This window comes from Corapipo altera, unplaced genomic scaffold (assembly GCF_003945725.1).
Source record: "Corapipo altera isolate COAL_440 unplaced genomic scaffold, ASM394572v1 178, whole genome shotgun sequence".
NCBI classification, from domain to species: domain Eukaryota; kingdom Metazoa; phylum Chordata; class Aves; order Passeriformes; family Pipridae; genus Corapipo; species Corapipo altera.
The window spans coordinates 1,135,457-1,206,337 of NW_020884983.1; the positions used below are offsets into that span (position 1 = coordinate 1,135,457).

Sequence of the window (70,881 nt, forward strand, 5' to 3'; positions counted from 1 at the left end):
GGTCTCACATCCTCAAGGTGTTTTCTTTCTCAACTGCTTGGAAGGCTCTGAGATGCCTTTTCTTTTGCAAACACCGCACAAAATTGTCATGCTGGGGGTGTTTTTGATGTGGGCACCTGCACAGAACTGCAGGACTGGTGAGGAGCTGGCTGCATGGAGATTTCCCCTGCTATTCTCACCTCCTTTTCTCCTTTCCTCATGACAAACCTTGCAGATGCACTTGTCAAAGTATGTGGCTACACTGCTCTGTGTTGTTTTTGTCACTAGCAAAAGGACAGGGACACAGGGGGGTGCAGAGGTAGGTTGGGCTGCATTACAATGAAGGAGCGAAGGGAAGGAGAAAAGGCAAAAAAAGTGCCTGATAACTGTTAGTCTGCCTGTCCTGAGTGGGCCTTGGAATCCCCTGGGAGCAGTGCTGGGTACCTGCATGTTTAGTGTGTCATGTGTCTGGAAGACACTGAACATGATGGAGCTGCCTCCAGGAGATGGTTAAGGGATGTCTTGGTGCAGTTGATCTTTGAAGGACTTTGCATGTCATGCAGGGTCTGGCTGCAGCAGAAAGAGTCCCAACCTCACCAGTACCAAGGTACAATTAATCCCTATTTTCTCCATTCTCATAAGCAAGGTAAATTCAGCAAACCTCTGGCTATTAACTGTGGTGGATTCTTTTGCAACCAGAGATCTAGAGAGGCCTCAGCTGTGTTCTCCCGAAGAGTTCAGTACTTTCACCATATGTTGTGACACAAGCAGGAATTCTCCTGTCTCCTCTGCACTTCTCCAGCAGGAAAATTCAGGACTTATATCTCCATCCTTATCAATCTTCTGATGACATATCATCCACCTAAGCCAGACTTAATTTATTCTCCTGTCCCAGCCAGGAGTCACCAGCTACAGTTGAGATCCATGCCAAGGAGTGAGGCAGTATGTCTTGCTGATGCAGTTTAGCTTAGTTGTCCATTAGCCAGGCCAAATCAAACTGAAACATGCTGTGATTTGTCCTCAGCTTTCTGGGGCTGCAGGGATTTCAGGGAGGACTTTGTGCAACCGATGTCCTCCTGTAATTCCCATTACTGCTGATGAGAGTGACGCATTTCCACTAACTGGATGAATATCCTTTAAATTAGGCTTCACTAAAACATGGGAGTAGGGAAATAAAAGAGAGGTGGTGTTTCAATTAGCTTCCAGTTTGTTTTCAGTCTTGTCTCTGAATAGGAGAGCTCCTTATAAAGTATTTAAAAACCCCACACTATTATGCAGGAAAAAGAGCAAATGAGTTTATATGTACAAATCTTCAGTTCTTGGAAATAATATCATTTATTCTTTCCACTGCATGTTCTTTCTGTAAATCTCAAAACGTTTCATAGATCCAGTCCATGAATTAATCTTGTCTTATTAATCTTGTTGAGATACAGGATGCAACTTAGAGCTTGCATTGGGAAACTGAGGCGCTGGAAGAGAAAAACACATGTTAAAAACTAAACCAGCATCACTATTAGGGCTGAGATTTATGAGTGGGGTTCCCCTCATTTGGCTGCAAAAAGTAACTCATCTGTCCCAGCTTGGGTTCCCACTGAAATTAATTCCCTTTTCCAAAAGCATATTCCTCATCTTAATCTACCACAAGCAAAGACCAGCATAAGGATTGGAGGTTCTGGGATGACACAGTATTTACACCAGCTCTGCCATGCTGATATCCCAGAGAGGAGTTTTTGGGGTAGAAGGAAGCCAACTGGTGGAAGGAAGACAATTGTGGTGATCTGTGCCTCAGCAACCCATAGCTGCTGCCCCAGACACAGGGGAAATTGTTCACAAGACAACTGGGAGAACCAACCCCACAGTGGACATTGGAGTGGGGAAGAGGATATGAGGTTTTTGATAGTACTGAAGGAAGTGGAGGAGTCAACCACTACTCTGGGACATGAGGGACATTTGACCCCCTCTTTACCCTTTATTTTTCTGCCATGTCTAAAAAAGCACACAAAAAACCAGGAGGGCACCAACTGAAGCACTTGAAGTCCAGGACAGGGCCGGAGAGACAAATAAACAGGGATTTTCCCAAGGCAACCTGACTCAACCCAGCCATTAACCCTCTGCTCCTCACTCCCAGCTCACTCCAATGCTCAGCAACCCAGGCACCCTCACAAAGCCTCAACCACATCCTAAATGCTTCATAGAGGGGATCCACAGAGCCAAACCACTTACAACAAGCTCTGCCCCTTCCCCTTCCCCAGTCCAGGCTTTGAACAATTCACCTCATCTCTAATAATTCAGTGAGCTTTGTTATGACAGGGCAATGCAGTTAATGGAGAGTGAAATTGGAGAAGAATGTGTGGAAGTTGCAGCTTTTATCTCTAAAACAAATAGTGAATTCCTCAGGGCTGCCACAGCCCCAAAACAATGATCCAGGCCGCCGGAACTTCGCAGGTTGCCCTGGTAACTTCCAGGATGGTTTGGGGCAAATCCTTGTCAAAGTGGGAAGAGGAGGCAGCAAAGCCAATGGGAAGATATGTGGAGTTGGTGTTTGGAGAGCAGTGTGTGCCCACGTGGCCAGCACAGAAGATATTTAGATTGGAGAGACGTGCTGCACCCAAGGATCATCTTGTGAAATTCCCACTGAATCCAGATCAGGACTTCAAGGAGTTTCCCTGCTCCATCCAGAGGGAAATAATGTTGGTACATTGTCCAGCAAAATGCAGCAATCCATCCCAAATTTATTGTAGAGGTCTCCTATTGGTCCTTCCCAGCCCACAGACCTTTTCAAGCGTTTGTGGGGAGGATGAGCAGAGTGGATTTTGGAGCAGGAGTGATCCTCTCACTCTGGGCTTGAACAAAGAGATGCCTGTTTTGCTCTTTACAGATTCCCAAGGTGGGAAAGCAGAGAGGGAGGTGCTCAGCTCTTCCCCCTGTGATCCAGTGACATATGGGAATGATTCAAAGCTGAGTCAGGAAAAGTTTAGACTGGGCATGAGGAAACATTTAATTACCAAGAGGGTGTTCAAAGAGAGGAACAGGCTTCCTAGAGAGGTGTTTGATACCCCAAGCCTGTTTAAGAGGCATTTGGAAAATACCCTTAACAACAGAGTTTAACTTGGTCAGCCCTGAGCTGCTCAGGCAGTTGGATTAGATAACTGTAGGTCCCTTCAAACTGAAATATTCTATTCTATTCTGCTTAGCTGGAGGCACACAGAGTGACAGGTATCAACCAGTGCCTATTTCCAGCAGTGGAAAAATGCATCTAACTGCTGGCCTGTCCCTCCTAAAGGGCTGTTTGCTTTTTTTTTCCCTGCACCTCTTCCTCCTCCCTTTTAATACAAAACCATCAGGTGAGCCCTGTATGAAGGACAATGCACGACAGATGTGGTATGAAACCTCTAGATGTTTCTGTGAGCCACTCTTAGCCCCAGTGGGGAGAGGTTTGCCCCTCCACATTCCCCCTTCTGATGCACCTGCTCTTCAACAGCCATCAATGTCCTTGTGCATCCCGATGAAGGCATTTCTAGCACCTGAGATGCCTCCAGGCACCTCTGTTCAAACACCTGCACTTTTCCAGTGATGATAATGAGCTCAAACGGAGATCCCTACAACTGTCCTGGAGACACAGACACACAGATGTGAGTGTCTTGGTTTGGACCCGAATCCACCCACAGGTGGGTTTGTTTGCCCATCTGCATGTGGTTGAGGTGGTGACCAACCTCCTGAAGCAGGTGCGTTGCAGGAGGGTTGGCAACTCACTGAAAAGGAGGTTCCTTCCTTCTTCTTCTTCTTCTCCTCTTAAAAAATTAAACTCAAGAGAATCAGAAATTACATTTTTCTGAACAGCCAAGTCCAAAGCAAAGTGCAAGAACAGAGATCCTTCCAAAAAGGATCACAGTTGAGATCAGGAGGTTATTTCAGAGCTGAACCCAGATTTTAGAAATCTTTGACTAATACCTATAGTATTTTTGCCTCTTCACTCCTAGGAGTTCAGGAAAAGACAGTTGGCATTGTGAGGGGTATCCTGGACTGTTCTTAGCTTTCTCAAGACAATTCCTACTCCTGAGGCAAAGCTGCATTTTAGTTCCTCCTGGGTCAGCTCCAGGCTAAGGAACAGACTCCCACATGACACTGCTGACTCCTCATCTTCTGAAACACAAATACAAACATCAGACCACAGGTATTTTTGTCTCTTAATAAAGGGAGGGTACTTTGATGGGGGTTTTTGGGGTTTTTTTTTTTTGCTTTCCTTCCTGAAATAACCACTTAGTGATCCTCACCCCAGGAGCCCACGTACTGTTGTTCACACTGTTGCCCACGTCAGAGGTATCAGCTCTGTGTGTGTCGCCCTTCATCTTCCCATCTTAACCCCGAATTTGAATTCCAAACGTTATTACTTTGTGCCCGACCGCACAAGGAAATAGGTGACGACATCCAATAAAACCGGATTACTGGCAAGTTGAGTGATCCTAAGCTGGATCTCAGCCCGAGGATTTTCCTGCTGCGTCGCTTTGCTCGGTCATTTTCTGTGAAAAGAGGTAAATATCGCAAGGCTGCCTGGAGACGTCAGTCAGCTGTTATGACGAATCTGAGCACAGCTGAGAAGGAATTACAAGATAAAACTGTCATTGGGAATTTATCCACCAAGAGCAACTCCTGCTTCATGTTTTCTCCTCCTTTGCCCAGTTTACTTTTAAGTCACAGAAGAAATGGGGGTTTCATACCCCTTTGGGGGAGACAAAAGAGTATCTTGGGATTTCCCCGACAAGGAAATCTCGTGTCAGGTGAAATCTCCCTCCTCCTGAGGCCATTTCAGCCCAGCTGACTCACATACCTTGAAACCACTGACTCCCTGTCCTGTTCTCTCACAGTCTTAGGCAAATATTTAGCTGGCACACACAGAACCAGGTACATGTCAATCTGTGTGCAATGACAGGATTAAAAATGATACCTGACTGATTTAAGTCCGTGAGATTTTTAAATAATAATAATGTTAATAATAAATTTGAAAGTGAATTCCTATTTTTTGCCCCCATTTCTCAGGCAGGTGTGCAGGCCATTCTCCAAAGGGTTTCTCTACACCTCAAAGACATGATTTTCATGTTTGGAGTTGAAAGCAAAAGCTTTCACATAATTTCCTGACCTTGTGATGTTGGTATTCAGGAAAACCTCCAGAGCTGGGACACTCGTGACAGAGCTCCCAGCGAGCAGTGCTGCATTGGGCATCAAAGACTGTTTACATCTTTCTGTGAAACACCTTTTTGACACCCCTGGAAGTGCCCAGTTTCCCAAATTAGGGCTTTTCCTGAGCTTTTCCCAGGCTGACGGTAAAACGTTGGTGTGGGATATGCTATAACAGACCCCCAGATTTGAAGCAGCCATGCTAAATATCCCGTTCTCTTTTCCTTCAGCTGCTCATGATTCATAGCCCTGATCTGACACCCTCTCAGTAATTATCCCCTTTGAGGCAGAGGCGAGAGGCAGATCCTGATCCAACACCTGTACCCTGCAAAGCAGTGGGAATAATGCAAGACCTTTGTGCTGCCCCCTTGAAAAAGGGAAGCTTAGCACCATGTTTCTGGATGAATCAGTCTTTCCAAGAAGTGGAGACTCTTGGAATGCCGTTATTTTACCCACCATGGCAACTGCCAGCAGCCAACACTTGCAGCAAGGGAGGAGCAGCATGCCCCACAAGTAGGTTGAGAACTGACAAAACTCCTTGCATAAGTGCCAGGGTTATGATAATTAAGAGACAACCCACATCCCAAATTAGCAATTTAAAAGGACTTAGGCATCAGGTGCTCAGGGGTTGAGGGTCCCTTCTCCCTGCACAAGGCCAAAGGACCAGCACAGCCCAGATCTGCTGATGGGACCAGTCAGACGGAATTTCTTCTCCTACCTCTCATTACAAACATTGCACAATAAAACCAATGGCCACCAAAACTAGGTTGATTTTTAAGTGGATTTCAGGTCATTTTGTTTTCCTTGGGTTTTCTCTGCCAAGGAAGCTCTGCTTCTGTCTGTCCTTCCCACAGTGGTCATCCAATGTGGAGACCTAACACACCCTGGAGGAGCCCATCTCCCAGGCACTGCTATCCCAGAGTAATGTGCCCTGGGATATTTTTGTAGTGTTTTGTGGGCATTGGTGCCATAGAGAGTTTGAGGATCTCAGCATCCCCTCCCTCCTCTCCATCCCAGCGACACTGCTACGCTGGAGCACCTCAGATTTTCCCCTGGGCTGCTTTGACTCGACAGTTAAAACCAAAATGTGCTGATTGGGAGAGTGTGTGTGTGTGTAAATGTGACCTGTTATTAAAAATACTCTGCAGTGGGAGAAGAAACTGCCTCTCTGATATTGGTAAGATTGATAATGTGCATCAACATGCTCATTCACTTATTGTAGCTTGAGTTTCCCAGGTTTTAGGGGCTGTGTAATGCAGAGTTGTAGTAAGAGGAGGTGAGGCTGGGCTGAGGCACAGGGAAAGTCTCTCTGCACTGACCCAGAAGCCAAAATCAGGACAAGAAGCCTTTTCTGGGGACAAATGCAAAGCAGGTAGGGAGGGTGAGCCAGCCAACCCAAGCATCTCCTCATCTTCTCAAGGTGACCTTGCAATAAGAAGAAAGTCCACCTTCAACTGAAGGCATCAAGAAAACTGTATTTGAAAAGTTCTTTTTGGAGGGAAGGTTATTTTTGCCACCTCTGGGTCCTGGCTGGGAAGGTTCCTGGTTTAGCTGGATCTGTCAGAGCCAGGAGAGGGATTCAGTGCAAAGCTCTGAACTTATTTTTAGTCTCCTCCTAGCTGCAGCCTGAACATCAGAGAAAAAACTTTCAACACCCTTCCCTCTTGCCACAAAAAATGCCAAGATCTGATAATAATTTTGTCCTTCATACTCTGGGCATGTTGTTCCTTTAAGACATTCCAAATGGGTGCAAATCTTTCCTAGAAATCATCTTGTGGAAAGGTACGTTCACTGTTGGGGAGAGGAGGGATCAGGGGGTTTTTGTACCATTGGGGCACTGTGTGTGTGTGTGTTCATATGGGTGAAAATGCAGACAGTGATCCCAAATTAAGCCAAAACTCCAAAGAATCCCCCACTCATGGTGAGAATCCCAAAATGAACCCAATCTAGATGAAAATCCCCAAGAAATCAAACCCCAAACCCCTGTCCAGATGAAAATCCCAAATCCACCCCCAAATGCCCATCCTTATAAAACCCACAAATTTTCCCCATACAGGGAGGAATCCCAAACTGATCCCCAAATCCTCATCCAGATGAAAATCCCAAATCCTTATTCATGTGGGTGGGAATTAAAAATCAATCTACAAACCCCCATCCAGACAAAAACTTACAATCCCTCACAAGTCTTCCCCCCAGTGAAAACCCCAAATTTACCCTGAACTCCAGTGAAACCTCCCAAATCACCACTATGCAGATGGGAATACCAAATCATCCTCACTCCTGCCATTCCAATGAAAGCCTCAAATCCTCCCTAACCCCCCAGTTCCAATGAAAATCCCATCCTCTCCATACAGATGAGAATGACAAATCCCCTTTCAAACCACCCATCCTGACAAAACCCCCAAATCCTTCCAAAGTCCAAATGAATATTCCAAATCCCCTCCATGCAGGCAGGAATCCCACCACCCTGGAAACCCCCATCCTGATAAAAACCCCAAATCCACCTCTAAACCCAATGTACTCCCCAAAACCCTCCATGTAGGTGAGAGCCCCGAATTCACTTCAAACCCCCCTCACAACAAAACCCCAAATTCTCCCCAACCACTCGATTCCAAGGAAATCCCCAAATCCCCCCATGTAAATGCAAAATCCCACTGAAACCTCTCACCCTGACTAAACCCCCAAGTCTCCCCATGCAGATGAGAACTCCAAATCCCTATCCCAAAGAAACCCTCCATCTCCCCCCATCAAGCCAGGAGTCCCAAATGTCACCCTGAAGTCCCCAATCCAATGGAAACCCTAAACCCACTGAAACCCCCAAATCTCCCCATGCAGGTGAGAACCCTAAATCCCCCCAAACCTCCATTCCAACAAAACCCCTAAACCTTCCCCAAGCTCCCAACTCCAATAAAACCACAAAATTGTCCCATGCAGTTGAGAACCTTAAATGCTCCCAAGCCCCCATCCCAATGAAAACCCCAAACCCAGTCCAAACCCAATGAAGGCCCTAAATGCCCCTATCCAGTTGAGAACACCAAGCCCCCTCCCAAATTCAACACAACCTCACAGTTTCTATGAAATCCCCATGCTCTCCCCAAATCTCCCACCTTGACTAAAATCCCAAATCCCCTCATGCAGGTGGAACCCCAAATACAATCCCAAACCCCAATCCCAATGAAAGCCCCAAGTCTCCCCATGCAGTTGAGAACCCCAAATCCCCCCCAAACCCCTGTCCCAATGAAACCCCCCAAATCCTCCCCATGCACTGAGAACCCCAAATCCCCTCCACACCCCCATCCCAACAAAACCCCTAAATTCTCCCCAACCTCCTCACTCCAAATCCCCTCATGCAGCTGACAGCCCCAAATCCCCCCAAAACCCCTATTCCAACAAAATCCTCAAACCCCTCCACGCAGTTAAGAATCCCAAATACCCCCCACACCCCAAAATCCCAACGAAACCCCCAAACGCCCCCATGCAGTTGAGAACCCCAAATACCCCGCACACCCCCATCCTAACGCAACTCCACATCCCCTCGGCAGGTGGATCCCCCTCTCCTCATCCCCCCCTCCATCCCCATCCCCATCCCACCGCTCTCTCCCCCCGCTCCGGGGGGCGGAGGCGGGGGCGGGTCGGGGCCGCTCCGCACCTCCCCCGGCCTGGAAAGGGGGGGCCCGGGCAGGGGAAAGGGAAGGGAGGGGAGGGAGGGCAGTGGCCGGGGAAGGGAGGGAGGGAGGGAGGGAGGGAGGGCATCTCCCGCCCGCCCCGCCGGGATTGAGCGCCGGGAGAGCGGCGGGACAGCCGGGAAGCACCATGCGGGCTCCGGGGCTGCTGCCGCTGCTCCCGCTGCTGCTGCTGCTGCTCGGTGAGTGCCGCCTCCTTCCCCGCTTTTTGCCCTCGCCGTGCCTTTCCCCCACCTTCCAGCATCCCTCGCCTTCTCGTCCCCCTGTGTTTTGCCTTTACTACCGGCGAGTTTGGAGGAAAACGATCCGGGGGGGGGGGATGCTGAGCTCCCACCCGCCTCCTGAGTCCGGTTTATCACCCCGCTTAGCTAAAACCCGAGCGCATCCAGCCCTCCGCGGCAGCGCAACTTCGGGTGCAGGAGCCGCAGTGCTGGTTCGCTCTGCAGCGGGATGAGCCAAACGCGCTGCTTCCCGCCCGCATCCCTGCCCGGGCGTTGGGGAAACATCTCTCTCGGGAGAGCGATTTTTTAGGGTCCCATCGAGCAAGGGGGGACTTTGGGTTCGGCTTGGTGTGGCTGTTCTTGCAGCGGTCCAGCGCTCCGGGTGCTGCACGTACCGAAAACGAACCATCACCTCTGACCGTGGAGATGGCGTGGGAAAAGAGTGCGGGGGGGGAGAAAGCAATTCCCTGCTGGAAGTTGATGGAGGAGTTGGAAAAAGGTTAAACTGGAGACCCCTCGCTGTGGGGCAGCGGTGGAGCCGGGCGGGATGTGTCGTGTCGGGGAGGTTTGGGAGTGGAAACAGTGCCTGGGGTCCTGCGATGGTGTTGGGGTTCAGGGTGTGGTGGGTGATGGAGTGGGAGATCTGGCTCTTTGATGGGGTGTTTTGTTGGAGAGGTGGCCAAAAAACCACTTGGAAAAGTAGCAGGGAAGGGAAATGCATTGATTCTTTGGAAAGTGAATAAAGGTAGGGAGGAGTGGGGTGTTTCTTCACTGTAATCAGGGAAGACAAGGGAGGTGGGAATCAAATAAAATGAAATAGTATAAAATAAAATGCGAAATAAAATAGAAGGTGAAATCTTGCTCCGACTCCTGTCTCCCAAAAGAGCTTCTGCTGAGCTGAATGTGCTTTTATTCAAGGTAACAAAAGCTGGAGGAGGCTCCGGAGGTAAAAGCACAAGTGGAGGCAGGGCCCTGGGGATTTAACTGTGGGGTGAATTCCCAGAGGTCCGGCTGAAATCTCTGCCTGCCTGTTTTTTTCCTGTTCCTCTCATGGAACTCACGGTGCAGGGGTTTGATGGGTGAGCAGGTGTGAGCCCCCATCTCTCCTGGATGCCAAGGTGGGCTTGAAAAGAGATTTCACTTCCCCTTACAGCTCAGGAAGCCTGAGTGTCATTAATATATGGCATAAAGTAGGAGCAGTTAATACAATTTTCTCATGCTGGACAGAATTTAGCTGAGTTTAGCTGACTTCGCCTTCTCAGAAGGTTTGGTTTTGTTTTTCAGAATGGGGCAATAAATACTCTGGGCTCGGGACAAAACAGGCTTTCAGTGGGAGGATGTGGGGGGACCTGTTTCTGTAACACTCTCAAGTGATCCTATTACACCTTTCTCAGAAATTAATTAACTAAATCCTTGAAAACAGCATTTTGTGTCATTCGTTGCTGCTCTTAAGTTCTGAAATAAGCTCCTTAGAGATGCTTTTATGTTGCTCCCTGGGTATTGGCACCAGGATTTTCTTCCTTAGGGGCCAAAATTGTCATCCCTGTTTGCTGGGTGTTTGGGCTTGGAGTCTCAAGGCTGGTATCTCTGCAATCATCTGAGCTACTCAAAGCTTAAAATTGATCTTTTTTTCCCCTCCTTAAATGGGAAGAAGTTGAGTCTGTAAGTGAAACTGCAAGATTTCGAGTACCTTAAGAAATTGGGATGGAGCCTGCATGATTTGCTCTCCTTGAACTGGATGTGAAATGGGTGGGTGAGCGGGAAGTGGGGATTTTGGAGCGTGTTTTTGGAAGGTGACAACCTCTGTGCGTGGGGCAGAGCAGAGTCAACACAAGGTTACTGAAGTTTTTTAAAGGCAGCTCTTTTGGGTACAACTATTTCTCTAGAAATACTGACTTCCAGGCTTGTGTCATCCCAAACCCCTGATTCCGCAGAGATTCCCTCTTATTTCCCTCCTTAAATCAGGATAAAATCAGTTTCAGACAAGAGTGTACAAGAGATGCAGCAAACATGGCACTGGGCAAATAACATCTGTAAATTCAACCAGCCAGTGAGTGGCTCAGTTACCCATTACAGTGTCTTCATGGGATATTTAATTTTATTTACTCCTTCCCCACATTGCGTCTTGTATTCCCACAGGGGGGTCTGATAACAAAATTGCATCAGGAAGAGAAAACCAATTATTTTTATTCACAGAGAATTCAAAAGAGCCACAGCAGAAACCTGTCCTGGGGGCAAAAAAGAACAGGAAGGGGCTTCACTGGAGATAAACCCTTTGCCTGGATCAAAACAAACCTCAGATTGATGGGTTTTAAATCCTTGTTGCCAAAACACTGCTTTTCATTCCCAAAGGTGGGCTGGCTCCCCGGTACTGGTAGTTCCCTGGTACTGGGAATTCGTGTTTGTAGAAGACAAGCTGTCAAAGATGCGCATTTTTAAAAAACCATTTTATCCTTTGAATACTAACTAATCCTGACAGAGGCGGGAGGAGGCAAATTTGGGGCCATGTCTCCAGGAGAAGAAAAAAATGGTTAACCTGAGGGTTTCAAAATCAGCAGTGAAGCAGAGTGTCTTCTTAATACATTTGCTGTTGGAGGAACTTTGATAAGATTTTTGCAACCTTTTTGCAGGCTGTTTTAGCAGTGCCGTGTCTTCGATTACCCCGTGGCAAAGCAGATACAGTAATAGTAGCCTGGGGCCTGTTTGGAAGGCTTAATTAAAGAATTGTTTGTAAATCATTTGAAGATCTTTGGATGAAAGGAACTGGAACCATGCAATATGCTGATTTAATTCCGGAGAGTTGCTCTAAAGGCTTGTGACAAGGAGGTTGGTGATCATTCATGTTGACGGTGATGGGAGACCGGCTGGAAATGTCTGTTCTCAGCATTTTTAGGGAGGCTGGGGTTGCACTTTGGTTATTATTTACTTTATAAATCATGTATTTTCTCTCCTCATCTGTGGGGGAGAAAGTTCTGGGATGTTTTGGGGCTCAGGCCATGGGGAGTGATGGAGGTTATTTATGGCCAGCGAGGATCTCTCTGCTGTGCTGCGCCCCTGTGAGCACAGAGAGGAGCTGTTGGGGTTTAGGTACCCCAAATTTTGTCCCCTTCTCCATGATGCTGGTCTGGGTGGCCTCTTTGCCCTGTCTTCAAGGACCCACTGCAGCACCCAGAGCCCCCCCTGGGGGCTTTGCAGGGCTGGGGAGGATGGGGTGAGTGGGGTTTCATCCTTATTACAGTGATGCTCTGTGGAGGTGAGATCCTGCTGTAACATCTGCCTGTGCTATGGCAGCTCAGGCTCCAAGCCCAGGTGCCTTCAGCTTTGTTTCCAAGTGGTCCAGGCAGTATTAGGACCAAGCAGGTAGCAAATCCACCTGTGGATGCACAGAAATTCCTCCCTCCCCACTTCTGATCTGAGGGGGAGTGACACAGACAGAAACACGCAGGTTGTGAGCCTGAGGATCCGCCTCACCCTCAGTTCTCCCAGCCTGACAGCGCTCTTGTATGACCAACAATCACCCTCAGCTCTGAGGGCTGAACACCACAGAGGGTTTGAACTCTGCAGGAATCCAGGTGGCCCGGTTTGGTCCATTCCCCATGTGCAGGAGTGTGAAATCTCCCGAAGCCTCCGAGGAGATTTCACTCGCTCCTGCCAACTTCCTTGTCCAAAGCCTGTTTACGTGCTCAGCTTCTTCCATAACTGGCCCATCTCCACCTAAGGATGTTGTTTCTGAATTCTTGCAATGCCTGCCCTTTCCTTCACACAGAGCTTCTGAGCAAACCTTGCCTTTTTTTTCCCACTCTAAGCCATGCACAGTCATCTGGCATTTGTTGTTCTCCAGCTACCTGTGCTCTGTCTGCTGCAACCCCCAGGGCTTTGCTGGATACTCCACATGTCAGAGAGCAGTTCCTTTGGGCTTGGAATTCTCAAACAAATCCGCCAAGTCTTTCTCTTCCAGTTTGTGAGACAGCCAGGCTCAAACCTGATTCTGCATGGGAGTCTTGCAGGTCCCACTGCATGGTGGGGTTTGGGGAAGTGCCACCCATCTCCCCCCAAACCCTCTCCATCTGCCATTGGGGTTTAACCAAAAGAAAATCCCTATTTTCCTTCTAGAATTACCTGGTGTGATGGTGTCCCACAACACAGAGTGAAGGTTCTTTCTCCTGTTATTTTGGAGGCTTGGGAACAGTTTGTCTGAGCTTCACCAGGTTTTATGGCTCTAATTGTATATTTTTTGTAGAGTTGTGCTGGAGCCTTCTGGCGTTTTGCTCTGGAGATCCTCGAGGAAACTGGGTGGGGGCAGGAGGGATATGCTCTGCCCATATCACAACTCCAGTTTAGAAGTGTCTAAATGTACCATATCCAAAAACATATTAATTTTTGTGCTAAACGACCTTGTCTGAGAAGGTAGAGCTGGGAACAAAAATATGATCTTCCCTGTTACTGTACAAAAATCATATATGAAGAGCTGAAATGCTGTTTAAAGGACTGTGACAGCATTTCTGTCTCTATTTTTCCTGTTTTTTCTTAAATTATGTGCTGTTTGGTGGAGAGACCGTGTGATGAGTGGTCAGGGATGAGGAGATTCTCTCAGCTGGGGCTACTGCAGGACAAAGAACAGTGAGAAGTGTTCAAAAAACAAGTAGACGTGGTGCTTAGGGACCTGGTTTAGTGGTGGACCAGGCAGTGTTAGGTTAGTGGTTGGACTCAATGATTTTAGAGGTCTTTTCTGACCTTCCATGATTCCATGAGGTTCTGGTGAGCAGGGGACTGCAATGCAACAAGAGCTTTCCGTGGCCAGAAGCAACTGCGCGATGCTGCAAGGGCAGAAGGCACAAACCACAAAGAGGGCTTTTATCATGAGACCCACTAAATTTGGAGCTTTGTGCTGTGATTCAGGAGGAGCTGGTGACTTTGCACTGCTTGTTTTCCACCCCTTTATAGTGTTACAGCCTGGGGCCACCAGATGTAATGGTATTTTTCTTCAAGGTGAACTTCCCGGGGATGGGTATCAGTGTCCTCACCTCCTTCCACAGCTAAGGGAGAGAGTTCATCATGGAACCACAGAATGGTTTGGGTTGGAAGAGTCATTAAATATCATCCAGTTCCACCCCTTGCCATGGGCAGGGACACCTTTCACTAGACAAGGTTGCTCCAAGCCCCATCCAAACTGGCCTTGGACACTTCCATGGATGGGGTAGCCACAACTTCTCTGGGCAACCTGTGCCAGGGCCTCACCATCCTCTGAGGAAACCTGAGGTTCCCTAAAGGATGATTCAGCCTCCTTCAAGTTTCTTGCTGGCTTTGAATTACAAATAGTGCTGGAAATAGTGAGTGTCTGGAGGAGTCTTAGAAAATGCCAATAGTAAAGTTACTGCTTTCTGGAAGTACAAAATTCTGGGATGGGTTATTTTGGGTGACCTTTTTCAGCATTGCATGGACATATTCACTTGATTTGAGTCCCAGTGTGTCTCAGAGTCAGCCTTTGGTACCAAGTATTGCTCCCCATAGAAGTGGTCATGGCACCAAAGCTGCCAGAGTCCAAGAAGCATTTGGACAACGCTCTTGGGCACGTGGTGGGATTCTTGGGGTTGTCCTCTGCAAGGCCAGGAGTTGGACTTGATGATCCTTGTGGGTCCCTTCCATGTCTGAATATTCTGTGATTCTGTGAAATCCTTTTGGAACCAGAAAGTGCCAGGATGCCCCATCAACCCTAAAGAGAAGAAAAAAACCCTCTCTCCTTCAAGACTCGGAGTGAAGGTGCTCCGAACTCCAAAGGCACCAACATCCTCCAGTGCTTATTTGCTTATTGAGCCCCAGGCCTTGTTAATGAAGGTTTTCTCGTCCCTAAATGTGTCTGTTTTGCAGATCTCTGCAGCTCCTGCTGCTCTGAATGTTGCAGGCACCTTTTCTGCCCCGTGGACAACGTGTGTCTCACAGCTCGCTTGGCCGCGGGCCAGGGGCGCTCAGCAGGCACCGGTGACACTTTGGTGACAAAGTATTGCAAGGAGACAGGGAGGATGCAAACAGCTTGTTAAAATTAACTCAGTGTGGCGCCTCAATGCCCTGCACAGAGCAGAAGGGGTGAGGAAGGGGAATGAGCCTTTGTTTTGGGCTGAAGCACCTGCTTTTAGAGGTGCATCCACAATAAACCAGCTGAGGGAAGGCAACGTTGAGGTTTGGCTTTCAGCATGGCTTGACTTGTGCATAATGTCCAAGGTTCCGTGTCCTGGTGTAGTGCTGGGGCTGGCTGGCAGCAGAAAATCACTGGGCTCCAGTTTGGGATGAGCTGGCTTGTGGAGGAGGGGAAAACTGGGAGTCCCAGGGGACAAGTTGCTTCTTCCTCCTACTGAAGGACCCAAGGTAATGCCATGTAGGTTCAAATACTTAGCCAGCGTGTTCAAGGTTGGAGCTGAGCTGTCCTTTAATTCAGCTGCATCCTCTGAAGGTAATTTAGATGTGTTTTGGGCTAATTTGTCCACTAGAAATGTTTGTTTCCATATATGCTCCTCAACATGATCCAACATTGCACCAAAAATATCCAGAATCTGCTCCTCAAAATACTTATCATAGAATATACTGAGTTGTAAGGAACCCGTCAGGATCACTGAGTCCATCTCCTGGCCCTACACAGGACACCCCAAGAATCACACCGTGTCCCTGGTGTTGTAGAACAGTGTCTATATGCACTTAAAAACATCAAAAAAAAAGATGTATTTTGGGATTTGGAAGAACATCTTGGTAGTAGTTCAGGGGTGCACCCTAAAGGCTGCAAAACGTAAAGGCAAATAAGAATATGATCCTTGGGTTTAAAACCCAAACCTGTGTTTGATGTCAGGAGCAGGACAGATCTTTGGAAATAGGCAGATGGGATCTGTGTTATAACCTCCTCCAAAATGGAAAAGGGAATGTTTTATTTCTGAGTTGGTCCCATTTTAGATGTTGCTTTGAGGTCCAGTTGATATTCTTAGCATCCTTAATAAAAATTGCGTTAATCCAGAGCCTTTTTCTCTGTCTTACAAATTCTGTGTGCAGGGAGCTTTGGTCTGAGGCCACATGGCTCATGAGAGTGGTGAAAGGCAGAAGGAAGGTCATTTTGCAATGGAAGAATAAGGCCTTAGTTACTAATGGCAAAGGCTGAAATTTTCTCTTGCAGCCTTAATTGATTTTAGCAAATTTAACTGGAAGAGAAGGGAGAAATTGGCTTAGAGTTATTAAGCTATAGTGCTTAAATATATATTAAATCTATCGTAGAGAAATGAGGAGACAACCTTGTCAGACATTTATTCTAAGTGGCTTCTGTTAGATGAAGGCAGAGAGAAAAATGCCAGATCTCTAACTTTGACAAAGGGGACTTGAAAGGCTCTTCAGAAAGATTTGGAAAAACTGTATTTGAGAAAGTCCTTCTTTGAAATCTAATAGCAAAGACCACTTTTTTTTTTTTTCCCCTCCTCCCTGGAGTCTGAAGGCAGGAGGGTGAGATAAGACATTCCACCACGTAGGCAACTGGGGGGGGAAAAAAAAAAAAGGAAAAGTTTAAATGATACTGCTGCAGGCTGAGGGAAGTGGAGAGCTCTCAGGGTGACCATTATATGCTGCTTATCAAGATACTGCAAGCCTTGGCTGTGAGAAAAAGCAGAGTAGTGTTAAGGAGATGCTCTGTGCCAGCCCGGATCTGGTTAGCAGTGGTTGTGCTGGAATAACATCAAGTAATCAAGGCCTTGGGGATAGATAGATATATTTATGCTAAATAAACAATAAAGTTGTCCTGGTTGGACATTTCTAATTTATTAAGCAACAGAAGAAATGTTTAAAGCACAGGTAAAGGGAGCAAGTTTCTACCAGGTACTAGGCCAGCTAACGAGTAGCACCCTCAAACCAGGCTGGGATTGCTCCAAACCAGCTTTCTCATTAATGCATTTTTTCAGTCATCACTCTCTGCTGGTGCCCTGATTTGGTTTTGGAGCCTAAAGGAATTAAAATAACAAATAAATAAATACAAATTTGCTCCCATGGGTTTCTCTTGGCAAAGTGGAGAAAGTAGCAACGTGCAGTAAAAGCACAAAACGACCCCCTCGTGTTTTTTATTTTCCTTTTTGTTATTTTTTCCTTCTAATATGGTTTTCATTTTTACCCTGATCTGGCTGTGAGGTGTTTGTGCTCTCCACTGCCTCCTTCTGAGGCCACATGAGTTTATACCAAATCCCAACAATGCCATAAGCCCCCCCAAAATCCCACGTGGCAATGAAAAGCTGGGATGTGTGTGCTGCAAATGGGATGAACCAGCAATTCTGGGGCTCCCAGAAAAGCCTCATCCAACTGAGAGACAACCAGGGCAAATTATAAGCAAAGTGGGACATGGCATCACATCAGCTGTGAAGTCAGAAAGCAAAAATCACCCCCTTGAGCCCATTTTCCAAGTGTGCAAGAGTTAATCTCAGCCCACCATCACTTGGGGTAATTCCCATGCCAAAAAGGCCATGAGAGGTGTCAACCTCTTTGGCACAAGGAATAAATTTTCCTGTCCTGAACAGTCATGTGGAATACTGGGGGGGGGGGGGGATGTTTAGAGATTAATACAACACCCTATTATAGAAAATTATTTTGTTTCCTTAAAATTTTCCCAGATGACTAAAAAAAGCCCTCAAGGCTCTCAGTCTATGTGATTTTGGAGGCTTCTAAGATAGTTCCTGCCCATGAATGGCACCAATAAATCCCCATTAACTTCATTCAACAGGAGGACGATCTTTTTTTTTTTTTTTTTTCCTCATTAAAACCTCACAAAGGGTTCAAAAACCTCATTTTATGGCAGGGTGCTTTGATTTAAATTGATGTGGCTTAAATTATGAATTTTAATCACGACTTAAAATACGGCAGGAGAAAGTCAGAATTTGAATGATTTGATTTTAATCATGTTTTTCATTTACAATTCATAGCTACATCCCTTCGGCAGGGCTAATTCTCCTCATTGTAAAACTTGGAGATTTACAGCCCACTCTTGCCTTTCAACTGTGTTTTCCAACCAGGTTGACACACTCTTGAACATATTTGTTTAAGCAATTTTATAGCCTGATGCCTCTCTGTCTTGATTTCTAATTTATGCATCTCCGAAGTCTTCCTTGGTAATGATGAATAAAACTAATTTTGGGTTTATTGGTGGAAAACGCTCTTTGCTTGTAGAGGAAATTGCTGTTAAACTGACAGATGCAAAACAGCATTTAAAATTCCTTTAAGTCACATCAAATAACCCAGGGCCTGGTTACCTAATGAATAAAGTTTTCAACACACTTTTGAGTTTTAGTGCTGAGCAATTCACTGAGCAAATCTCAAGCTTAGTGATGGGGTTTATTTCATGACTGAAATGAATTGTTTCGTGTCCCTCGAGGATTCTGAACAAGCAGGAGTTGTTCCCCTAAAATTCACTTTTACTGTTTAAAATGGGAGAGGAAAACAATTTTATTTTTCAGCTGCCAGTTTCCAATTGTTTTCTTGGAATTAACTGTGGATCGAGCGGCTGGCTGTGTCTCCCCTTGATCTGCAGAGGGAATTTCAATGGATAGCTGAGGTTTATATGTGTAACTTCTGACAGAAGAACCCCACACTGGGTGTCTGGATACCCTGGATATCTGCCCATAGTGTGGGTAGAAGGCAATTAAAGGAAAGAGAAGCAAGAATTAACGAGGCTTCCTTTAACTGGCTGCCCGGTTTTTGTCCCGCATCCAAATCCAATCCTGTTTAGTGTTAGAAAATCCAAATTCCCCAAGTGCCATGAGTACCCTGCTTGGGTTTGGTCTTACTGAAGTATATTTAATTATTTTTTTTATTATTTGTTTTTAATTTGGCCTTTTACAAATTAGGAAGAGATTTGGCCTTGATGGATCGTGGCCCATGGCAGGGAGTACACCCATTCCCAATAGGACAAGCCCAGATTGGAAAGATCCTTCTTGTGTCCAGGGGAGCAACATAGCCTAGCAGATCCTGGTGGACCTCCATCCATCCACAGTGCATGCCTATCATGGCAGTTTGGTGAGGATGGCAGGGATAACCTGAATTCCCCTTCTTCTTTTCCAAGTAAAACACTATTCATAGACAATTTCACAGAGCCTGGTGAATCCTGGATCTCCTCATCCAGCCTATTTTAATGCATCCCCTTGCTGATCCAACATGAGAGCACTTTATCCAGCAAGCCTGAGAAATAAAACTTTGCTATTTAAGGCAACAATCACAGGGGGTGGAAAAAAAGGAAAATAAAATGATCTTGAGATGATTGTGATGCCACTCCTGCCATCACTGCTGTGCCACTGCCAGTGACATGGGTGTTCTGTTTCTGCTACAAAATGTCAGTTTAGGCTCATAAAGTTCCCTGATAAGCTGCAGTTGAACCCAGCCTAAGGTGGAGGATGCACTAACAGACCCTGGGCAAGACCCTGTAGCCCTCACTCTGCATTTGATTAGCCCAAATCCCTCTCAGGATGTTGGGAGGAGCAATATCCCATGATGGCCATGGGAACCAGAGGCTCTTCCATAGTGAGTGGTTCTCCAAACCCGGCCTACAATTTACTATCTCACCCCAAATCTTATTTACTGTGGAGTTTTCCAACCAGGAGAATGTCAGTGGTGGATGGGGTGGTGATCAGCAATTCCTAATGAGGGAAAGGATGGTCAAAACAACCACCCCTCTGGGCTGCACAGCAAAGCACAAAGCCAGTCACCCACCACTGTCCACGTTACCCATTTCAGGTTTCTCCAAATCATGGCTTCGGTTTCTGGGGGTGATTTAGGGCAGCTGAGTTGGGGGGAAAAAGCTTTTATTTTGGCAAAGCAAGTGGCACAAGAAGAAGAAATGTAGACCAGTGGGAGAAGGGAGAAATGTAGACACGTAAGGGGGCAGAAAAAATATGGGACCTCATGGTCAACATGTACATTGTGTAGTCCTTTATAAATGCCCTTGAGAGAGGACTGGGGGGGAGAGACAGGAATCCAAACTGATGGGATGAAAAAGTGAAGAGATTGTTTTCTGCTTTAAAAAAATTCAATTTTTTGTGTACTGCTGTTATGCATCTGGCCATGGGTAGCTGACGGCTGTGCTGGGTAAAATTCTGGGGGGTTTAAAGGACTTTTGGTGGTACAGGGAACCCCAAGGGAGCAGGGCTTTCCCTCCCCTGCTCACATTAGGAATGGGGTTACAGCATCTCATCAGCATCTTGCCCCACCAGCAGCTCCCGCAGAACCCTCTGCTTGCTCTCCCTGGCCAGTGCAGAATGTTCCAGCATTGCAGGACACAGTGCGGATAACTGGATAGGCCTCGGGATGGGTGGAGAGCCCCAACACGATGATTATTGGTGAGAAAGTCGGGGGGACACTGTGGAGAGCGGGTGTATTTGGGGCCAGACCCAAAGCTCTGGAGGGTGTGGCTGCCGAGATCCCACTGTGCAAACTCTCCGTATGCCCTCACACAGAAAAAACCCCGCTAACAGTCCTGATAAAAAACTGCAAAATGAATAAATAATAATTTTTAAAATTCGGAAAACCACCCAAAAGACTCTGCCTGTGCCTCGCGGGTTTGAGGAGAAGCGCTCGGGGGCCGGCCGTGCCGAAGGAATGCCGGCTATTTCGGGGCCTGTGTTTGTGTTTGAGCTGGCGGATGAGGGTGGCAGCTCCACTCTTTGTCTTCCGTGAGAGCATTTTGCGTGTCTGGCAGGACCACTCCAATCTGATTAGGCGGGGGTTCGCTGGAGGGGGGGTGACAGCAGCGATGCCGGGATGGATGTAAAGCTGCTTTCCCCGGGAGCAGGGGCTGCCCCGAGCCTGCAAATACAGCCCAGCTGGCCTTTTAGGGAGGGTTTCCTTATAATCCAGCTCAGAAGCAGTTTTGGGGCACGGGTTTATCTCTGTCTTGGCTGGGAAAATTGGTATCCTGAGGCGCTGGAGGAAGAGGGTTGATAAAGCGGATGGTGAGTGGGACTAGCACTGGGAAACCTCTGTAGGAAAACTGGCTTTGAAGCTGGATTTTGGAAAGCACTTTTGGGATTCACTTTATTTACTCCCATCCTGAAGGCTGACACTCATCACAGTGGGGGGGCTCAGGGAAGGGAAGGGTAATAAAAGTGCAACCCATGAGCTGTTCCTGCAAGGATTTCAGCTCAGCCTGAGCAGGGGCACTCACCCCGCTGAGGGACAGGAGAGAGAAGGGGTAATAAGATTTTGCCTCTGCCCAAATCCAGCAAGACCAGATGCTCACAGCCTATGTCTGAAGTAAGAAGTATTCCCGATGCAGGAATTTGTTTCACAGAGGCAGAGAAAGAAAGACCCTCAGATCTCTCAGCTCCTGTTTTTAAGCAACAGCTTTGTTCTTTGCTGAGGTGGACAGATGTGCCTGAGGTCCCTGTGGGCAGATTTCCCATATTTCTCCCCACTAAAGGCTTGTTACAGGAGCTTGGTGCCACCTGGACCTCTCAGGACTTTCCAAAGTCTAAGAGTTGCACATCATCCCAGCCTGCTCAATCCATGGATTTTTCCATGAAACTCCCCAGAGTGGGGAAAGGAGGAGCCCTCTCCTTGATAGTATAGATTAGGAGTAATGCATTTGTTTTGTAGCAATGAAGAACAACTTTTAGAGCTGACTGGGTTTGGATTTGAGCCACCTTCCCTCACCAAGGGTGAGGAACTAACATACAAATGTCCTGCTGCTGTAACTCATCTCCATCACATTTCCTTTTCTCCGACACTGTTCTGCTCCCATTTGGGAGATCTGATCCAAATCCTGCAGCAACACAGGACTTGTCCATCTGCTGCATCCCCCATGGTCCCAGAATGCAATGCCTGGCTTCCAGCATGTGTGTCCCTTTTATTTTGCTACTGTGCTGTGCAGAAGTTTGCTGGACAAAGGACTTGGTGCTGTTGATCTTCAAGGTTCCTTTCTATGATTCTATGGTGATTCTATGCCAGGTAAGAGGGGCCATGAACATGGCTGCACCAGAGAACAGTGTCTGTAGTAGGTAGACTTGCAAGTTATTAATTATTTAAAGCAATCAGTTACCGAGAATTTAAAGCAATCAACAATCAATTACTGAGAATTATCAATAATCACTGCTAGAAGTCATTGTTTGCTTTTGATGGCTCAGCTCTTTCTGGCCTCCATGCTCACCAGTCTCAGGGCTTGGTTTCTTAGTGGTGTTCAGCAACATTTTGCCCAGATAATAATTTCCAGAGATGTCAGGATGAGGTGGGGCTCAGGGCAACGGGAGGGTCTTTTTGCACAGCTGATTGTGCTTCTCCAAATGTGCATTTGAATCCTGTCTGTGGATTTTTCAGTCATCACTTCTGCCCTTCCATAGTCAGGGAAGCTGTTTTCTTGTATCTCATAAAATTGGGTGGTTTCTGCAGCAAATCCATGCTTTGATTTGGCGAGGGGTCACTCGCAAACATGACAGGGCTGTTCATGTAGCTTCAGCCTTCCCCAGTGTAGCACATCCCCCAAGTGGGGCTGCATTTGCTCTCCCTCCAAACTCCCCATTCCTGGATTCCAACCAGCAGCACCCACTGGATCCCAGTTCAGTGCTCTCTCCCTCCTCTGCTCTGCTGATGCCCTTCTGTGGGTCCCATCACAGACAGACCTGACCTGCAGTCCCTGCCCTCTCTTCCCATCCCCAACCCCACTGTGACTCCAGCTCAGTTTTCTAAAGGAAATGTCCAAGCTGACACATCAGAGTTTCACTACTGAGCCAAAAGCAGGATCTGGTCTCTGCTGTCTCAAGAGCAGAGGAATTTGAATATTATTACCAAGCCCAGCCCCACATCCCAGCTCTGCACACAGAGCTGCTGGTCACCTCCATGGATCCCCTCCAAGGTGGGAATTCAACTTGGTGTTTGCAGACCTGATGGCTGCTTTTAGGAGAAAGAGGAGGATGATTAACAGCAGGGAGGGGATGCAGCTCCTTCTTCCTTCCTGCTTCCTTTGCTCCCTCCCCTTGCCCTGCCATGGCCTGCCCTGCAGCACAACCTCCAGGCACTGCCCTGGAGAGAAGGGTTTTGGTGGCAGGGAGATATTTTGGTGGCAGAAAGATGCCAGCAAAGCCCTGAACTCAAAAGGTGACATGGACAGGGGTCTTTTCCAACCAGGCCACTGTGGATGTAGGTGTTGCAAGCTTTCCTTCCCATGAGATATCATTTAGGATTGTGCTCCCTAACCAGTGAATCTCTTCATGCTCAAACTCCCTACCTGCACCTACCCATCCAGGAAGTCTTTGGAGAGCTGAGTATGGCCACTGTGTCATGCTGTATTTGTATTATAGATTATATTTTTTGGCTGGAGTTTCTCAGCACGCAATGCCATTGAAACCCGGCGAGTGCAAAGCTTTGGATCCCCATCCCAGTGACATCCCACAACTTCCCATGCTCTTCTGCTCAGCTGTAACCACACAGGAATCTCACTCCTTGCTGGGCTGCTGGGTGGACAACATTGTTCCCCTATTGAGTCATAACAATGAGGTCACTGGGCTGGAAAGACAATGTCATTCAGCAGCCAAGAACCCAGCTGGCTGATCCCGGTTGTGTCTCATCTCCTATGACAAAGCCACATTTAATTGACTAATTAAAGCCTTTGCAGGCTCCATCTTGGAAGGGGTGAGCAAAATAGGCATTGTTCTTTGTCAGCATTAAGTCAGGCCAGTTGGTCGATTAATAAGCAAGACCTTTCTTCCTTCTCCACTTTGCTACCTGCTGTGGAGGCCTGAATTCCTGGTCCTGGCAATGGGAAAACATCCTCAGAGACAGCCCACCATGTGTTTCAGGGCAAACTGTCCAAATGAGGACACAAGGACCTCAAGAGAGCCCAACCAAAGCCCACTCTGCTCTGAGGTGATCCAGCTCAAACCACTGTTGTGGACTTTTGTGAAGCCTTTTGTTGAACACTCGGTATTTGGGGTTCCCAGCTCCCTCTAGGAGTTTGATGTTGTACCCAAATCTGTGGCATTGAGGTGCTCCTGTACTCTGTACAGCCTACAAAGACAATCTGGTCCACTGGCTGTGGGCCAGGAGCATTTTTCTCCCCATTTATGGGTCATCTTTCCCTTTATGCACCTTTTGGGTGGTGCAGGCCGGGTGCCCACAGTGCAGGCAGAAAGCAGGGACATGTCCAAGCACTGGCACTGTCCACAATAAATCTCTGCTGCTTCCCTCAGCTGAGCACTCCTGCAGTGCCAGGGCCTTCACCACTCTCTGGATGAAGATGTTTTGAGCCCTGAGACCAATGGGCACTTCTGCTCTCCACATTTCTTGCTCTTATTGCCGATCCGAGTAAGATCATCCTGCAAATAGTGAATAAATGTGCCCTAAGGGACCTTTCAGGGTAAGAGCTGTTTCGTGCTGCTACGTTGCCATTTCCATTAAACCCTCATTTTTCTTTTTCCGCCCTCAATGTGATTGTCTTACATCAGATTTATCTCCTTTTTTGCTGCCCAGGCCCAGCTGAGCAGGGTGAATGTTTACCACGGCCGGTGTCCCAGCCCTAAAGCACAGCAGCCGCTTCTTTTGAAGAACATACAAAGCAAGGAAGAGGAGCAATTGTTTGGGAGGAAGTTGAACCATAATGTAATAGACTCCCATGGGATTTACTATTAGTAATTATTTGTATTGCTCTGGCACCTCACCAAGGTTGAGGCCCCGGTTAGAAAGGTGCTGGACCAGCCTATGAGTGAAGGCAGCTCCTCTATCCAAAAACTGTCCACTCTTGCATGTAGAGATGGGGAAACTAGGACAGGGAGAGGTTAAGAAATGTAATGAGGTTTGTTTTGGAGAGTTGTGGCTGAGCAAGGGTATGAGCCAGCACATAGTGCTTCCAGGAGCATCGTTCCTCTCCAGAGGTAAACCCTAGAACATGGAATCATAGAATGGATTGGATTGGAAGGGATCTTAAATATTATCTCATTCCACCCCCCTGCCATGGGCAAGGACACCTTCCACTAGACCAGGTTACTCAAACCCCATCCAACCTGGCTTTGAACGCTTCCTCTGCCTGCGTTTCTCTCAGTAAAAGGCCACTGAGTAATAAATATGCTGTGCTGGAGAACCTTTCATTGGGACAGCACTGAAAAAGGTCATCACTCACTGTTCGTGCCTTTGATCAGTGATTCCTGTGATCATGTGTGTTATTTTAAGGAGGGGAAGAGCAGGAGCTGTTGAAGAACACAAGTTCTTCAAATAGAAATTGAGTCCTAGTGGTCCTGAAAAACAAAATAAAGCAAAACAACAACAACAAAAAGCTAAAATGGATATTCTTTTTTTCTGTAGAACCAACTGTTAAATAATGAGGCAATTATGAATTTGCCAACAATAGAAGTTGATCAGATTACAGAGCCTATAAAGCCAGATCGTCACTGGAGCCATTTGGTGGGAAAGAAACTCAGTGCCAGACAGTCTTTAAATAGTTTTGAATAGGAGGGAGGGTTTGCTGTGTCCTTCCCTTCCTAGGCTCTCCCCACCTAAAGAATAGCACCGAGCCTCCTGCCAAGTCCTCCGTGTCCAGTCAGTGCCCGAAGGCTCAACTCACAGGCACAGCTACATAAATATGTGTAGGTGCATATGTACACATGTGTGTATATATAGAGCTCCCAGTTATCCAGGAAGACCCCACCCTGAGGGAGGTGTGGGTGTGGAACTGAAGAAAAAAAGAGGTGGGATCCAAAATAGCACCGACACACAAAGGATCCCAAGGAAATGTGGAGCTCTCCTCACGGCATTAACAGGAAATCTCCGGGCTGCTGGCTCGGTAACCCCGGCTAGCCAAGGTCATGGGGGACTGGTCATGGTGGGGGGATAGATCCTGACATCCATCTTCTGCAGAAACATGGAGTGAGGGGGGTGTGGTGGCAGCTTGTGTGTCGGTGAAGGTTTGCAGGTGTCCCAGATGCGCCCGCAGAGGAACCTGTCCCCAGCACGGCCTGAACAACCAGCAAATTCTCACTGAGGGGTGAGTATTTAACTAGGAATCACCCAAAAGTTTACTTAGAGAGGTTGGGATGCTTGAGGAGGTCACCAGTGCCTGTTGGATGCGGCTCTTATGTCACTTGGCATCAGTTGTGTCTTTCACCCCGTCACATCATGATGCCTTTGAGTCTCCATGGATCAAAAATCACAGAATCATAGAATGTCTCAAGCTGGAAGGGACCCATAAGGATCATCCAAGATATTTCAGCTTGTCGTCTTTGGGTCCATCCTGGCCTCGTGGTGGGTGACGTGTGAGATGAGTTGGGGAAAGCGACATGACTCACGACCTCAAAAAAGGTCAAAAATAAAGTTGCTGCTGGAGGGCGTAAATTTGGGCCGACCTGTGACTCACCAAGGGTACTGGGAGCACAAAGGAGGGTGAGGCTTTGGGTCTTATCGTGTCTCCACCATCTCTTTTCCGCTGGCTCTTTCTGCCCTAGAGGTGGGCGAGCAACCTCTGAGTCCTGCCCAAGCCTGGCCCTGGGGGTCTGACCACCTCCCCACCAAAAACCTTGGTGGTAGGAGCAGGCAGAGGCTGCTGAGTGAGGGCGATTCCTGCTGTAAATCTTCAGGAGAGGTGGAGAGGAAAGGGAGGTGCAAGGAGCAGGGGACAGTGTGTTGCAGCACCACAGTGGTGCTGTGCCAGCACAAACTGACCTCCCAGTCACCCAGCTCCAGTTTTTTTTCCCCTTGTACTGAAGCTGCCTGTGATCAGGCTGAGGTCTCCTTATTCCTTGGGGTTTGGAGTATCTCCTCTTGATTTCTGACCTTCAGGGCTGCAGGTTGGACCTGCTTCCTGCTGGGCCTGCAGCAATTGTCAGCCTCCAGCTGATGGTGGAATCGTCTGTATTGATGGCACAGGTTTGAGCATGAGATCCCTGCTGCTAATGACAGCTTTAATGCCCCTCTGTGGTCTGCCTTTGCTGGGCTGTGAGATCCCAGGGAAACCAATAGCCCCTATTTGGGTTTGGGGTTAATCCTTTTCCTTTAGGAAGTGACCCCACCACAAGACAGGGCATATTCCCTCTGCTCCTCTTCCTCACTGCAAGATTAGTGGGATACTCATGAAAAGTGGGGGCTTTTTGGCTGCAAAACCTCCCCATGGGAGGTCTGCTCTGCGAGAGCCCTGTGGCCCTCATCCCCCATGGATAAAGTCTAGACACATCACCGATGCTCGGCGCCCAACTGGAGTGACATGAGATGTGACAACTCCTCCCCGGTGCCCGCCAGCTGGCAGGGCTTCAGCTGGCAGGATGAGTAGCTCAAGGCCAGCTCCATCCCTGTGTGGCTCAGTGTGAACCCAAATATGAACCCAGCCAGCTGGAGAGGAGAGCAAGGCGATGGATTTCATGTCCCCGTGCCCCTCAGCAAGACTGGGCTGGTGAGCCCACCTTACCCCTCTGTCCTCCTGCCCATCCTGCCCTAGAAGACAGTGGGTGATCCTACTGCCCTGTGCGCCCACTCCCCAGTCCTGTGGGGACAGTGCTCTGTCCACTCTCTCCTTAATGTCCTGCCTTATTGTGGCCTTTCTGTACTTCATGGGGCTTGTAAGAAAGATGGGGACAAACTCTTTTACAGGGTCTGTTGTGATAGGATGAGGGGCGATGGTTTCAAACTGAACAAATTGATTATCTAATGAATTTAGATTAGATATAAGGGAGATATTTTTTATTATAAGGATGGTAAGATAGTGGCACAGTTTGCCCAGAGAGTTGATGGATGTCCCATCCCTGGAAACATTCAAGGCCAGGTTGGACATGGCTCTGAGCAACCTGGTCTGGTTCAAGATTTCCCTGCTTGTTGCAGGGGTTTGGACGGGATGGCTTTTTTCTGGCATCAATCAGAGCTTTCCATGCCCAGGAATCACAAAAGGCCAACCTCAGCCAGGGAGGCAAATGTGCCCCATCCCTGATGTTTGGTCAGTGCAACATCTGGGAGCTTTTTTCTGTGGGGACCATCACCAGATTTCTCCTGAATTAACTTCCTTAAACTTCATCAGTTCCCTCTTGTCAGCTTTCAGAGCTGAGGAGACTTTAATTTGATTTAACCTACTTCATTTTGGCTAAATTAAATAAAGAGTGATTTAAAGCTGAAACAAGAGTGGCCACCTGGTGGGCTGTGTGCACTTTGACTAATCCACTCTGAAATCATACCTCCTTTTAATTTTAGATTAATTTTTCTGAGTACCTCGGTGTAGACAAGCCATCAGGCTGAATAAAGATCAGTTCCTGTCTCGCGGGCTCACGTCCTCCCTCCTCCTCAAGTTGTCTGGAGCGAAGTCCTCCAGGAAAAGCCAGCCAGGGAGGATTCATCTTTCTGGGGTGGGAAGCATGGGGAGGAACTTTTGCTCTGTCTTAATGAATAAATCTGTGTCCCCAAACATCTCCATTGGTGAGCAGCAGCTCCGCGGCGGGGCTGGAGAAAGGAGGTCAGGTCCCCAGGAAGGGCTGCTGAGATGTGACAGTTCAGCTCTCAAGAGCAAAGCAGATGTTTTGGCCAAGGAGCATTTAGTGTTGGTTTCTCCAGAGCTCTCCTTCCCACCACCTTGCCAACAGCTTCACAGCTCCTTAATGCTGGAGTCAGTTCATGGCCCAGCCTTCAACTTTGGAGAGAGGTGGTGAACTCCTTCAAACCTGAAGAAAGATGGTGAAGCTCCTTCAACCCTCTGAACCTCTTACCACACCTCTCTGAACCTCCCTGGGGTTCAGAGAGAGGTGGTGAAGGAAGCTGGGTGGTTTTCTCATGGAGCCAAAGTGGAATTGTCAATCTGGTAGCTTTAATCATCTCTCCATCCTTCTTGTGGACCTGAGATTCCTCTCTAAATTCACACAAATCTAGACTTTTCATCTATTTACTTTTTGGGTTTTTTATCACTTGTGTTTACTTGACAAAAGTCTGAAAGAGCATCTTAAAGACTTACAACATTGAAGTTATGCAAGAAAACCCCCAGATATTCAGTGTATAATCAAGTCATGTGGTCTTACAGAATTCCTGTGGATTTCAGTGTTGTGTTGATTCTCTTTTGAGACAGAGGTACCTGGGCTTTACCTTGCTGCACAGAGACTTTTCTGGCCCATTACTGAGTGTAAACCTTGAGTTTCTTCCAAAGTCCTGGGTGACTTTTGCAGGAAAAAAGGGGTCTTGGGGCTGAATGTACCAGAGATGGTGTCCTTCAGCTGATGGGTGATTGATGCTCAATCACTGCCACAAATCCTGCTTCAAAAGCAGCAAGGTCATCACAGGATAGCTCCACTCTAATGGCATAAAGGATTCAGGAGAAGGACAGGAGCGTGGCCACATTCTGTGCTTTGAGGGTCTGGTCAGGCAGGGACATGAGGCTTTTTTTGGCTCGTGCTCCCCACGTTTCCGCTCCAGCGGCTCCGCCACCATTTCCTCCACGATGAGGTGTTTCTGTTCAGGCTGCAGAGCCCCCAGTTCATTTTGCAGCCTGAGAAAGGTGCAGGACTGGAGCCAAGCCCCTTAAAAATCCCGTCAGCTCCTGGTGGAAATAGGATGTTTCCAGGCTCGGTGATCAAAACGTCTGGGGGTGGCGTGGACAGAGGGGTGCGCGTGTGTTTGTGTTTGTTTGCCTCCCTGGCAACCTCTTGTGAAGGATTTCGGAGCTTTCATTTTCCACAGTGGTCTTCCTGTCTCCTTTTGATTATTTTTTCATCTTTCCCTTCACTTCTTAGACAGCTACAGATTTTCCATGAGAAGAATTGCGGAGACACAATCCCAAATAGGATGTCCTATGTTTATCCTTAAGAGAGGCTGGACTGGTGCTTCCTCCCACTGCTGGCATTCCTCACCTCTGGCTGGGGCTGGCCATGGGATGGAGCACGACCTGGGATTAGACTTGAAGATCCTTGTGGGTCCCTTCCAACTCAGCATCTTCTGTGATTCTGTGATTTGGGTGAAGTGTGTCTCTCATCACAAATTTCTGGCAAAAGCAATCTTTGAGGGGAAATTCAGGAGAACATGACATGGAAGACATGGCAGTTCCAAGCATGGCATGGAAGACAATTTAACAAAGTTTTCAAGAGCATGGGAGTGAGGAACACTGAGATACTCCTGCTCCCTCAAACCCACTGTCTGGTCATTAATTAGTGCAGCAAACAAACCCATTTCTGCCTCTCCAAATGTGGTGTTCAGAGGCACCAAGGGATGGAGGAGGAGACGTGTCAGGGCTGCAGGGGAAGAGGAGTGTGGGGAGATGTGCCTTGGGATGATTATTTTTTAATATTTGTCATCCTTCCAAATGAAACAGCAGACGAGCTGAGCTGGCTCAAATACTTGCAGAAAGAGCTGATGGGGAATTTGTTAATGAAGCAGGTTTCTCATCAGAAAATGCCTGTTCATCAGAACCTGGATTTTGGGGACATGTGTGGCAGTCCTGGCAGGAAAAGTGCATCAGGCTGTGGATGGGTTTTTTGGTTGAAACCAAAGAGGTTTAAAGGCTGCCGTGTGAATTAAATAAAGTCAGGCGGATCTAACAGGAGGGACAGAGCAGTCAAAGCTCATGTGAGGTTTGGTTCAAGTACTGCTTCCTGGGCTTCAGGGTGAGTTCTACTTGGTAGAAATAGGAACGACTTAAATTTTTCTCAGTTCTGGAAGCCAAATGGCTTTTGGCTACTGTAGTGATATGACTGACTGCAAAATCCTGCAGACTGGTATGAGTCCTCAGGATGATACTGAAATACTGTGGAGACATGCCCCAAATCTCCAGCCAAGGGGTATCTCCAGGCGGGCAATAGAGGAAAAAGCCCTGGATGCTTCTCTCCGTCTGGAGATGGAGCAAAATTGCTTGGGGCTTGAAGCACATCCACTTTGCCCACCTCCATGTCCAGCCAGTAAGGGTTTATTGGGAAAGTCTTCCAGAACAGAGGCTGTGGGGCAGGTTCCTTTCATTTGACAGCAGAGAAAAGGGCAATTGTCAGCATTATTGCCTTGAGCTCTCTGTCACTTGCCTGCAAGGTCTAAACAGCAGCAATTTGAAGAGCCTTTTCAACAGAGCCTTTTCACTGAGGGGTGAAGGTTCCCCACTGAAAACAAACCCAATGGCTTTAAATCAGATTCCAGGCATCCTCGTTTCGTAGAACCATAGAATGGTTTGGGTTGGAAGGGACCTACAGATCATCCCATGGGAAGAGACACCTTCCACTAGCACCAAGTGCTCCAAGCCCCATCCAACCTGGCCTTGAACACATCCAGGGATGAGGCAGCCCCAGCTTCTCTGGGCAACCTGTGCCAGGGCCTCACCATCCTCACAGTAAGGAATTTCTTCCCAATATCCCTTCTAACCCTGCCCTCTGGCACTGGGAAGCCATTCTCTGTGCCCTGTCCCTCCAGACCCTCGTCCAAAGTCCCTCTCCAGCTCTTCTGGAGCCCCCTTAGGCACTGGATGGGGCCCTCAGGTCTCCCTGGAGACTCCTCTTCTCCAGGTGAACACCCCCCAGCTCTCCCAGCCTGGCTCCAGAGCATCTCTGAGCATCCTCTGGACTTGCTCCAGCAGCTCCACATCCTTCTGATGTTGAGGACCCCAGAACTGGAGGCAGCTCTTCAGGTGGGGTCCCACCAGAGCAGCGTAAAGGGGCAGAATCCCCTCTCTCGACCTGCTGCCCTCAGTGCTTTTGGTGCAACCCCTTCCCAGGTGTTACTGCAGCACTAACTAGGTCTCATCTTTAATATTTTGCAGAGCAATTCTATCTAAACTGTTTTGCAGCAGTTCTTATTCTGGCAGGGTTTTGGATAGGATAGACATCCCTGCACTGGATAATTGGATTAGAGTCTAATGCTCTGGCAGCTGCTGTTGGACCTTTCCCCATTCCCTAACCCAGGAAGCCAAGCTGGTCTTTGGCCTGGGTGAAACTGTTTCATAATGCTGATGGTGAGCCTGGCAGAAAAGGGGTTGGGTGAAGCTGGTTTGGAAGTGCATCTTATGAGGTGGAGAGTGCCATTTTTCGAGGGTGAAAGGTGCTGTGTACACTGACAGCATCCTCGTACTGCCTCCCTCACCAAAATCCCAGCAGGCAGCTCAGGAGGACGGTGCTGTTTGGATCCCACCTATCCCTGAGCTGATGGAAGGGAGAGAGCCCTCTGCACAGGCAAAATTAAAAGCCTTGTGAGGTATTTGCTCTGGTAGCCCAGCTTAATTCCAGGATAAATAACACTGCTCTGTGATATTCTGCCAATCTGATCGCTCTCACAGTTTCAAAAGGAGGTGACAAATTTCCTGTCCTCTGCAGCGACTGGTCCCTGCTCCACCTCAGACACGGCTGCATTAAAACACTCCTTTTGCCCAGGAGATTCTTGTGATGCAAAGACAAGTCCAGGAGCCTCCTCACCGGTTTTGGCACACTCTCTTCCCTAGGAAAGGCCACCCCTGGAGCCTCAGCCCCCACTTTCCCTTTGATGAACTCAACCCGTTGCCCCCGTTCAATCAGGAAAGGCTGCAAAAAAGGTGGAGGAAAATAGGAACTTCCTCGGGCCTGGCTCATATCCCTTCCCCTGGTTGCTCAGGCTCCTTGGCTTTCTCATCCCGCCTTGGGAGGAGCAGGAGCCGGCTGGCTTAAGGCTCTGAGCCGGGCTCAGCCCGCCGGCGTGGGGTGTGTCACCCACCATTTCCTAAGTTATTCTTTTGAGTTTCCTTTTCTCACTATTAATAGAATTTCAGCCAATATCTGAGCTGTTGCAACAAGGTGGAGGGGAGAGGGGGGCAGAGCGGGGGAGGCGTTACCAAAATAGGAAGCGGGAAGCTGTTGGGCAGGGAATTAATCAGAGGAGCTGCGTGGAGAGGGAATTAATCGCTGGCTTCGGGTGGGCTGATGGGAGGATGGACAGGACGTGTCCTTTCACTTTGTGTTTTGCACTGATTTGATTCTCTTTCTGTGCTCCAAGCTGTGACCTTTCCAAACAAGCTTCTCCCCTGAGCACCTTCCCCAGCCTGCAAAACACCACGTACCCACTGCACTGAGGTTACAACCAGAGCACCACTCCATGGCACGGTTAAACTGAAAGAGAGAAGCTTTAGATTAAATATTAGGAAGAAATTCTTCCCTGTGAGGGTGGAGAGGCCCTGGCACAGGTTGCCCAGAGAAGCTGTAGCTTCCCCATCCCTGGAAGTGTCCACAGCCAAGTTGGACAGGGCTTGGAGCAGCCTGGTCTAGTGGAAGGTGTCCCTGCCCATGGCAGGAGATTGGAAACTGGATGATCTTTAAGGTGCCTTCTAACCCAAACCAGTCTATGAATCTGTGATTAGTGGTGGTGCACAGCAGCTCAGAATTCTACCTGTAACTGCTATTGTAAGGAGCTGTGTTGGCACAGACCAGCACATCTTTCCTTTTACATTTGGGGTGGCTCTTCAAATCCCGTCAGCTCCTGATCAGAGAACTCCCACACCAGCCCCATCCAGGAGCAGCCACGGTGGCACTTCCAGCCTCCCAAACACTGCTCAGTGCGGGCCAAACAAGCCCATCTGGATAATTAGCAATAAGGGAAAGTTCTCTCCCCTCTGGGACTGTCCCCATCACGGCCACACCATATCCCAGGCACAGTCATGGGATACACATATCCGGACATGAAATCATGTTTATGCAGGGGACTCATTTCCTCTGGGCTGTTTGGCCGCCGTGCTCACGGATGCGCGTGTGGAGGGCTCACCCTCTCCTCCTGTGGGTCTGCCCCACTCCCAGCACAGAAGGTTTGGGTTTTCTGAGTGGTCCACGTGAGAGAAGAAGTGCAGACCAAAGCTTTAGACTCACTGCAACCAGTGCTCTCAAAATACCCTTTTATCTGCTCTATTCCTCTCATTTTCCCCAAAATGACGAGTTGGTGACGGTCCAAAAAGTGAAATCAAAGAAGTGGCCTTGTCGTGCCAAAATGCAACCAGGAAGGACAGGGGCAGGTAGTATTTTTTTCTGCCTTTTGGAAAACAGGGTGAGGGACTCCAGCTGAAATGCAAGTGAACTTTCTTTTGGAAAGGATCTCCTCCGGGTGCAGGGAGTGATAACTTGGAGGATCTCTCTCACGGAGTGTGTTAAATCCTTTTATCTCTGTGAAGGGGTCACTTTGTTTCCTGAAAAAGGACTTACTGTATCTTTTGTGAGTGATTTTCATGCTGAAGGGGCACTGAACATAATCCTGTCCTGTCTGGTTGTTCGTGCCACCAGTCTGTGGTCACAGGGCTTTTCTCCTCCTTCAACCAGATCCTTTTTGATTCCTCTGTTGAGCATATTTGTCAGGCAATACTGGCCACCAGCCCAGGCAAACAGGGGCTTGTTGCCAGTTATTACCCCTGAGTCCACTGGCAAAATTTGGCACAGGTGGCCAGTGAAGGAGGAAAACATAAAAACATCATTCTCTGGCATTTAAAGAGATACAGTACATGAAGGAAAACAGTGACTCCTGGGACTGTTGTGCTCTCACTGCTTGTTCTGTATTTGTTTCTGCTTTGGATTTACGTTTGCAATCACTTTGCCTAAGCCAGGCCTTCTGCGGGTGGTGAACCTGCAAGACACCAAAACCATGCAATTTTTCTAAGTAAAATACATTTTTCTCCAGTGCTGCAGTGAAGGAGTCCCTGGGCAAACACCTAATGTTGAGCTCAGAGCAATAAAACTGCAGAAGGGTATTGAGCCCCGTGACTGCAGCAGCACTTGGCTCCTTGAGCAGCAGTGAGAAAACAGATTAATATAACGCAGATGCAGAGAAAAGGTAAATTTGGCTGAGAGAAAGGTGCCCAAAAACCTGCAGCACAGGTGTGGGGATGGATACAGGTGTTGGTCCTCTGTGAGAGGAGGATTTTACCAACTCATAGCCACACTCTCTCTGTTGGCATGCTGTGAGTCTAGGCCACAGTGCTGCACATTTTCTTGGAGTGTCAAGTTTGCAGCCTGCCTGGATTTCTTCTTCCTATGGCTGCTGTTCACCACAGCTGCTGCATTTCAGCCAGCAACAGTCATTCTTTAAAACAGTCTGCTTTGAGACAAGCAATCCGTGGAGGAAAAAAGCTGAGCTGGGGTGGAGGTTATTAAAGAAACATCACCTTCAGATGAAGTTTGGGATGGGAGGTATTTTGCAAGGGGCTTTCCAGTGGTCCCATCCAGCCTGATAGAGCAGGAGCAGGTTTGTGTGGCCACTTACCAAAGAAATGCAGGTCATTACCCACCAGAGGAGAGTGATTTCTATCTCTGTGACACTGAGCATTGCCCGAGTTTAGCCAGGGCCATGTAGTAGGATCCATAGTGTCCTACTTGCCCATGTGGTTGGCACCCATTGAGTTCATCCATCCATCCATCCATCCATCCATCCATCCATCCCCCTCCATGGCTGCTCACCACTTCCAAGTAGGAGTGTGCTAACTCCTCAAGTTGCTTAAATCCCACTTAAATCACTGGTCCTGGCTTAACGAAGAAGAATAAATTGGTCTTTTAACATCTCTTGACCTTAGCAAAGAGGAAAACTAGGAGTTGATGCAGAAAGATAAAACACCAGTAAGTTTTGTGAATATCAGCTTGAGTCTTGGTTCTTCTCCCAGTTATTTTTTTAGGCAGTGTCACCCTGTGCACCTCAAAAGAGGCCCTGCCAGGGCAATCCTGGAGTTCTGGATTCCTTTCCCCATCCACGGCGTGGGGCTGGCCCAGTTCTAGTTCCTTCTCCATCTGAAGAACCATTGCGATGCTTTGAGGGATGGGGAAAGGGAAACTCCAGGGGTATCCCAGGGCTTTTTCAGGCCCTGAGCCTGGAGGGGAGAGGTGCTCCCCCCTCCCCCCCCGCACGTGGCCCCATGGCTGGCAGGGAGACAGGTCACAGGACACCGGGCCTGGAGAGGAGGCAAGAGAGAGTTTATTGTGGGGGATGTTACATTTATAGGGTTTAGGAGGATTCACAGAGCAACCAATTAGAAGTCTCAAGGGGTTTACAGGAACACCCAATCACAGGAAGAGGTTAACAAAGGCCAATGGGACACACCTCAGGACACCTTCCCAGGACATTCCTGCATGGATAACAAAGGGGGTTCTGGGAAGAAGAAGCATGTGTTTGCAAAGACACCACCAAAAGCCATTTTAAAACCTGTTTAAACCACAGTTTTCCCATATAATGCAGGTTTAATGCTACAGATCCCACCAGATTTCTGAATCCCTTGCTTTGGGCTTTTGCCTCCATTTCCAGTTTAAAGTGGTAAAAAACTATCTGCACATCCCCAGGCCTAGACAGGGAAGTGCTGGGTCAGGGATCCTGGTTTCTTGGACCACAAGGTCCCAGCTGGCCAGCAGGCCAAAACATGGCCCCTTCTCTTGTGGGCGGGGTTGAATGGAATTGTCTTTCTGACCTCTCTTTGGTGTCTGTGCTTTCTGCCTCTCTGGGATGGGGCTGTGGCACAAAGAGGAAGTGAGAGCAGTGGGTGATTTCCTCTTTGCTTCCAACCCTTTCTTTATTTACATCTCTTTTATGTATTGTTTCTACCTTTAGGGGATATTTTTGCTTTACCTCTTTTGTTGTCAACAAAGTTTTACACCCTGTTTATGGAACAGACCCATTTTGTGGCTCACTGGATGCCTGGTCTCTCTCTAGTGATGGTGCAGCCATCACTGAGGATTCAGATTCAAGGCACACAGGTTGATAATAAAACTGAGGAGGTGGGTAGATCAAAACTCCCTCCTGTCTTTGGCACTTGGAGTTTATCTGTCAGATCCCTGTGCTGGTGTTTTGCTTCCCTACCTTTCCTTCTCCCGCAGACAGTGGTCAGCCTATAGGAAATATGACTTATCTCCACAAAAGCTCTTTTCCTGCAGATATAATGGAAATGTTCTCTCACAAGCCAAGTGTTTCCTAAAATAATTCATGCTGCTAGTTTCAGTTAAATTCACATCTTAATGGTGTTTCCAGGAATGGGAATGGCTGTTCCCAGAGGCTGATGGGGAAACAGGAGTACAAACCATGTTTCAGGAGGAGATCTGCACTTCTGTGGAGGGACAGGACAAGGGGGGATGGCTTTAAAATGACAGAGGACAGGATTAGATGAGGTATTAGAAAGAAATTCTTCCCTGTGAGGGTGGTGAGACCCTGGCACAGGTTGCCCAGAGAAGCTGTGGTTGCCCCATCCCTGTAAGTGTTCAAGGCCAGGTTGGATGGGGCTTGGAGCAACCTGGTCTAGTGGAAGGTGTCCCTGCTCATGGCAGGTGATTGAAACTGTATAATCTTTAAGGTCACTCTCAACCCAAACCATTCTATGATTCCCTTGAAATGGTCAAGCAGTCGTACTAGCAGATCATTACAGGTCCCTTCCAACTGAAATCTCCTCTCCTCTCCCCTCCGAACCTCCAAACCTCTCTGAACCTCTCCTCTCCTCTCTGAACCTCTCTCTTCCATTCCATTCCATTCCATTCCATGGGACCTCAAATCTGTTGCATCCTCCCCACCCCAAATCCCACTCCCCAAGTCCTTCTCAAACATAACTCCACCACGCCAGGTCCTGACATGGTGGGGTTAAATTTTCCCATCAGAAACTTGAGCTTTCATCAGGCCCTTGAAACACAACCAGTGCTAATGGGCAGGTTCTGTGAGAGCAAATCCTTTGCTGTTGTGCCGGCACAGAGGAACGAAGCAGATCTCTGGAGAGCAGCATTAGGCTGCAAATCAGATCTTGGAAGTGTGTCTCCTGTTTGGGAGGGTTGGAAATAATGTACAGATGCTTCATGAAGGAAAAAAAAATAGCATTCTTCTGTACAGTCACCAAATGGAAGACGTCCCCCTCCCCGAAATCAGGTTGTTGCCTTGACTCCAGACAGATCCATGGATAAAGTGGCTCAGTGCAGCCTGCGGCTCCTGAAAGGTGAAATATTGGTCAAACCTTTCCTGGGGTGAATTTGAGCAAGAGCCCAGAGCTGGTGGTTACCACGTGGAGAAATTACCTCTGCAGCAGTTGATGGAGCTCCTGCAGTGATTACAAACAGAAAAATAGACCCAAGGTTTTATATTGGTCTAGTAGTTAAAGTACCACCTTTTAGAGCTGTGGGATGTTGCAGAGCTCTCTGCTGTCAGAGGGTTCTCTCTTGTCAGGAAAACTGTCCTTCAGCTGAATCCCTCACTGAGAAACAGCTTCATCATCTAAGAACTTAAAGTATTGTTCAGAAACCAACCACAGATCTCCTTATGTAGGATAATGGGAGGTTGTTGTTTGGACTCGATGACCTTGGAGGTCTTTTCCAATCTTGATGATTCTGTGATTCTAAGTGTCACCTGATTTATCATCACCACTTCAGGGATGTGAGACACCCTCATAACAGGGTTGGACAAACACACTCGGCACATCCCTTGCTGGCCCCTTGTAAGGGCTGGATCTGCTTCATTTCGGGAATCACTTGCAGGGCTTTGCATAGAAGCTGGTGGACCTGCCATGTGAGAGGGACCTGCCTTCTGGGAACCAGCAGGTCTTGTCCTCCTGCTCACACTTTGAAGTCCTGTGAGTTTGACTACATTTGTCATGGAGGTTCCTCAGGTCTCCTCCTCACAGTGATACCAGAATGTGGAATTTGATATGAGCTCAGAGAGCACGAGGAAAGCCCTGAGCGAATGACTCAGGGTTTATGGGCAGCGTTTATTTCTACAAATACCTGTTCTGGGTGGAAACCGAGGGCAGCTTCCTTAGTTCATGGTTTATCTTGGCATTTTTACTTTTCTGCAGGTGCCAGCTGCGAGGATGAACCAGCTCCTGCAGGTCCAGACGGAAGTGACACCATCACCACAACCACAGGCACCAGCAAGGCACAAGCGACCACCCCTACAAGCAGTGCAGGAGACACACCACCCGACCCTAAGTCACCTACCACAGTTCAAATGACCACCACAACAGCCAAGCCAGAAGCCCCTGCACCCTCTGCCGCATCACCCACCACCGCTCAAGGCACCACCACTGCAAACACTCTGAGAACCACCCCATCCACCCCTGCGTCATCACCTACCACAGTGCAAGGGGCCACCACCACCACCAAACAGGGAAACCCAACACCTGCCCCCACCACATCACCCCCCAGCTCCCAGCAGGCCGGCTCTGCAGCCAGCTCTGGAGCATCCACAGCCAGCCCTGCTGCGACCCCTGCTGCTGCCAAGCAGCAGACCAGTCCTACACTCAGTTTGGGAAGCTTGGGGACCACCACTGCTGCAAACCCTGTCCTCACTCATGTGAGCAGCCCTCCAGCCACTCAGGGAGGTTTAGGGGCTGCTGCCACATCCAGGTCGGATGCTCAGGGAGGCCAGCCTCCGGATCATTTGGCCAGTACCACTGAGAGCACCGGAGTCCTGAGCAGCAGCTCTACCCTTGGCCCCAAGGACCGTGCCCCTTTTTCCACACATGTCACCAAGCAGCCTCATTCTTCTTCCAGTTCTCCAATCCAGGACCGTGCCTCTTCCACCAGACCTGGAAGCACCGGCACTTCTGTTACCCCTTTAAGTGGATCTCTGCCCCTCCCCACCGGTAAAACATCTCCGACTTCACCACCTGGCAGCATCCACAAGAGCCCAGAGGCAGCCACCACACTGACTCCTGGAGCAGGTACCAGAAGATGAGAACCTTGATTTCTTGTGCTGGGATTTCTTGTGGTCTTTCCCTTTGTCTACCCTGAACACCTCCTGTCATTACAGGCTGTCATCACCTCGTCTCATTTTAGGACTTCCCAGAGTAGTTGTCTCTGTGACATCCTTGTATTTAGGTCCCTGTTGCCGTCGGCGGAGGTCGAGTCAATGCAGTCATTGCAACTCAAGGCAAGAATCAACTGGCAAAGCATTGACAGTGGCTTTTGGATGGACTAAACAGTGCCCAGGGCACCCTCAACTGCAGTGACTCGATCTCCAGTGACGGCAGACGGGGGCCAGCAGCGATGGGTTCAGGGGTGGGGACCGACGCTGCAGAGCTGGTGAAACAGTCTGACAGCACCCGGAATGTTGAGTGTAGGAGATCCCTAGTACAGCTGACAGCTTAGTGAAGGCTGTCTGGGCATGCACAGCAAATGAGCTTTAGATGACTAAGGAGATTTTGTGGCTAAACTCTGAGTCTGCAACCTCTAAAAGAGTCTAAGCGCTTGGGGAGGACATTCTTCACTGCTGCGGGAGGGGTTTGGCTGCTGACTTCTGTCTAAGCAGCATTAGGAGTGTCCATGTGGTGTTCAGGAACTTGCTGAACACCATTAATATGTTTTCTCTAGATCTCTGGAGCTTTACAGAGTCATGTTAGTTACAAATGCCCTGCTGAGGCACAGTTTAGTGTCCCCCTTGGCATTTTCTCTGGTAGCATTCCCAGGGAAGGAGTCACCCTGCGGGAGTGTGAGAGCTCCATGTGGAGCCTTCCAGACTTGGCTGGGATTGTGGGTTCAGCTCCCACTTGGCTCTGAATAAAAGCTATGATGACACTGACGCCCTGCATCATTTTCCCCTGGAGAACGTTGTTCTTGAACCAATTTCCAGTTACCTGCAATAAAGAAGCCACTCTAAAACCATCTCCATCCCTGTCAGCTCTTGGCATCACTGAATGGGCCAAGGTCTTAATGCAAGACCATCTTCACTGGATTTACCTAAGTCATGTTTTGGGCGTTTTAGCAGCCATAAGGAGGTGAAATGAGTATCATCATGAAGGATGTTTCATTCCCCTCCTGCTCCACAGGACTGCTCTTCATTAAAGGATGATATATGAAAATATGTTAATTCAAATTTGACCTCAAGCATTAAGCCTGAAGAGGTCTAAAAAACCCTTTATATTTAATAACTAGGTGAGGGAATGCAAGAGAAACAGATGGCTTTGGAATTAATTCTCTCCTGGAGCCTTCAGAATGTGTCTGGGAGAGAAATATCCCTCATCTTTTCTGTGGAAAAGGCAGGAGTCCCAAAAGCAAACAGGCTGTGAACATCCTGTGGCATTTGATTTCTCTTTGTCACCATTTAAGGATCAATTGGGAACCCAGGGATGAAGATCCATGTCTTCAAACAGAACTGGGGAGGCAGGAGGCTGCTATGCTCCTTGCACTGCTCCCATTGCACAGATAATTCTAAGATGCTCCAGACCTTTACAAAATCATCTGAGGTCCCTCAGATCTCAGGTATCTGAGACACCTGCATGGGGCTGGTAGACATGGGGCTTGTGCCCTTCTGGAGTAACAGGCAGGCAGGACACCCGAGGCTGTCTCATTTAGCACAAGGAACTACTTCTAAACATGTCACCCTGGACTTCTGCCATGGAGGTGCAGCCAACAGAGGCTGTGGCCCTTCATCCCCTCCTAATGGAGGTGGCTGGGAGATCCTGGGCAGCCAGGTCTGCCTCTGTTGAGGAAACCTTCGTGGAAGATACCCCAGATCAAGTGAAATTAATGTCATTCCATACTTCTTTTTTAGGTGATTACCCAGCTACCCACACACAGCCATCACAGCCTTTGGGTTCAGCTCTCCAGAACGCTCTGATGGGTTTCAGCAGCAGAAAGTAAAATCAGGAATGATATTCTTTCCATATCGAAGTTAATCTAAAAAAAAAAAATAAATAAATTAAAAGGAGCAACCCAAAGCCTCTCCAAGCTTTGACACAATGATCCTCAAGGCAGGGCTAGAACCGAAAGCTTATTTTCAGCTGATCCCTAACAGAACTGTGTCAGCTGTATCCTCTGTACTGTAACAGTGTCTCCCTGCTTGTTTTTTTTGGTGCATGTAGAGGACTCAGACCAGAGAAGCCACGATGTTGGACCTACATCAGCCAAACCCACCAGTGCCTCCCGGGGCCCTGACAGTGCCCAGCCATCCCCCCCAGCCCCAGGGGACCACACAGTGCCCAGCAGTCCTGGCCACCAGCACCTGAACACTTCTTTCCAAAATGAGGTAATGACACCTATGGGAAGGTGGGCACTCTGTAGTACCTTTAGAGGTCATTTAGTCCCATCCCTTTCTCCTGTAGCTTCCCAGTGAAGAGACACAGAGGATGGAGGTGAAGGGGAGCGTGTTCAGAGAAGGGAAAGGAGCTGGGGAAGGGTCTGGGGCACAAGTCTGATGAGGAGCAGCTGAGGGAGCTGGGGGGGGCTCAGCCTGGAGAAAAGAAGGCTCAGGGGGCACCTTCTTGCTCTCTACAGCTCCCTGACAGGAGGTTTTAGTGATGCGGGGGTTGGTCTCTTCCCCCAGGTAATAAATGACAGGATGAGAGGAAATGGCCTCAAGTTGTGTCAGGGGAGGTTTAGATTGGATATTAGGAAAAAAAATCCTCTCTGAAAGGGTGGTCAGGCTTTGGAACACCCTGCCCAGGGCTATGGTGGAGTCCCCATCTCTGGAAGGATTTAAAAATTGTGTGGATGTGGCACTTGGGGACAGAGGTTAGTGGTGGCCTTGGCAGTGCTGGGGGAAGGGTTGGACTGGATAATCTCAGAAGGCTTTTCCAACCTGAATGATTCAATGCTTCTGAGATTATGGTCTGGGTGTTGAACAGGGAAGAAGTGAAATTTGGGAAGGAGGGAAGCATTATGGAGAGCAGAAGCTGCCTTGGTATGAACTTGGACTTGATGAGAGGGCAAAGATCACAACTCAGCATAAACAGGACATGAATGATACCAGCAGAAAGTGGTTTGGGAACTTAGGGGGGGTCTCAAAACCCAATTCAGGATAACCAAAGTGCTGGGAAGGGGATCCTGTTTCTGGATGATCATCTTTTGTGGGGCTGGGCTGCATCACAGTCTGCTGGCATGGATCTTCCTACTCCCCATGCAATTCCTGCTTTACCCCATACTGCAAATCCTAGGCCTGGTCTGGGAAGGGCATTAGCAAACATTCCATGGACAATCGTGTCAGTCATCTGTGAAAACCCTTTCCACATATAAAGGGCTGAGTGAAGGGCTCCTGGGCCTGTCTTGTGTCCATAAAATGGAGCAGAGCTTTTGCTGGGATATCTCCTGGCTTGGGGCAGCTAAATCACTGAGCAACTGTCCTTCCAACCTTTCCCAGATGTTGAGAGTTGCTTTTCTTCTGTCTTTCCAGGTCATCTGTAAAGATGTTAAAGGTGCACCTGTAGAGGTGCAAAACAACTGGCTCACCATGTATCTGAAAGAAGCCAAAACCTGTGTAAGTACCACCTTTTTGGACTTCCATGGAGGATTAGCAGCTGGGTTGTGAGAGGAGATCAGCTGCTGCTTTGAGCACGTGAGAAAATGCTCAGAAATGAGAGTAATTTCATCAAAATAAGATGTGACCAATGTAAAATGGTGAATGCAAACCCACGCTCAGCAGTGTCAGCCAGCGGGGGATGTGGCAGGAGGAGAAGAGGCCCATGTGGTTTTCCTCAAGCTAAAGGACCAGCTGAGCCCACAGAGGTCTTACAAAAAAAGTTAAATGGGAAATTTTAAAGGGTAAACCTTTCCCTACGCAAATCCTGACAGGAGAACTTTTTGCCTTAATTGAGGGGCAGAAATTTTCTTCCAAAATGTAAGAAAGGAATGTGGTGTTGCTCCAGAGTTGTTGTGTAGTTGGTGAGACCTTGCAACCTCACACTGGGGTAGGGCAGCATCCGACTGCAGAGCAACTGGGAAGCACTGGAACCTGGAGTTTGGGACTCACTGTGCTCCTTGATGCTGTATCAGCTCTCACAGAACCCTAAAGTGAGAGCAAAAAACTCCATTTCATTTGTTTTGGACCCTGTACAAGATCAAGGAGTAGCAAAATGTAGTGCCAGTGCTGGGGACAGGCAAGCCCAACACAAGTCTGCACACCAAGACCCCTTTTGGTGGGTGGGCACTGTCTGCTGGTGTTCCTGAGGGATATCCACCTTCAAAATGGTTCTTGTGGAAACTGTGAGTCTCCTGTATTAGGGAAGATGCAAAATACTGATAAATTCTAAATAGGATGAAGTTTAAGGTTGATGATAAAGGGGAAGAGACACGACTTGGTGGTGAGGTCCTGACAGGTATTGACCTGAGCTGTGGGTGGGGCTCAGGGATGGGTTTTGGCATTATAGTGCCCTGATTTCTGGCAGTCTAAGCATCAGGAAATTGGCATTTCAGGGATGTAGTCACAGGCTGTGCCATGGGCAGGGACACCTTCCACTATCCCAGGTTGCTCCAAGCCCTGTCCAACTTGGGCTTGGACTCTTCCAGGGATGGGGCAGCCACAGCTTCTCTGGGCAACCTGTGCCAGGGCCTCACCACCCTAAAACCCAAGAATTTCTTACTAACATCTAATCTAAATCTCTCCTCTTTTAATTTAAAACCATTCCCCCTTGTCCTATGACTCTCCGTCCTCAGTCTTCACCAAGTGAAGCCACACTGTTCATAAAACCCCTTGAGACACAGGCTGAGACGAGCACAGTCATTCCTGCTGACCATGGCAGCTCTGGAAATTCCCTGTGCCTTGGTGGTGGCCCTGCCTGGCAGCCCTGGAGAGGGCTTGGACCTCCTGACAGCACCCACGGTGCTCCTGGAGGAGGGGAAGCACCTGCTTCTGCTGCCATCTCATGGTCATCACCTTCCTACTTGGGCTGCTGCTGCCTGAAAGTGCTCCTTGCCCACACACCCGCAGCAGTGATGGTGTTCTCAGTGTTGCTGTCAATGCTGAGGATGACTCCAGTGGGGGACCTTATTACCACCATGCCCCAGTTTCTCCTGGGACCACCCCTTTCCTCCTGCAGTGTCTGGACGTGGCTGCAGGTTTCGTGCTGGGAAAGCTTCTTGTCAAATTTTATAATGAATATAGAAAAAATATTTAAAGAGATTGACAAAACCCAGTTTTGGAGACTGAGATCAGTTATGACCGTGCCGGTGTTTAATGCTTCCCTCTTCCTTGTGGATACAGTTATGGAGCCGCTGTCCTTCTCATGGCTTTGCTGGAGGTTTTTTGGAAGCACTGGTGAGTTAGGGAGTGGGCAAACATCCCAGCTTGGCCTCATCCATCACTCCTCTGTACCCACTCCATTGGGCAATGGAGTGTTGGAGCTGGTGAGCAGCGAGTCCGTCGTCCCGTTTCCCTTTGATTCCTCTGGGCTTAATAATGAGCCGAATCACTGTTAGTACAAAATGCCAATTATGCCTCAAAACAGCCACAGAAAAGCTCCAAGGGGGCATCCTCCCATAGCAGCGCCCTCCTGGGCTGCAAAAACAACTCCCATCAACCTTCCACTCGTTGGATTCCTGAAAATTGCGACCGGTTTTGTGCCTCCTCAGCGGAGCAGATAACAGAGAAATGGCACTATCCAGCTTCCCTGCTTTGTAGGCCCTGGTAAACACGTCCCCAGCCAAATCCTGACAGCAAAGTGAAAAAATCCTTTGCGTTTCACAGCCCGTGGGAAAACAGGAAAGTGTGTGCTATAAGGAGAAGTGGCTCCAGAAACGGCTCCAGTCCTGAGCCAGAGTTGGGGCGGTGTTGTGCTGAAAATTCAGATCCAGCAAGAAGCCAGGGGAGCATCAAGGGCAACGTGGGGGACCAGTGGTGGGGGACGTGTCCAGATCACACGTGGCAAGGGAGAAGGCACTGTGCAGTCACTCACCCCATGGCTGGGCTCTTGATGAAAAGACCCCAGCAAACATTTGGGGTCGAACTCAGGAATTGTGGACGTTTTGTCCCATCACACCTCAGTTTCTCCAGTAAATTTAAAAATAAAAAGCAACTCAAACTATAAATAATAAACAAAAGCCAAATATACAGTTGGTACCACTTTGTGGATCAAATATATTTTATGGGCTGGTTGGTTCTCTGCATTCTTCCTCTTCAGGTGATGCTTTGAACCAGCCCTGAACAGTTTGGTCCATGTTCCCCCCCCCTCTCCTTCTCCTTCCTTTGATTAGAGTAGGATCTTAATGGGTTTTTTAATAAGGCTTATTAGCTTGATGCTTCACATTCCACAGGATGCCTTTTCCCAAGGACTGGTTGTCAAGTATTTTCAGTTGAGTTTTTCTTGGCTGCTTGAGTAACTCCCTCCTTGGAAGAGATGGATGTATGGATGGGTGGATGTATAGATGGGTGTTCTGCTCCTCATCCCAGCCCCAAAATGAGTCAGGTGAAGCAAGAGGTGATGATGTCAGAGGTGGCTGGTGTAGCCCGAGCTGTGGTTGTGCCACATGACCCCGTGGCCACTTCCCAGGGAGTCACTGGTCCTCCTCCATCGTGTCCCCCACCGGGTTGTGGATGTGCCCAGGGAGCTGAGTCGGTGGATGCTTGGGAGAACCTGCTGCAGGGGGCGTTGCAAAAGCAACAGCAGGAGCACCTGACCTTTACTGAGGGAATTTCTGTGTGACACCCACCAGCCTGGGCACAGCAGGACATTCCCCGGAGCAGGTGGAGGGACCCCCCGACCGAGGTGGGTCGTGGTCCCCCTCGCCCTGTCCAGCTGGCGGGGGTGGTTTGTTGACTCAAGTGCTGTTACCTCATTCGGGGATGTTGGTTTTAGGTCCCCGCCAGTGTGGGAACCGGATCCGAGCTGCTCGGCAGCGCCTCTCAACTCCGGCCAAGGAATGCGAGCGGGGAGGGGAGAGCTGCCAGGGCATCCCTGCCGGCTCAGCGGCCTTACCCTGCCCCTCTCCAAGCCTGGAAAGGGTCAGTCCCTCCAGTTCAGCCTCGGAAGGGGTTTGGGCGCTGCTCACCAGCCGGCAGTGAAGTGGTTTTGGTGCTCATTTACGTTTTAGCCTCGCATCCAGTTTCCTTTCCCACCCAAGAAAAAAGCATTTTAAAAGCTTTTTTTTTCCCCCCCACAGGGTGGTAGGGAGAGAAGTGGGTTATTAAGGGCTGGGGGAATGCAGAGCTGCGGGGGAAGGGGGATGCAGGGAGGCAGCAGGGGCTTTCCCTTCCTCTGCCGAGCAGAAAGCACTGCACAGCCAGGGATTGATAAACCTAAGGACATTCCAGGCGTAGGAGCAACACCCAGCGTCCAGACATGATAAAACCACCGCCACGACCAAGCCCCAGCCCCCTCCTCCCTGTCCTCTTGGGAACCAGCTTTCTAGGGAATGCCACCATGTCTTGCTGCCCCGGGGGCAGGTTTCCCATGCAGCTCTTTTCCCAGGAATGCGCCCGGGATGGTACAATTCCCTAGAGGCCCGAGGAAGGTTTCTCCCGGTGCGAAGTGAAAGGACAGGCGAGGTTCCCAGGGACAGCCGGGGCCTCACGGTGCTGAGCTCACCCTCGCACTGTACCCGGGGCCGGCCTTCCGCCCCGGCAAGTGCATCCTGTCTCCACTGACTGCTTCCCAAATATTTAGATAAGATGGGGTGAGATTAGGTGCCTTCCTCGGCCGGGCAGCTCCCATCCTTGTGGTGCAGCAGGCGGGATGCTGCCGGCTGCCGGTGGTGGTGGAGAGGGAGGGGAAGGTCTGGGGGGAATGGAGCTGGCAGGAGCAGAGCCTTTCCCATCCAGTCACCTCGTTTCAGCATGGATTGAGGAGTTTTACGCACAGGACTCTGCAGGCAAGACCCTGTGCACGAGCACCTGTGCACAAAGGAGCTGTATATGCAGCATGTTCCATATAGGACCTGTGGAGGCCAGGTCTACGCATGGAATCATAGAACCATTAAGGCTGGAAAAGCTCTCCAAGGTCACTGAGTCCAACCACTAACCCAGCACTGCCAAATCCACCACTAAACTGTGTCCCTTAGTACCACATCCATGTTTTGGGATCTGTGCATGCAGGAGGGTGATGGTCTCTACCTTAGTGAGCTCCCTGTTGCTACGAAGTGCTGAGCAGATACAGAAAGCCTCAGGAATATCTTAGAGGGACCATGGGCTCCACCTACCCCTTTACCACCCCTCCAGTGCTGACCAGGCTACTCCCCCTGGGGACACTCCTGCTTGCCCAGAGAAGCTATGGATGCTCCATTCCTGGAAGTGTTCAATGCCTGGCTGGATGGGACTTGGAGCAACTTGGTCTAGCAAAAAATGTCCCTGCCCATGGCAAGGGCGTGAAACTAAATGATTTTTTAAAGTCCTTTCCAACTCAAACCATTCTGTGATCCATTTTATAATTCTATCCAAAAGCAAAACACTGTCTCTTGCTCTTCCCCATGGAGCAGTTGGGAAGTTCTAAGGAGGACAGGGATCCGTGTTGGTGGGGACAGATGGTAGAAAGGCAGAAAGGCTGAAGATGCCTGTGAGGGAAGAGTGGGGTTGCACAGCCCTGCCCTGCTGCCACTGTGGCCCCTGAGCCTCCCCAGCCCCCCCGCCCTGCTTCCCTCAGGGACCTGCTATTCCTGTAACACCGAAGGCTGCGGCTCACAGATAAGGCTGGTGCAGGGCCCTGGTGAGGAACCGGGGCCAAGAGCTCGGCTTCTTGTAAAGAAACTACTTTTAAACTTTTCCTGTTCCCTGGGAGGGCCGGCAGCAGCCAGGCAGTGCAAAGGGATGAGGGAAGATCACAGAATCACAGAGGGAATTTGGTTGGAAAAGACCTCTGAGGTAACAGTCCAACCTGTGACACCACCGTGTCGACTAGACCATGGCACCGAGTGCCACGTCCAGTCTTCCCTTGGAGGGGTCATTCTTAGAAGATGGGACATCTCCCATCGCTGTTGAAGGGGTGAGGTGTTCCTGGGCAGTCCCTGGGTGGGGGGGACAGTGCTGACCCTCGTTGTCCCCACAGGCCGAGTGGAGGACGGCGAGCGCCAACATCTCCTTCTTCGAGAGCTTGTGCTCGACGGGCCGGCACACGTTCGACGCCAGCAGGGAGAGCTGCACGGTGACATTGCTGTCCCACGAGCCACAGTCCCAGCGCTGGGACGTGCAGGTGGTCCTGCACCGTGAGTATGACCCCGCCCTCCTGCCCGGAGTGGCACTGGGGACCCTGACACTGGGGATGCAGGTGGAGGCTTGGCACAACCCTCAGGTCTGGTGGAGCTTGGCCAAGGGGCTCCGTTCCTTGGGCTGCCCCATCCCACTGGCTTGGAAGACCCCAGAAATGAGCTTTTCTCTCCAAGGAAGGCATCAGATCCCTCTCCCATCCACGATGCCTAAAGGCAGGAAACCAGTCTCCAGGATGAAAAATTCCTCCCAAATGGTTAAAATCCAGTGTCCAGTTCAAATCCTTCCCTAAGGGACCACAGAGGGGAGTTTCTTGCCCATGTCACAGCCCTTTGGGGAAATTCATCTCAGCCCTGGGATGCCCAAATGTTGCTTTAGGACCAGGGTGCCAGGCAGATAGAGACATCCTGCTGCTGTGTAACACGAAGGCGAGGAAGGCCTGAGCTCCATCCCCCCCTTCCTCATCATCAGGTCAACCTAACCATGCATTAGGTGGGGAGTCCAGCCTCCAGCACCTGACCTAAGGCAAGGCAGCCAGGCACTGGAGACTAGTCCTGCACTGCTCTGGCATGGCCTGAAGGAGCTGGTAACAGCCCCTCATTGGCCTCGATCATAAATCACCCACTGGAGATGCCCCCAAACCCCTGGGGCTGGGGGATGGTGGGGACTGGGGGTTGTCCCCCTTCCAAGAGATCCTGGCTCCTCGTCTGGCTGTGAAGCACCTAAAAGGGTTGGCTTCATGTCCACACATCTCCAGAAAGGGGATCACCCCACAGACCAGAGGATGGTGGCACAACCTTGCCCCCCCCGTCTTGTGCTCATTGCAGCCTCTTTCTTCCCCCAGTCCCTTTGCACCCTGAAAACATCCTCGAGGAGCTGGAGAGGAAGGACAAGTTAGAGCAGGTAAGTGGGTCCCTGCTCACAGCACAGCTTCCCCAGGGCAGACGTGCCCCGAGGTGCGTCGGTGGGTGGGTGGCTCCAGGGCCTGACCTGTCCCTTGTGTGGCAGCTGGGCATCGGCATCGCCAACGTCACCAACGACAAAATGGAGAGGGAGGCGATAATCGACGAGTTCAGCACCCCCCTGATCATCACCATCGTCACCCTGGCCGGCTCCCTGCTGCTCATTGCTGCCATCTACGGCTGCTGCCACCAGCGCTTCTCCCAGAAGAAGGACCAGGTGAGGTGGCAGGGGGTGGGACGGGTATCCCGAGACCTTTTCATCCCCCTCAGGAGATGGAGGATCACCAGGGTTGCCGTCTCTGCTGGTGGAGACATCCTGGCTGGCCCAGTGGGCACCACCCTCGCTCAAGGGTTGCCCAAGTGCTGTGGGTGCTCCTGAGGGGCAGGAGCTGCTTCTTTGGTGGGGAAAGCAGCCAGGATGAGAAGTAGGAATAGGACAGGCTGGGCACCCATCCCTGCTGCCACCCAGGGCACAGCACAGCTGGGCAGCACCCTTGGGTCGTAATTTTGACAAGAAAGGCTTTCTCGACCCAAACCCCCCCTCCAAAACCACCTATACTCCCCCCAAAAAAAAATTCTTGAAATACTTTTATGAATAGCAGGTGCCCAGAATCACCTCGATGCCTTCCCAGGGGTGCCACGGAGCCTGAGGCTGTGTGCAGGGTGGGAGGGAGGAAGGAGAACATCCACGGGAGGGCATCAACCCTGCACAGCTCAGCCTCTGCAGGAGCTGGGCCAGGGCCAAACCTCAGAGCAGCAGCAGCAGGATTTAAGGAAGAACAGGACATGGAAAACGAAAATAATGTAATTTTTATCTCAGGAAGCAATTTTGGGTGATTTTAGTGCAGCATCTACCTGCAAGGACTGGCTGTTCCCACACCCTGCGGCACCGGCACCAAGGTTTTCATTGGTCCCAGCTGCTCTTGCTGAGGATTCAGCTCCAGAACAGAGAAAAACAGAAAGGGAGGGAAAAAAAAAAAAAGGATAAAATCAAATTATGTAATCAGGGTAAACCATCCTCTTAATGAAGAGACAAACCCCTGCATCCTACTTCAAGTCATTTCCCCCCAGACTAGTTCATCCTTCCCCAGGGATCCCAACCTTTGCCCACAGGGATAAGGCAGTCTGTGCTTTAGATACTTGCAGTATAAAGAAGGTGAGCATAGGAGGCAGGGAAGAGCAAACCAACACCAGGCATCAGAATTGCCTGTACTTACAAGGCTTGATTTTTTGGGAAAAAAATGGGGGAGGATGCAGGACCTCAATAGATGCTTGACCTGCAGTGTGGTCCCCTTGGGGTTTCATCATCCCTTGGATGAAATCTCCCTGACTGGGGTGAAAAACATCCCAGCAGGGACAGGGAGCAGTATAACAACTCTTGCCCCATATTGCTCAGAAAACAGGTAGAAGGAGGGTATTTTTAGCGATGGGAATGTGTGTCCCTCAAATATCCTGGTGCAGAGGAACAGGTACCAGTCCCAGTTGGATGTTCCGGAGGTAAATTCCCACCAGGCACCGGGTAAAGCAGCGCCACCAAAGCAAGGGATGCGAGTTCCGAAAATCAAACACATTTCTCCTTCCTGGCTTTGTTTTTGGGTGGTTTATTTTGTTTTCCTCCTGCTTCGTTTCCAAAAATGATTTGAAAGTTGTTTTTTTTTTTTTATTTTACTTTTTTTTTTTCTCCAACCCTCCCTCCCCTCCCTCCCTTCCCCCCTCCGTTGTTTTCCCTTGGAAATACCCAGCACATCCACCCTGATCTCCCCGGGTTTGATGATGGACATGTGGCCCTGATCTTTAATGTGAGTTCCAACACAGGGGTCGGAGGGGCGGGAGCTGCATCCATAACACCCCCAGCTCTCACCTCCAGCGCTTGGTAGGGTCCAGTAGCTTTTAACAGGACTAAAGCCTACTAAAGCCCAGCTTAAAAATCCCCCTTACCCTTGCTGCATGGCCAGGGGGTGCCTTGCCACAGCGGGAGAAAGCGCTGCCCGAGCATCCATCCATCATTCTGGGGGCTGGACCAGCAATCCCACAGGGAAGCAGCCCCTGGGAGAGCCCAGGTGTGTCCTCTGCTTCCCACCCCACCGTCCCTGCCCACATCTCCCCTGCCGTGAGCGACCCAGGGGACCCCCAGCAGCGCCTCTGCAGCCCCTCTGCCAGTGCCAAGCCCTGCAGTTTTCCTTCATCATCCCTTTCCTTCTCCATGGATTCCCTCCCACGCCTGTCTCCTGACATTTACTAGGAGCACTGTAATAGATCAAGCTGTAAATCGAGGCAGATTTTAACAGAGGTGCCCACTGAGAGCTTTACATTCCCCAGAAAGGGCTCACTAAGGATTGCAGTTCCCCACTGAATCCTTCCAGGGAAAAATGGGGATGAAGGACCCACTAAGAGTCCTGCTGTCCCAAAAAGGGCTGACCAAGGACTGCAATTCCCCACTGAATCCCTCTAGGGAAGGACAAGGATGAAGGAGCCCAAGTGGATGCAAAATTAGGATAGGCTGGGGGTCTGCCGGGGGATGAAGGGCTGAGTTGGAGCCTGAAGCATATCAAAGGACCAGGGTGATCAAGTGCTTGATTCCATCATTCCCTGCTTGGTTTCCACTGAGCTCCAGGATGAGGAGGGATGATGCTCAGGGAGGGTCAAGAGCCAGCAGCTTCTGCAAGGTGGGAGCTGCCCCTGGGTCAAGGAGGAGAATAATAATAAAACAGCTAAAAATGGACAGGGTGGGAGAAAGGGGAGGGCAAGAGCGGAGTTGAGTTAGGCAGGCAGGAGTTGGGATGCAGGGTTGGGGCAAGGCAGCAACACTCAACCTCTTCCCAAGGTCCTGAGTGGACCAAGCTGAAGCTGGCAGCTGCTCCTGGAGGTTTTCCACATGTCTCTGGCTGCTCTTTCCTCCCTCCCATCATTAGCAGAGTCTCTCTCTTGCCAGCTCCATGCTATCCCCTCGCTGCCTCCCAGCCTCAACCTCACTGTCAAAGTCTCTATATGTAGTTATATAAATCTATAGGGGCAGCTGTCACAGCTGCCTGGGGGGTGACAGCCCCGAGGTGACACTCACAGCGTGGCCAAGGTGTTTTCCAGTGGGGTTTATGGGTTTTCTTTTCTCGTAGCAGCGCCTGACCGAGGAGCTGCAGACCATGGAGAACGGCTACCACGACAACCCCACGCTGGAGGTGATGGAGACCTCCTCCGAAATGCAGGAGAAGAAGGTGAACCTCAACGGTGAGCTGGGGGACAGTTGGATCGTTCCTCTTGACACCCTCATGAAGGAGGACCTGGAGGAGGAGGAGGACACGCATTTATAGGGTGCAGAACACGATCAAGCAAAAAACGACCACCACTCCCCCCCCAAAAAAACCCCTTAATCCTTCTACACACGCACACACAGCTCCAAAATAAGGCAAAATCCCCCCCCCCCAAAAAAAAAAAAAACCAAACAGAAAATCCCTTAATGAACTAATCATGGCCCCTTGTGCCACCACGTGGGTTGCAGGACGGAAGAGGAAGGGGCGTAAGACACCTCTGGGGCACATCAAGTCAAGACACTTTGGTGGCCACATCAAGACAAGCATCCTCCACCCCCCACCCACCTACCACACCAGAACTGAACAGCCATGGGCAAACAGGGTGGCTTTGCTCCTGAAGAGCTGCTGGTGTCTCCTCCCACCCCACATCCGACCACACCAACCGCGTCCTCCAGCTACCGAGCGACTCAAAACTGAAGAGAAATAAAGCAAGCAGGGTGGGAGAGGGAGCAAATCTGACAGCAAACCAGCAGCTGGCAACTACAGCTCAAAACCCCCTCTGTTTAGTCATCACTCTGCCCTCCCCAACGCCCAGGTATGGAGTGGAAAAAGCTGGGAAAGCCTGTTGTTTTCAAATCCAGTTTCCATCCTTTCCCCAGAAATCGCCGGCTAAAACGCACAAGAGCCCCTTGCTGTGCCGTGGGCAGGTGGATGCATCCGGACCCAGCAGGATGGGAGGGATGCAGCAGTGCCAAGTGATGCTCAGCCCTGTCACCCAGGGCTGTGGAACAGATCCTGCACCCACGTGGAAACCAAGAGAGGTGCAGCAGTTTCTTGTATTGATGGGATGAAATAGGGAAGGAGAGGAAAAGGAGTAATTCCTTGAGTTTGTCCCTCTTGGGAAGGGCGTGGAGATCAAGAGTGATGCCAGACAAAATGTTGGGGATTTTGTGGTGCAGGAGGCCATTTCTGGTGCTGCATTTCCCTACAGAAAGGTCAGTTGCCTTCCAGGAATTATGCAGCAGCACCTCACGGCCTTCATCCATCCTGCAGGAGACTGTGGGTGATGTGCCCCAACACGGTTTGTGATTTTTGTGCTCATGTTTTCCTGCCTGAGCAGTAGAAGAGGTAAAGGAGCAGCAGAAGAGGTAAAGGAGCAGCAGAAGTACAAGCCAGGCAGCCTGCTGGCATTCAGGGTTTTCTACCTGTACAGCCCTTGGTGTTTCCTCCCCTTGAGGTTTGTAAGCTCAGCCCAAGCTCTGAAGCTCTTCCTCACAAGCCAGTAAAACAGGAGACCTCCAAAGCAACTTCCAGCACAGCAGCGAGGTTGGGACTGAGTTTTATCCTGCAGCCCTTGGTTTGTCATCCAGGTCTCCCTCTGCTGAAGTCTGTAGACAGGAAAAGAAACCCATGGCTGGACTGAGGCTGTTTCTGGTTTTCTGTTCCCCATCACAGCTCCTGAGTGGCTCTAAAAGGATGGGGAGAGTTTCACACCTTTGCACTGGTGCCAGTGATGCAGCTCAGCACTGGCAGAGTCAGGGATCCATCCTCCAGCACACGGGAAAGAGAGGAGAGGACCAGAAGGTCACCTGGGTGAACACACCTCCCACCAGGAGGACGGTGGTTGTCCCAAGCCCCCTGCAAACCAGAGGAGCTGCAGAGAAGAGCAGTGTCCAAGCACTGCCCTCCCTCTCCTGTTTGCCATCAACTGTGCACTCATCACGTGCACAGGAGGGAGATTTCCTTCAGGCTCTGCCACCAAGTCAACACAATTGGGATCCACTCCCATGGCTGCCCTGAATGAGGGGAAAAGCAGAACCAAGCAACGGGAAGCTTGGAGAAATCAGGTCGAGTTGGTCCTCGGGAGTACTCAGGAAAGAGAGGGTCGGGGTGGTTCTCTCAGCCCCAGGACAGGCAGAAGACACAAGAGGCTCTTCCCCCTTCTCCCCTGCACTGAAGGGCAGAGTCTGAAGTGTTCAAAACCTTTCTATTTTTATATGTAAATACTCCTGCTATTCATTAGCGATGTATCCTGCACACCTCACTTACCTGTGCACTGCACTATGGGGAAGTCATTTTGGAGGGGAGGGGAAATAAAAGTTAAAAAAAATACCAAAAAAAAAAAAAAAAAAAAAGGAAGAAAGGAAAAGCTAAAGGCCAGCCTGGTAGGGCATCAGAATTTGACACGAAGCAGGAAAACACCTCTCACCCAGGTAACCCTGCACCACGGCTTTGTCCCTGCTCTGGCAGCATAAAGCTCAGCTCAGTAACGTGGCCACAAGGCTCAGAGAACTGGTCTGGGTATCCACAATACCTTCCATGAGTGTCTTGGTTTCCCAGTTGCCCTGAGAGACGAGCAGCGGGTCGGTGACCTCACCTTTCTGTCCCTCCCAGACAACAAACACAGCAAAAACACGGGGCAGCAGCAACACCGTGGTCGCAGGGGCTGGTGTTCCATGAGGACACCCCTGGCAGGGCATCTCCAGGCAGTCGGGCTTTGGCATGTGCCTAAAGATTCCCCCTTCCCAGCAAAGAGATGCCGAAGTGCTTTAATGAATCAGGTCCAAAGACTTTCCAGGAGAACCCTACAAAGGCTTGAGATCAAACAACCTTAAATCTTTCCGAGCAGAGACCAGTGAACTGCTCAGCAAGTGCTTATAGTGATTTATATTTGAATAGGAATTGTACATTTATTTATTTTTCCAGACACCATATTTTTAAACCACTAATATTTTATAGTAGATTTTCCTTCCCCTATTTAAAGAACTATTTCCACAGGAAAAGAAAACAGTACCTTTTTTTTTTTTTTTTTTTTATGTTGAAAACATTCTTTTTGGAAAACAACAAAAAAAATCAGGTAGGAAATGCAGCAATGAGCATCTTTGGCCTTAACCCTTCCCTTTGTAGCTGTAGCCATAATTGTTAGACCAAAAATAATAAATAAAGGCATTTCCTCCCTCCCTGCCCCTCCTCCCTTCCCCGCGCTCCTCTTCTCTCCCCCAGAACAGCTTTAACATCCCACATGTTGTACAAAGAGATTATTGCTCTTACCTTTGGGAGAGAGTTTTATAAGCAGCTCAGAGGTCCTTGCAAGAGACTTTTCTATTTTCAGATTCACAAGGAACGTGTAAATACTTTAGGACCATTTTATCTCCCGCTCTCAGTGCCATGACCCAACTGATGAGGTTGAAACTGTGACTGTTGCCTACAGAAGACACACAGAAGTCATAATCCATAAGGGACTGGAGAAGGAAAACCTAATTCCCAAGGTGGCTACCTGTTGAACCTTGCACATATACTAGAGCTCTTATGTACTGTGTAGCAGCATCTCTCACGGGGACAGGAGTCTGATTTACACTGGAATTTACTGAGGAACTGGATTGTAGAGATTATTCTTGCATTTTCCTACAAATATATTTTGAAAGCATCATGTATTTCTGTCAATAAACATTCTTATGTAAAAGACTCCTTTCTTGGCTGAGTGAGAAGGGGGTGGGCAGGGCTTGTGCTCCAGAGCCACAACCTTCTGCTCTGCAGATGTTACATGGGAAGACACTGAACCAGCAGGAGCAAAACCAACCCAGACCTTCATGGTAGCCAGCCATGGAAAAACTGGTATTTTTCCCATGCAGGAGGAAGTATGACAGTGGTGGAAAACCTACCTTAATTTATAAAACAGATGATTCAGAGGGGTGGGATGCTGGGTTGATGTGGGTGAGGGCAGCCCCACCATGGCCAGAGCACTTGTTTGAGCTGTGGGTGCCTTCAGGCTCACGGAGGGAAGGGAGAGGGAGCTCATCCTTATTTCTGCATTTCATCCCAACTCACTCCTGGTCTGCAGCCTCTCCTCACTCTCAGGTCAGGCTGTGGAGGAGGGAATCAAACCTCACATCCTTAAGCCAGGAATGGCATCACTCAAGGGCAGCAGTGGCGTGGGCAGTTCATCTCTATTTGCCTTCAAGTGCTCAAAATAAAACATTTTGTTCCAGGTTAAGTTTATGCTCATGTGAAGAAGAATAAAAAAAGGACTTTGGTTTAAGTCAAATATTAAAAATCAGTGGTTTGCACCAGCCTATATTCTAACTCCGTGTTCCTCCTCAATAAAAGTTGTTGTAAATGTTAGGAACACACTGGATTTATGGGATACCAACATCAGGGATGTCAGGGAACAAGGCCAGACATAATGCACCAGTGGTTTCACAATCTCTCCACCACTACAACATCCTCACAGACATTTTTCCGTTCTCAGAAGTGATATGTGAACAAACAGACCTTAAATAAACACCCTTGCTGGCATATACATTTTTATTAAGAAAAAAATGAACAAAATACATTCTCTCCTTATGTACATTACATACAACATAACTACATTGGTAGATATTCCTCGTGTCACTCATTCATTTATGTACAGCATGGGGCTCACACACCAACCCAGAAATCATCAAAGATGATTTATGCCAAGGAAGAAAATTAACACTCCGGGCTGAACAAAGATCATCCGTAAAGAAAAGGGCGGGATGGGGAATCACCAGAGTCCAGGAATGATTCCTGTAACCACCACGGGCTCAACACAGGACTAGTCAATATTTAACTTGCCTATTGAAACACATGAGGAGTTCACAGTGTTCAACACCCCACGGATGCTCCTTCCCAGCCCAGGGCTGTCCACACCCCTCAGCTCAGCTCTCCTGTGCTCAGGTGTCTGAGACAACAACTGCAGGACAGACACCAACGGGAACTCAGATGGACACCAGAGGCTGCAGGATTGCTGTAGGGAGGCAAATGCTTCAAGCTGGCTGCCAAAACAGAACAAAAAGGGCCAAACTGTGGACAGGGGGTGGACACTCACACTTCCAGCACTATGTAGGGATAACCAGCTTCTGGGGACCACACACAGGATTAGAGGACGAGCTAATGAACACTGAAGGTCCAGACAAACAAACCACCACACAGTACAGTGCTACTGCCAGAGTAGAAGCAACAGCTCAACAAACAGCCAAAAAACCCACCCCAGCCAGGTGATGGTGCCCAGTCAGCTCACTGCTGTTCGATCCCAAGCTTTCCAGATCCTGTCTATGCTATCAACTCACCCAAGAGGGATCATGGCAACAGTTCCAAAGGGAGAAGGTTTAACAAAGCTCAGTACTCCAAAATGAGACACGGTGCATCTCAGCATCTGAATACACCAGATGCACACCACCACCAGCCCCACAAGGACGGGAATGTCATCTCCAATTAACAGGGAATGAGCCCACAGACTTTGATTCTCTGCCCCTCAGCAAAGTGGTCTGTGCAGTTTGGGGCCTCCAAGACTCAAGACTCCCATAAACACATTTGTTTGTATAATTAAGCTCGTTTCTCTGGCTTATGGTCTCTCCACCGTCCCCTCATTTCCTGCTGTGGAGGAGGGTGTGCTGGAAGAGAGCAGAAAATACAGCTCTGGTAAATAGTAACAGCTACTAATAACAAGGGGCTTGTTTTCTTTTCCAATACCCAGCACAGCAGCTTCTGAAGTGAAAAGTGTTTCACACATCTAAACATCAACGGGAGGGAGGGGAGGAGGGATAGGAATGATGAGGGAGAGATGAAGGCAATATTCCCTCTCCACTGCAAGTTTGCATTCCCAGGGACCACAGCAGACAAGAAAGGAAACCAAGTGAGCAACACAATAGTTTTCCATTTTCCCCCTAAGAGTTGAATTTTTTGTCAAAACCTCAAAAAAAAAAAAAACAAACTCAAAAAAAAAACCAACCCAAAAAACTTTTCAGCCTCTAAGTGGTTTCTTTAAGGAACAGACCCTGTTCACATGCTGCAGCACTTCTGTATTTAGTGAAACACTGAGTAATTGATTGAATCCCTTGGTTACTAAGTCAGGATATTTAAAGTGTATTTTCTCATCACTGAGGAGAAAAACCCATCCACTGGCATTTGGGATGTGGAGATAACTGCAACCACCGGAGCCACTGTTGTGGTCTGACCTCCCCCCCACCACATTAATTAAAAATCACCTGATCTCCCTTAATCTCACTGGCAGCTTTCACCAGAAAGCTCAGAACATTTTTAGGTTTTAACAATCTCTTAAGAAGGCAGCCAGAGCTGATGGTGCTGTACCACCTCTGGGCTGTTGGAGCGGGGTTAAGCCCATCTGGCTTCCTTGCCATCACTGTGGAGGGACTGGAGAGGGAGTAAAATCTGTATGAGTCTCTCTGGTGTCCTTGGGGTGGAGGGGGCCAAGCTCGAGGTGAAGCTCCAGGACTCCAAGATCCTGGTATTGCATCACTTCCATTGGAAAAAGAGCCAGGGAATCCGGCTCACATGAAAAAATCAGGTGTAAACAGCAGAACTACTTGTTAAAGAGTCTTCAAAGTCCTTCCACAAAGACAGACCACATCTTACACACCTACTCACATGAGCCACTGCTGTACTATCCCTAAGCATCTCTCTCTTCCTATTCCCCCTGCCCTGCTACACTGCAGAAATAAACCAAACCCACACCCCAATACCAGATGCTTGCCTACACCAGTGAAAGAGTTGGGGTGACAAAAGCAGGTCCAGGAACCTTGGACAGCTTGAAGGTTGGTCTCATCACCCTTTTTCTTCTGTTGAACAACTACCACCCTCTTGGGGCCAAGAAAAACAAACCCTGAGGTAGGAGGGAAGGCTTATGACAGCACTGAATGTGGGGTCATGGAGGGGCACAAGTAAATCATGCTGCAGTGGGAAATCAGCTCCCACACTTCCCTGTCCTTACCCAGAATGAAAAACATCCCTGGAAAGAACAATGAAGATCACAAGGATCCTCCCTGACTGTCTCAGAGGCAGCAGGAAGGAGTTTTGCAAAGGAAGCAACTGGAGGATGATGTGACACGGAGAAACTGCTGCCTCAATAACCACCACGCAGCTCTAACCTCTAATTCTTCAGCTGGTATCCATTAAACTCAGGGAAGTCTGAAGGCATTTTAACAGCAGTGAAAAGCCACACAGGGAAAGAAAAGTCAGAATAAATGGGGGAATAGCCAAGGAACCATGCTTTCATCATCATATCTGCTCGTGATAAGATTTTCCTTTCAAATTAATAGCAAACCAAAAAATCTAAGCAGATAGAGCCAGTTTTGAGCCATTCACTCACATTCCTGTTTTCAGGAATGAACTGTGACGCCATGCTGGAGCTGAACAGTAGACTGATTTCTGACAGCACTCACAGTCTCCAGGTCACTAGTAAAAGCTGTGCTGACTTAGAGCAAACAGCTGGAAGCCAGGACAACAAATAGTTCTGTCTGCACCAAGTATAAATTAAGATTTCAGAGTACCCAGGTGATCCACTGACAGCAGCTCCAGCGAGTGGCTTGGAAGCAGAGCACTGAATTTGGGTCACAGCAAGTGCCTGGAGTTCATCCCTATCAAATTCAGTCCATGAAAGCAAAGGAGACAGCAGCAATGTGTTACCTTCAGGATATGTGTCTGGGGAAGATGCTGCCTTGCAGATCTCCACACCTCAGCCATACAGCTGGAATTACATCCAACCCACGCAAACAGGTTCACATATAGAACCAAAGCACATGTGGATAATCCCAAACTCCAGCCAGTTGTCTGACCTCTGCCAGGAATGCCAAAAGGATACCTGCTGGCATTCCCTGTGAGGTTTTCCTGGGGGACTCTCCAACAGCAATAAGCAGGTCATTAACTGGCTTCCACTCCAAAACCACATTTGGATCCACTGCCTACAGACAAAAGCATCTGGAGTCCATTGATCCAAGTGCTGAGCCATGGACTGTTATCATGGTTCCAGTACAGTAAACCTACTTTTTCCACTCCAACTTTTCATTATAATAGAGGCTTTCAGTAAAACAGGGATTTTGCCTATAAGCCATTACCACAACTTGAATCATTTCCAGTATAACCTTTTCCATGACAGGATATGATCAGGTCTCCCATTCCCACAGGAGTTTTAGATACACTAACAAGCTTCTGACGGCACATTTACATTTCAACACTATTTACAGCTTATATACTACTACAGTCTAGACCAAGAACAAGTCATATAGTTGTTCTTAAACTCTCCTTTCACAAAATAAGACCCATTTCCAAATTATCACATATACTTATTAAAATAGGCCAAGCTCAGAGTTTCTATAATCTTCTCCCTAAATCAAAACACCAATAATTTGAATTTTTAACTGGGCCCACCTCCATTTCTGTAATAAATACAGCTATAAAACAACACAAGCACTTCCAGAGACATAACATGAACTGCTTTTACTGTCAGGACTTCACTTGACAATAGCCAAACATTCCTTAACTCCGAGCCAACTAATAAGCTAAAATTCAAAGCATACACGGGGACTCAAGGTTTCACAAGACATTTTTCCACTTGTAAAAACAAAGGGACTGAATGGAATCGTATCTAATGATTTTTTGCCATTTTCCCCAGGAGTGGCACAGCGTTCCACCCACAGAATTACTGCCTGCACAGAGGTGGAGGCTGCACAGAAGTAATTCAAACTACAAGCTTCACTTGATGAGCTCTACAAAAGTATTTCTTTCTCAATTCTGAAATACAGGAGGCAGCAAGAAAACTAATAATATTTGTGTTACTCTCCCGCATTCGAAACAAGCAGCACTGATGCTCATCTTTTTTACAGTAAGAGCAGCAAAACAAGTTTCCAAGTGCTGCTGGGGGCACTGCTCTGAATCCCTCACTCCCCAGTGGAGGTTGGCACGGCAGGGCCAGATCAACGTACGACTCCGTCACACACACACACAAAAAAACTCCCTCTGAAAAATTTGCACACATCAGGAAAATGATTCAGAAAACAGCTGTTCCACAAAGCCCTATGGAAAACACTCTTCCAGACTCGTTACTCGGCTTTGGAAGGAGTCTCTTCTGGAAGAAGACGCAGCTGATGGAGACCCGGACGCTCGCGGCTGCCAATTAAAGGAACACACGGATAAGGCTGTGGCATTCCCTGGCCACCAGCCCCACACCTCTGCCACCTTCCTGCAAATAGGGGGGGGGGCCCAATTAATTTGCTTACTGACTCCTCAATCATTAAATTTCAGCTATTAAATCACAAATTTCCAGGCTAAGTTGTTATAATCAATGACTAAAAATGTTTCAGCAATTTCACTTAACCCTGTCACTCCTATTCACAAAGGGAAGCTTTTCTATGCTCTTTAGGAAAATTCCCTACTTTCACTCTAGTTGTCCCTGCACAAGGCTCTGCCTTATAAAAGATTTTCCAATTGGGTGTTCCCAGACTGACTTTCCAAATTTAGAGTAAGACTCTGCTAACCTGATGTTCTGGTAGGAAGCTTCATCCTGATCCCTGAGCTAGGTAGGACATTCCTGTGTTCACACAGAGCCATCCTGGGCAAACAAAAATCAAATTCCAGATGTTTATTCACACAACTGGATCTGACCACCTTAACTACACACACAAGATGCCATTTAGGGAAAGGGCAAACTGAACTTTTCCAAGACAAAGTTCTCCTTTCTCATTATACTCAGCAAAAGGAAGAGATGATGAGAACAAACACATCACAAATATCTTTAAAAGAGACAGAAGATAAAAACTACAGTTAATTTCAGTGAACACTCTGCATCACCCTTCAGGCCTCCCTGGGATCAATATCAATCAATGGGATCCTCAAAAAAACATGGCAAGAAGGTGGCTAAGGTCTCCTAACTTTTATCCTCTGTCCTTCTGCCACATGAAAACATTCTGGGTTACGCTGTAAGAGCAGCACTTGCTTGGAGAGGTCATTTTGGGAGAACTCTTAAGAACTTCTACCTTGTGACTACTTGGAGGGGTTGTGTAAAACAAACATTAACAAACTCACTTAATTCTACCTAATCCAAGTGACCAAAAAAGTCAGTTCTGTAGGGCTTTATTTCTCTAAGAAAATGTGTCACTGAATAGGAACAATATAAAGAATAATTTCTTGTTTTCCAAAGAGATGATCTACTGAATGATACGGTAAGTTCTTCACTGTCAGTGAAGAACCAAACTCATGGAACTCAAAGGATATTAAAAAAAGCTAAAACAGGACTGAAGTCTGGATGCCTGTATCAAGTTTATCCCACCCTGACTTCCTCCAGCTTTAAAAGACCTACCAGAACCTTCCAACTTTGGCTTTAAAGACCCCAGTCCTCGTGAATGAGTCCCTCTCTGACGAGGAACGACACCTCCCTCTGCAATACCTTATTTACAAGTTAACACAGAATTTACAGATAAAACTACTGTAGTGCAAAGTTTATGTGGTGTCAACTTCATACACAAAGTCACCTTATAACCTAAGGTAGAGGCAAATAGAGTATGTTTGTCTTGCCTAAGCTAAAAAGCAGCCTCAGACACAGCCTGCAAGCAGTGATGGTGAGGTTCGAAGGCTTCTCACGCACAGCTTGTGTATTTATAAACCTGGCATGCACTGGGCTGTGAAACACTTTCAGGTAGCTGTTTTCAGATCCAGTGGGTCTCTTTTCTGTTTGCACTTCGGGATTTCTGTAATGAGCACATCTAATGCTTTCCTGGAATATCACCAGTACCTTTAAAGATCTGCATGCAATTAAATCCATGGTTGATTTTGAAAGGAAACTTGTACTTGACTGCTCAAGAATTTTTGATTAGGTTTTAAAATCAGGCAGTGCAGCACACACCAATGCAAAAAAATCATTTAATTTTGATTCCTAGCTTTAAGGACACAGGAGAAGGAAAGACCCTTGGCAAAGCCACAAGAAGCCTTTCCTTTGGATTAACCTCTCTGGCCACATGGTGCCTCTGCTGCTCAACAAATACTCAGAGGCTGAGCAAATATTTTCTGCTGGTTAATCACCAGCTGCCATCCATGAACTGCACTGGTGTGAGCCCACATCGATCCGCCCGGGATAAAGGCAGGTCAATATTTGATCATCCTGAAGGGCCCTCGTTAGCTGGGACTGTCAGTCCTGCAGAAGCAACTCCGACAAACCATCGATTCACACGGTGCTACAAAACACAGAGTCGAGGCTGCCAGGCTTCACAGGCACCCCCACCCAGAGGACAGTGAATTTGGATCGAATTTCTGTGACACAAATCAGACCTGACACCATGCACTGCTCACCACCAACACCATTCACAGCTTTTGGCAATCCTACACACTTCTCCTGTGTGCTCCAGCTACGTCTATCTTTTGGCTTCACATGTGGTCATCCAAGGTGGACACACACAAAAATTTATGAAGAGCCTGGTTGATTAGAGAACTGTCACAAAAAGCATTAAATATCTGACTGAAGCTGGAGGACACACAGGCAATGAGATCAAGTGATAAGAGAGCACAACAGCACTCAAATTTTATGTACTAGAGGGATGAAGCATTTTGGTTGGTTGCATTAAAAGTGATCAGTTCAACCTCAATGGAAGCAACATCTCAGCTGGAATATTCCTCTGATATCTACATTTGTAACGTATAAACTCTAATTAGTTAACAAAGCCTCAGCACAGGTAGCACATCATGAAGCCCAGCGGTAACGTAAAACTTTCCACATCACTGGGAAAAAACCCTGCCACGTTCCAAAGAAATGATTTCAACAGATTTCATTTCCTTCACTGAGTGGAGTCTTCCCCAGACACGTGATTTGCCATCCACTGAAGTGTACAATGTCTGAACGGTCTCAAGTGACAGGTTAAAAACACAGCTTTGTACAGTCCTCCCTGAAGACAAGCAAAGCCCGGTCTCTGACATATTGTTCCTTTCTAAGTGATTAAACATTAGTTATGAGGTTTTTTTTAAATTTATTTCTAACGTAGCAGGACTACAAAAGTCACACAAAGAACATGATAAAGAGGCAATACAATGCAATCAAAGCAAGCAGACACTCGAGCTCTGAAAAAGACACTTGACCAACTCTTTATTTCAAGAGTCCATCTTTGCAACACAAAGGATTTTCCATCAAGTTCAACAGGGGTCACGAGGCCTCAGCGGGTGCAGCAACGATACCCAGTTGGCATGAACATTGCTGGACATAAAGCTTTGCAGTCTCATATAAATATTTACATCTGCCAGTGTGTACTGAACACTCACTGACACCAAATGCACAGTTTCTAGTGCTGGGTATGCGTGTCCTTCATTCCACTTCACAGTGCAGCACCAAGCCCTTACAGTGTGCATAAAGAAGGCTTTCAGCGAGGAGGAAGAATATATTTTCTATACATATGCATCAGCTGGCTTTCAAAAGAGATTTATGCTAAGAAGGCCTCCTCACATTCAGATCTAGGTCTAAAATGCACTGATGAGTGAGCTGCACTGCACAGGAAGGGACAAGCTGCTGGGAGCAACGCTCTGCACACGGACACACAGACAAACGCACACAGAAGCACATGGAAACGAAGACAATCTGCTTCAGAAATCCTACACCCAACCCAGGGTCAGGTTGCAGAGGTTTGGGGGGGGGATGTGGTGGAAGACCCAGTTCTGCCGGGCTCGCCGAGGACCCCTGTGGTTTTCCAGCAGAAGAGCACAGCAGCAGAGAGTGATCCCTGAAAAGGGGCCCGTACGGCCGCGCTCCCGCTTTCCAACGGTTTCTCTGAGGTTCCCACTTGCCTGCCAGGTTTAAGTGGAAGGCTCCAGAGAACAGAAGAGAGGGATGTAGGTATTCAGCTTAGATCGAGTCTCAGATGCAGTTAGACACGACTGTCAGCTTGATTCTGGGGCGAGGAGACAGACGCTTTGTAACACGCGCTCGCTGCCCCACGACACAAGATTACAAGACTCAAGACATAAATTACTTTTACCTCAATGTGTGCCAGTGTCCTGCCAGCAAGTTATTCAGCTGCTGAGGATGGAGTTGTAGCATAAAGCAATATATCATGAGATACAGATGAGGAAAGAAAAACTTCTCCCCCCTCTTCCTCAGGAAACCCAAAATAAAACCCATCATCGTTAATCCCAGATAACTCACAAATCTCAATTTTCCCCCACAGGCAAAAAGATCACTGCATGACTGGGTTTTATTTTTTTTTTCTTTTCCCCCCACCTTTTCATCTTACATTTGCTAACTCAAAATCCAAAGTCAGAAAAAATATATATATTTAGTCAGAAGTACGTCAGTTACATTTTATTAACCTACTCCAAGGGAAAAGCTCCAGGGATTCGCCATACAAGTATAAAACCCCTTTCAAACACCTAGGGGTTACTATATTAACTTCATCCCAGCAGTCAATCAATGCAGTAAAAAAATTAAAATACTGAAAATGGATGCTTTTTTTCCTCTTCCACGTGTCCAGTGATTGCTCCGTTACAGCGTGATGAGGTCCACCAGGTTGCCTTTAGGAGGGGTCATGTTGTCTGGAAAGAAGTTGACTAGCGTGTCAAACAGCTGAGTTCTCTGGGCATACGTGTGGTCAACATCTGAAAATCCTGGGGAAAGAAGAAACAGAGAAATTGAGTCAGTTCTCCCTATCTAAATGTTCAGTGGAACAGGCCAGTTGTCCACTTGGGATCGATGTTAACAGTCTGCTACTTCTGCCTCCACTAAAAAGGCTGCCAGCCCTCCACCCCACTGCTTTGTGCACATACACACAGAGATCACATCACCCCAAGCCAGCACTGCCATCAAAATGCCATAAAAAGTAATAAGCAAATGCCTGTCAAGCTCATTGACAGCCCTGAAGAAACGGAGTTCTCAGGGGGCTGCTCTGATGTCCCAGAAAACAAAATCTGTGTAGTTATTTTTATTTGGTGCCTCATTTCTTCTGTCCTCAGGCCTTCCTCGTTATCTTCACTGCCATTACCAGAACTGCTCCTTGGATTGCTTGGAGTTTTCTTTGAGACAAGTCCTGCTGATGGGTAGGAGTCCCAAGTCAGGTATTTACTCACTGGAGTTGCACAGGGGATCTTGGCTGCATCTTGGCACAAGGGAGCTTTGCAAACTGGGTTTCTGAAGTGCTGCCTCCCAAGAGGGGAGGGTTTGGTCTGCATTGTTTATCCAAATCATCACACTTAAACCATTGACAGGAAGAACAATAGGGCAGGCACACAATGATTTCCTCTGCTCTGTGTTACTTCTACCGCTGGTATCTCCAAGGAATGCTTTTTGATTCAGTGAACTCACTTTTCAGTTAATCAAAGTCAACCAAGTTAATCAAATCAAGGAGGGCTGGGGTTTTTTGTTTTATTTTAGAAGCACTGCTTGAGATGTGCATCCTATCTGTAAAGCCAAACTCTGGATAGAAGTACCGAATTGATTCAACAACTAGTTCATCTTCTACAACACTTAAAACCAGGGAAAGGTTTTGAGGGTGGTGAAAGACTGGCACAGGTTGCACAGAGAAACTGTGGATGCCCCATCCCTGGGAGTGTTCAAGGCCAGATTGGACAGGGCTTGGAGCAACCTGGTCTAGTAGAAGGTGTCTACTAGACATGGCAGGGGGCTGGAATGAGATGAACTTGAAAGCCCCTTCCAGCCCAAACCATTCTGTGACTCTACGAAAAATCCAACTTTTTTGAAACATCTGTTTTCTTTCTTTAAAAACAAAATTAATTTCACGGGATCAACTAGATGTCTTCCAAACCACGCCAAGTTCAGCAGAGCTTCCTCATCCAGCCGGGCAGACGGTGCCGTGGGCTTTTTTCCTTCCTTCAATTTCTTACGTTGGGAATTCTGCCTCCATGAAAAACTGAAGTCGTCCAAACTCTTAGTGAGAGCTCGGTAACGTGAGGACAACCCAGCACTACAAGGATGTAAGTTGTGCCTACAGCCTTCCTATAGCTCTCCCAGGATTAATCTCTGAGCTCTCTAAAAGAGTTAACTGGACAGAGGAGCGAAACAAATCATGGTTTTGGCTCAGCCCTCCTGTTTCCAGCCCTTCACGCCACTGTTTTCTTCGCTCTTGACATTCTGCCCAAAGAACTCGTCCTGCAAAGAACAGGGCGAACCAAACTACTCTGGGAATTGCAGTTATCACAGCAAACAGAGCTGCAGCCATGCTGTGAGATTCCAAAGTGACATGACAGGAGGTGCTTTATTCTGACCAAAGCTTCTGTTTACTTGGGTAACAGCGAAGGATCAGATGTAATAAGACACACAAAATGATCCCGGGAGGCACTGGTTTAAAACCACTGATGTTGACAGATGTTTTAAATATGGGATTGAGGTATTGGACACTGGTCATTATAAATAACCTCTCAAATGGCTGGGTAGTGGCACTTTGCACATTCAAAAAAAAAAGGGCCTACAATGTTCAAAGGAACTACAATATTTGATATAAAATCCAGTAGAAACTAACAGCAATTATCAAATGGAACATCATATAATTCCTCTGACACACAATACTCACCAAGAGTCGTGAAATCCGAGCCAGACTTAAATAATGCTGAGGCAAGAAGCTGAAACTGCAGAAGAGGCGAAAGGAGAAAGAAAAAAAAAAAAGTGTTATTAACCACACAGGAAAAACCCCCAAAAGATTCATAGAAGTCCAAGTGGCTTGAAAGTTGCTGTGTTTTCTCTGCACAGTGCTCAGAACTGCTGTGCCATACACATGAATAACAGCAGCAGGCACTTTCACATGAGCAATACAATTTGTCAGCTTGGCACAAGTCGGATGGTTTTTCCTAGAATTAGAGCAGTGTTGATGCAATGAAAGGTACTTGACTGAGAGCTCTAAAAAATCTCATTTTTTTACATATAGTTTTTTGCCTCTTTGGCAGGTATCACAGAGCAGAAGGAAGAGTCCCTTCCACGCAGTAACATTCCCAGGGATTAACATGGTACAGGCTCAGCAGGCAGGGATTAGATAGTACAAAAAACAGGAGAACTGCTGGATACAGTTGGAACTGGTGCAGCATGAACTTCTTGAACACAGAGAAAGCTCTGCCCAGAGAAGTTCTGGATGTTCCTTCCCAGGAAGTGTTCAAGGCCAGGCTGGATAGGGCCCTGAGCAATCTTATCTAGTGGGTGGCATCCCTGCCCATGGCAGGGGGTTAGAACTGGATGGTCTTTAAGGTCCCTTCCAACCCAAAACATTCCACGTTTCTAATGGTATCAACCTTTCTGAACTGCCAGAGAAGCTGATATCATAAACTTAAGGCAGCATCTCTTCAATTAAAAATAAAACTTCTTTGGGAACATCAGAATCATGAGTACAAACATTTGAAGTAACACATTCATGGATTTATTCTCCCTTAATATCTCACTGACAGATGGTGACCTGTGTCTTCCTCTGCCCCAGTTGCTGTTTTCAGTCACCCCCAGAGTAGCAAAGCTTAGTGCTTTGTCATGTTCCTGTAAGGAATGAGCTGATTTCTTAAAGGCTTGGAATCTTGTGTCTCCTGTGTGTCTTTTCAGCACACAGCCCAAAGGAGAGAAGAGGGGGGAAGAACTAGGATAAATACGTTCAGGAAAGGAGTGGAAAGAACAGCCAGGAATTACATATCCATCGGTTTCATTTCAAGAAAAAAAAAATGGGAACACAGACAATTTGAAAGCATGAAGGAGTGGAGAAGGTGATGAGTAGCAGCCAATGTGAGTTTGGCAACGACAAGTTGTATCACATCAACCTGATTTCTTTTATAGGCAGCAGGTCCCATGGATGGGACTTGGCAATGGACATCGTCCATTTTGGCTTTCATAGGAATTCTGATGCTTTTATATGATATTTAAAGGTAAATTATCAAGGCATCACCCAAATTAAACCAACAGGGAAAGGCAAACAGGTCAAATAACTTTTCTGTGGGTGGCCATCAGTGTTTGACATGAAAATGGAGTCGTGAATCAGGAGTGATTCATGTGTGCCCTGGGGCAGCACTATTCTGGGTTTTCAGTCATAACCTGCTTGGCAGGACAGGGTAGGATCACTGAGCCCACAGGCCTTAGACCACGCTCAGACAGACTGACAGCATGGAGCAGACAGCCTTCCTACTGCTTTTCCACTAAATCCAGTTTAAAATGATGGATCAAGGTGCGTTTCATTAGGGCCAAGTGCAAAATCAACACCAAGAGGAAAAAATCAGTGATACAAAACAGGTGCAGATGTTCTGTGAAAATGCAACCTAGGAGTTATAAGAGATCAATTATCATCCTATTGTAAAACTGGCAAACACACAGAAAGTGCACAAAGAAGGAGCAGGATCTTCAAATAAATCAAGTATTCCTGGTGTTATCAAGGCTTGTAAGTCTCCTCTACAACAAGGCACCCACTTTGGGATGCCCTATATCAATTAGAAACATATCAGGAAAGTGTTAAAAAGAAGATTTAGTGGTCTGAAAACCAAGTTTTCTAGGAAGAAAGTTCAAAGGAGTCAGGGCTGCAGAAGATGACAGAACAATGACCAAGGAGGAATCTGCCAAAAGTCACAAATGCAGAAAGCTGCTACAAGAAGTAAATCTTCACCTAAGTGCAAGAAGCTACAAAAAGACTTCAGCAAGATCAATTTCAACGTGGTATCAAGGGCAAAACCAGTCTAAAATAAGGACTGCGCTGTGCTGGAGTAAGTTTACATCTTTTGGAGAGGGTGTCCTGGGAAGGTGTAAGAACAGGTTAGAAAGATACAGGATTGACAAACTCCAGAAGAGGGGGGAGAGGGTGATTAAGCTCCCTCTTGAGTGTGAGGCCTGGTTATCCCAAACCACGAGTGGCTGCAACGCTCCATGTGCATTTTCCTGCAAGCTTAATTTCCCAGAGCTGCTTGGCTTCCAATCAGCAACGTCCTCAAACAGCTGCCCAGCAGAAATAGCTCTAAAAGTTCCAATAAAACCCGTGGCTAAATCCGTGCTGCTTCTGAGAGCAAATGCCATGTCCTGGCCACCCTTCCCTCCCACACAATTGCCTCAGGGGCATGCTGCCAAGGCAGATGCCACATAATTCCAGAGGTTTCCTTTCCTCCCATAGCAATGCCAGCAGCCTTCCCACTGGGAGCA

General features: G+C 48.3%; 2 protein-coding genes across 4 annotated transcripts in view; one reads left to right on the plus strand and one right to left on the minus strand.

The window, feature by feature from the left end:
- The first annotated feature begins 8,929 nt into the window (after positions 1–8,929).
- Positions 8,930–56,453, plus strand: LOC113958012 (podocalyxin-like). 3 transcript variants are annotated; one of them, XM_027665975.1, is made up of 9 exons: positions 8,930–9,019; positions 38,730–39,596; positions 41,736–41,899; positions 43,043–43,126; positions 48,621–48,777; positions 49,623–49,681; positions 49,787–49,957; positions 51,483–51,539; positions 52,854–56,453. In XM_027665975.1, exons 1-9 carry the CDS (start codon positions 8,968–8,970, stop codon positions 53,046–53,048), a joined length of 1,806 nt encoding a protein of 601 aa, XP_027521776.1. In that variant the 5' UTR covers positions 8,930–8,967; the 3' UTR covers positions 53,049–56,453. The 3 variants fall into 3 exon arrangements, with proteins under 3 accessions (XP_027521776.1, XP_027521777.1, XP_027521778.1); XM_027665976.1 differs by having other exon boundaries at positions 52,857–56,453; XM_027665977.1 differs by lacking the exon at positions 51,483–51,539 and having other exon boundaries at positions 52,857–56,453.
- A 9,524-nt stretch (positions 56,454–65,977) lies between these two features.
- Positions 65,978–70,881, minus strand: part of MKLN1 (muskelin 1) — a 94,045-nt gene continuing 89,141 nt past the window's right edge. Inside the window, exons 17-18 of the mRNA XM_027665964.1 lie at positions 68,303–68,357; positions 65,978–66,383 (exon numbers count right to left, since the gene is read on the minus strand). Coding sequence (XP_027521765.1) covers positions 66,262–66,383; positions 68,303–68,357 — 177 coding nt within the window. The 3' untranslated portion in view covers positions 65,978–66,261. The remainder of the gene's footprint in view (positions 66,384–68,302; positions 68,358–70,881) is intronic.

Coding starts and splice junctions, on each gene's coding strand:
- LOC113958012 (XM_027665975.1), top strand. CDS start 8,968: ATGCGGGCTCCGGGGCTGCTGCCGCTGCTCCCGCTGCTGCTGCTGCTG. Junction 41,900..43,042: donor ACACTTCTTTCCAAAATGAG/GTAATGACACCT, acceptor CTGTCTTTCCAG/GTCATCTGTAAAGATGTTAA. Junction 51,540..52,853: donor ATGTGGCCCTGATCTTTAAT/GTGAGTTCCAAC, acceptor CTTTTCTCGTAG/CAGCGCCTGACCGAGGAGCT.